Below are 72,089 nucleotides of genomic sequence, written 5' to 3' on the forward strand. Positions count from 1 at the left end.
AATATATTAAAAAATCCTATAATTTATATCTCACTCATTTAATGTGTTATTGTTTACTAGTCCTATATGCTATAGACATCTGTTGGATGTTAAAAAATGACATTACAATTTTAAAATGTTCTGCAGCTCTGCTCTCTGTTGACTATTTCTGGCATGAACGACTGGTGTCTCCCAAGACTTGGGGGGGCCCAGTATTTGTAGGCATTGGTGGTAAGCAGCAAGCGGAGACTGCCTGTAGATGCTGGCAGCGGCAGCAGGAGAGAGAGGGGTGGCGAGCAAGGACCGCCTGTAATCACTGCCAGCGGCAGCGAGGTGGGAGGTGGTGATCACCTGCAGATTCTAGCAGCAGTGGCGGGGGGAATGGGGCCCGGGCAGCGAGCACCTGCAGAAGCCGGTGGCGGCATAAGCCAATCTCAGTGGGGGGCACGTGTCGTCTATGGCTCCTGGTAAGGACGTTCCTATTTCACAGCCTGGCAGCTTATTGTTTTCCAAGGAACTTCTGTTTTTTGGCATCAGTCTTAAAGAGAAGCACACCACGCTGGGCCCCTGGCATATTGGCAAAGCTGCTAGTTTGTCTTTTCCTGGAGATGCCACAGTCAGATGGATTGCAAATTGGCTGAGGGGTCGCACTCAGAGAGTGGTGGTGGACGGGTCATTTTCGACCTGGAGGGAAGTGGGCAGTGGGGTCTCCCAGGGCTTGGTTCTCGGGCCTGCACCGTTCAATTTCTTTATTAGTGACTTGGACGACAGGGTGAAGAGCAGCCTGTTTAAATTTGCAGATGACACCAAGATTTGGGGTGAGGTGGGCATGCTAGAAGGGAAGAACAGATTACAGCAGGACCTGGACAGGTTACATGGGTGGGCAAATGAAAATAGGATGGGATTCAATACTGACAAGTGCAGGGTGCTGCACTTGGGCAGTGGGAACCAGCAGCATACCTACAGGCTGGGGAACTCCCTTCTCGGAAGCATGGAGGTAGAAAGAGATCTTGGAGTCATTGCTGACTCCAAGCTAAACATGGGCCGACAACGTGAGGTCACAGTCAGTAGGGCTAACAATACCTTGCTCTGCATCCACAGATGCATCACAAGCAGGTCCAAGGAGGTGATCCTCCCCCTTCATGTGAAACTAGTCAGGCCACAGTTGGAGTACTGCGTCCAGTTCTGGGTGCTGCACTTCAGGAGGGATGTGGACAACATCGAGAGGGTCCAAAGGAGGGCCACTAGCATGATCCAGGGACAGCAGGGCAGATCCTATGAGAGGCTATGGGGCCTTAATCTGCTCAGCCTTTGCAAGAGAAGGCTGAGGGGGGACCTGGTGGCCATCTATAAACTTACTAGGGGGGGCCAGCGGGGTTTGGGAGAGACCTTGTTCCCCAGAACACCTCCCAGAGGAATAAGGAATAACGGCCGTAAGTTGACGGAGAGTAGATTCAGGCTAGATATCAGGAGGCACTACTTCAGTCAGGGCGGCTAGGATCTGGAACCAACTTCCAAGGGAAGTGGTGATGTCTCCTACCCTGAGAGTCTTTAAGAAGAGGCTCAACATTCACCTGGCTGGTGTCATTTGAGCCCTGTTTTCTCTCCTGCCCAAGGCAGGGTGTCGGACTAGAAGATCCACAAGGTCCCTTCTGACCCTACATCTATGAATCTATAAGGTTGCAGATTTGATCATGGGACACAAGACCTCCCCTGCCTTGGGCAGGAGGTTGGACTAGATCAGCGAGTCTCAACCCACAGGTCGCAAAAATATATGGAAGTGATGTGAACAAACTTTAAAAATGGATCAAGGGGGAAAAAACATGAGAAGCTGTGGCTTTTCCCTTGCAGGCTGGCAGTTGCAGCCTGCGAGGGGCTACTTGGGGCCCCCCATCCCACCCCACACACTGGGAGGCTAAGGGTGGGGGGCACTGGGTCAGGACTAGCCATCAATGCTTACATATGGGTTCTGGTACAAAAAAAGGTTGAGAAGTGCCCGACTCGATGGGCTCTTGAAGTCCCTTCCAAGCCTACTCCTTTGCTTTCTAAACTCATGGGTTGCTTTCCAGGCCATGATGCACGCTGCCTTCTGCACCCCCCTTCCGTGCAATCCCACCCCGCTGCCGCCCTGACCCGGGACAAAGCGTTCCTGAGGCTGTCAGAGCTGAGGGGAGCACTGACCACAGCCCCGTGCGTAGGGCACTTGGGAAGGAGGAGCCCTGCTACAAGGCGGGTCTGACCGTGGGTCTGGGGCAGAAGCCAGACCCCGCCCACCAGGCACTTGCTCCAAGCTGCGGCTACCAGACCACGGAAGCCGCCCTGCCCCCAGCGGAGCTGCTTTGAGCCTGTGACGCATACGCACTGCGACCACCTCGGCACCTCAGTTGCGCATGCGCAGACCTCCTCCCCTGCAGGGGCCGGGAGTTCAGTGCCTCGGTCACGTGATGGCAACAGCCGGGCCGGCGGGAGCGTCCGTGGCAGCGCCAGCAGCGCAGACTTCCGGTTCCGGCGCCGCAGCAGGGCCCGGCCGCGCTTAGGTCGCGGAGAGGCGGCGGCCGGGCCGGCGCCATGGGGCCGGCGCTGCGCTGGCTGCTGGCCGGGGTGGTCCTGGGCGCGCTGGGCGCGGAGCCCCGGGCCGAGCAGCAGCCCCGCTCGCCGTCCCTCACCGCCGCCCCTGGCGGGGCCACGCCGAGCGGCGGCGGCAGTAGCAGTAGCAGCAGCGGTAGCGGCCTGCCCGCCGTGTCGGCGCCGGCCCCGCAGACCCCGCCCATGACCCAGCGCGCCCTGTCCGTGCTCGTGCTGGCCAGCGCCGCCCTCATTGTCTACTTCGTCATCCGGACCGTGCGGTGAGCGCCGTGCCGGGCACCCCCTCTCCTCACCCCCTTTTCCCGTGGGGATGCTGCTCGCGCCCTCCCCCCCAGCCCGCGGTCCACAGCCCAGCACCTGCCCTCGTGGACGGTGCTCGCTGGGCTTCCAGCCCCACCAAGTTGCGACGATGGGGACCTGGGCAGAAAGGCTGGCAAGGTGTCCTGTCTAAGCTGCTATCGGACACATGGCCTGTGCAAAATGGGAGCCAGGGTATGGCTTCTGAGTTAGAGCTTCCTGCACCTTAAGGGCACCTCTACACAAGCAGAACTGAGGCTGTAGCGACAGCACGTCAGAGCAGGCTCGATTAATGGCCTCAGTCACACCATGGCCAGTTCAGGGAGTCTGCTGGAGCATGGTAATTACCGCGATGCAGCAAGCTCCCGCATTATGTGTATTAGCATCCCTGCGCTGAAAACCGTTGGCAGGGGTGCTTCAACTAAAGCTGCCGTTTTTTATCGCAGGAATACTGGTGTGCGTGACGTTCTGGGCACTTTAATTAGAGCGCTGTAATTAAAGTCCCCTCCTCCCCCCCCCCCCCCCCCACACTCCCAGAGCACATGTATAAATGCGTAAGTACTGGAGGCTGTAAGTGAAAGAAGTACAGTGGAGGGAAAAAACCCTGGTCGTAGCCAGTTCATTCTTCCTGTCTGCTGCTGTGTGACACAGGCCTGTTTGACACATAGGGTTAACACAGGCCTGATGCCTATGGTGTAACAGTTATCCTCCATCATGGGCGATTGGTGCCTCCTGAGTCGGGGGGACACTTGCTCCTCAGTGGCCAGTCAGCAACCAGAAGTGCCAGCTGCGCTTCTGGCACCCCTATTCCCCAGCTGGCGCTCTCAGGGAGGCCACAAGTGCTCCTGCCTGCCCCCCCCTCCCCCTGTCTGTCACCTAAAAAGGGAATGCTGGCTGTCAGGGGCCCCCTCGCTGGATGTCAAGGGGTGCACCAGTGCTCTCAGGAGGTGCACATGCACCCCTTTGCACCCCCTACACATCGTCATTGGCTTCTGCCCTGTTATAGTTTCATAGTTGGTAGGGTCAGAAGGGACATAAGTAGATCAGCAAGTCCGACCCCCTGTCATGGGCAGGAAAGAATGCTGGGGTCAAACGACCCAGCTAGGTGATTATCCTAGGTGAAGACCCCCAGGGTAGGATATTGGGGCAGGGAGAACTACTGATTATACATCAGTTAATTTGGGAGGAGATCTAAAGAGAAAACAGGAGCAGGAGCGAGGTCATAGGCTGAAAACAAGTGCCCCAAGGGGGGACACTGAGCAGAGTATGCTGGGCTGTGTGGCACAAGCCTGTTTGACACACAGGGCCTTTAGCCCACAGAGAAAGTTAGTGAAGTTTATAGGATAAAAACCAGTCTGTCAAGGGGGGATGCCAAGCAGAGCGTACTAGACTGTGAGAGACAGGCCTGTTTGCCACTTTGAGGGGTTGTGGACCAGTGCCCATGTAAAACTAAAAGCCATCCTCAGAAAGGGAGGCTACCAGGCAAGTGGCAACTGATTTACGGGGACAAATGATAAGTAGTGTACTGAAGAGGGGCACTGAGTAGAGCACACTGGGCTGTCACAGAGGCAACTGGGCAAGACAGGTCTATGGTTTGACCCAGTAAATGAACAGTTGGGTTCAGCCCAGAGGTCCTTGTTTGGCAGTTGCAATGTTAGTATAACAAACATTTCTGCTGATCCCAAAGGTTAAGACTAGATTTCGAGTATGTTTGCAGTGCTGCCGAAAGAATTCCCTTGCTAGCTTGTTTTTAGTATAGCACCATGATTTTGCTGACTCTTAACCAGGACTGCTTTTTCCCCCACTATATCAAACATTTGCGTTTTAAGTTTTAATACTTTTCATTGTTATTTCTAAAGCTTTTCATGGTTTAATCCTCCCCTTCTTTATGCCAGTGATTCTACTCATTGTTGCACTGCTGTCAATTTTTCTTTTTTCTTATTTTCCTTCGTGCTTTCTCCCACATTACTGCAAAAGCTCCTCCCTTTAAAGTCACCACTACATTATCCTCCTTTTGATTTCTGTACAAAAGTCAGTCATCGTTTGCCTGCAAAATGCTGAATGGTAGATAAGTGGCTGTAGTAGAGAGATGGCTACTGGGTACACTAGCCATAACTATCTCTGAATTTCTTTTACTTTTCCTCTTCTTTCTATTGCCCTGTTTCCTCTGTTCTGTAACCTGTTCAGGTTAGACCCCTTTTTTTGTGTGTATGCTTGAAGTATCTGGTAAACTGAGGTTTACCTAGAAACTATTCTACAAATAATGATTTGTAGGAGGAAAAAAAACAGCATCTCCCAAACTTCAGGCAGACACGAGACATGCATCACAACTTTTCTTGGTCAACTAGCTATTATCTGAGCTCCTATCTCAGGTATTTGATAAAGTGAAGATGTTCAGTGTAGGTAGTTATTTTTTACTTAACTTTGATGCTGCAGCCTGAATAGTATCCCTTTGTCCTTACTGCTTGCTGTTGTGGTTTATTGATACAGTGGTATTCTGTGATATTATGCACAGAATACTGAGCCAATGAGAAATTTCTTCCTACTACTCTTTGGAGAGAGAGGACTGTATCAAGTTAACGTGCATCTTTTGAATCATGCTGGTATGAATCTTTTCTGTGCCAGGGATCAAAAGAATGGACGTTAGTGAGCATGTTTCTTTTCTTTATTTTCTTTCTAAGATCAGAAAACCAGTAAACTGATAGGTTACTACTTATAGCAACACTTACTTTTTCTATATTTAACATTCAGCATGTCAGTGACGCTAAAATGAGCTCACCAGTTTTCATGCGAGTTGGCATACTCCATGTGTGTTTTTGTATATAGATGCATTTCAGTGCAATTCTTTTTAATGTTTCCAAAAGATGGATTTTAGGTAGGTGATCAAATGTAGTTTGTACTTTAGGATTGCTACGAAAAAATCAATCTTCTTTTCACCAGCCAGTGTAAAATATTCAGCACGTACCCAATGGCTCTAAACATTTGTTTGTTTGTTTGTTTGTTTGTTTTTTGGTTCAGATATACAAGCTTTAAAAATAACTTGTCATTCCTCTAATGGCACATTAGCAACTATATTGCATTATATAACAGCTCTACTTAGTAGGAATATTATTATCTTTCCAATATAAATTCTAGAACATTGAAGTACATGAGGTCAGGTGCAGATAAAAGCAATTAATCTGGCACAGTTAGTTGTCTGTGCATGTACAGACCTTTTGGAGTTACTGAGGGAGGATGCATGCTTTCATGTGTAAATTATGGCCAAGTTTTTAAATTATAATTTTAGCAGACCCTATCAAATATTAATTTGACACTTCATTGCCCCCCTCATTCTTCCCCCCCCCAACCAGTGAAACTTGTGTTTAAGATCATAACAAATTCAACATATAGGGCTCATGCTCCACATCTAGCTTGCAAAGGTGGGGAGTCCAGCTGCAGGCCTTTTGGCTTGGCTGCCAGAGCTCTTGCAGTGTAGCATTAATTCCTGCTGGCTCCACAACTCAGGGAGTTAACATCACTGTCCTGCCTCATTCCTCCTTATCTGCCACTGAAATCAGGGTTTCTATTTGCCCTGGTGACAAAAAACAGTGGCAAGGGAAAAGAAGAGCAAGCAGCAGCAGGTTAAGTCTCTGGGTTTGGGAATGTGACAGGATAGGAACTTTTAAACCATTCTTATATATTTAAATAATACATCTGCCTTTTGAAACACTTTAAGTGATGGAGGTAGATAACCCTGACATGTTAATGTGTCCAACTGAAAAATATATTAATTACACTTACAATATATATTATTGTTATTATTATATATATTATGTATTATATAATATATTTAATTACAATTACAGTAAAATATATTAATTACAATCTTTTGCAGGTGGGAACTAGGTTAAAAACTATAAAACCTGGTCACTCCTCTAGGAGAACACCAGAGGGAAAATGTTATCTCCATGTCCTAACATAAGGCTAAAACAGACATGGTATTTGTACCACCATAAAAATGTTTATGGTGGCACAAAGCCCATGCAAACAGATGTCTTTGGCCATTGTCATGTCACAAATGCCCCAAATTGTGGCCATGACAATAGGTGGTATAAATTTGTGCTGCATTTTTGCAGTGGATGTCTGTTTGCTTTATGGCTGAGATTACTGGGGAACGCATTTCATATTTCTGCACCCCAGGTTAGGAAGCAGTCTGCAAGGACAGTACTCTGCTGTGTGCTTGCAGATGTATAAATTCCAAGGACAGACTCTCACACGGTGGTGCCTCAGGTCAGGGCTTGACACTCAGGACCGTTTTCCTGCAGGATCGGGCTCTTGAAGCTCTGGGATTAGCTGAGGCCCAGTGGCATAGGAAAGTGGCAGTGTCCTTTTTGCTGATTAATCAGATCAGCTGCATCAGGACACATCTTAGCACAGCTGATGCTACAACAAAAATTATATCTGTTTTTAGCCGTAATGCCCTATTTTCTAAGATTAGGGTAGGCAAAACAGTGATAGCCTTAGCCTGTTGTCTCATTTTCTTCTAACTGCTTAATTTTAAGAAACATTCGTTTTATTGCTCCTTGTATATTGTTTCTTATATGTAAACTTACAAACCAGTATGTTGCATCCTTTTTTGATGGAGTAAGATAATGTTCTTAGAGCAGAGTGATAATGATTTTCCAAGTCAAAACAACAAGAGTAGCCTATAAACTAATTATCAAAGTTGTAAGGGGAATCTGGCTCTTTTGATGACAGATAATAAGTGCACTGTATTGTTTCAGTTTCAAATTTGACCTGATTTATTAGTGATTGTTAGTTTTTGCAAATGAAATAATTTGGTAGTCTGCCCAGTTGTCTGTTTTTGTTTTCTCTAGTGAAAAAGACTGAAAGGCTATGGCGCTAACTACTCTTTCATCCTTAGAGAATCCTCCATTGTGAGGCTTTCACATTATGGGGGTGTACAGACTATTGCTTATAATTAGGGAACTTTTCTATTCATTATAATTTGTTTTGTACCCTCATGATCGAGGACATTTAATTTAAAATGCTGACACTTTTTTTAGTATGTTTGATTTTTATGAATTCAAACAAGGAATTGTCAAGTAGCAGATAATTGCCAAAGAACAGATTTGTTTCCAAGTAAATCCTTCCTGCAAAATATAACACCAAGAGAAAACTGCCCTGATTTTATTTTATTTTTTTACAAATCTATTGTAAGCACATGATATTTTAAATTTCTCCACTGTTTTTGAACAGAACTAGTAGCACTGTTCTAAAAACTTGAAAGTTAGAAACTGAAATCTGAGATGTTTCATTTTTCTGGAAAAAATACAATGCTGCATGGTGTGAATAGTAAAAATAGATATAAAACTTCAGTGTTTTGTTACCTAATATATTTAGTTTGAAAACTTTTTTTAAAGAACTCTGAATTTTAAACAGTATAATTTTAAATATCTGTGAACAGATATCTGCAAAGTTATTAAACTGTGAAAATGGCTAATACTTCACTCAAAGTAAGTAAGTGTTATTTGAAAGAATTTAAGAGCCCAGAGCTGTAGATCCTCATTTATATGAGTAATCCTGTTCAACTGAAAAAGATTTCTGGGTTTTTTTTATCAGTATAGCTCACCACATTAAGGCTATATAGGTTTAGTCCAGGGGTGGGAAATTATTTGGGCTGGAGGGCCACTTAGTCAGTTTTGTTGAGCTGCTGGGGGGATGTGGGGGAGGGTGACAATCGATCCTGTCCAACCCTGGCCCATCCACCCTGCATCTGCTGTTGGGAGTGCCAGATGGTGTGTTTGGGGGCCGGATGGGCCACATCTCCGTAAAGACTAGTCTGGGACACCTGCAGGCAGAGCGTGCTCAACTTGGCAGGTAGGATGGAGCTGCAGGCATGCGGGGAGCTGTATCTGGGAGTGGGATGGGTGGTGGGGCTGAGACTGGGATCATGGGGTGGTTACAGTGTAGGTTAAGGGCCCATGGTAGAGCCCAGAAGCTGCTCCCCTCACACCTCTGCAGCAGGGACTGGTTCTGCAGGTAGAGGTATATGGGGAACAGATCACAAGTCTGCCCTGGCCCCACACTGTCACAACCTTGTTATACTGACCCCAACCCTGCTTGCCCATCTTGCTTCCAGATACCGCTCCTTGCCTACCTATAGCCCCATCTCCTCTGCCTGGCTGAGCCTTCCCTGCCTATGGGGGTCCCAGAACAGTCTCCACAGGGACCCTGCCTGTCCTCTTGGTCCAGTGACACTGGCATCAGCAGCCAAAAGGAGTCACCTCTGTGGCAGCTTTCAGGAAGTGAAGCCTGGCTGCTGCACTGCCCCCAACCAGCCATGCACCCAGGACCAGCAAGACCAGCCACACATGACATGGCCCAGGCTACTCCCCAATGCCCAGGCCTGGTGGACCAAGGGACCTGACATGGGTTGGATAGAATCCCATAGTGGGCTGAATCCAGTCCACAGGCCCTATTTTGTTTACCTCTAGCTTATGCCCTAAAGCAGGGGTGTCCAACCTTTTTGAATATGGGGCTGGATCATGAACTTTTTATCACCTAGTGAGCTGGCAGGAGCATGTGCTTGCGCATCCTGTCCAGTCCGCCCGCAGCCTGTGGGCACAGGGGTCAAGGGGTGCTGCCTGACCCCGCTGTGTCCTCCTTGCCACCTGGGCGGCCTTGACGATGCTCCCACACCTGCACACCTGGGCTCAGCAGCCAGGGGGACATATGGGGACTCTATAGGGGGGTGTGGGATGTACCAGGACACCCCTCTGCTCCCTCTCCCCCAAGACAGCCCGAGCCCAAGCGGCAGGGGTCCCTCCCAACCCGGGACCTGTGACTCACCACCCCCAGTGTGGTCTGTGGGCGCGGGGGGATGCGGGGAGGTGGGAGCGACACCGGCTTTCCACCCCGACAGCCACAGCAGCAGCACAGCAGCATCTCCCGCAGGCCTGGCCGCAGCACCGTGACCTGCTCCAGCCCACGCAGCCGGCTAGGAACGGAAACCCTGTAATGAGGGAGGGGGAGGAGCTGGTATGCAAATGAGGGAGGGAGGGGTGGGGCAAGGAAGGGACACAGTGAAATAAAGGGGGAGGGGAGGAGCCGCACTGTGTCGCAACATCAAGCTGGCACGGTGCGTGTGGGAACCTTGTCCCTTCCCCAGCCCTTCAGCAGCCATTAGGAAGCTGCTGAGGGGCTGGGGGGGGACAAGGGGTTCCTGTCACAGCACCATGCATCACAGAAAATGACTTGGCAGTCCACATGTCGGCCAAGCCTGCCCTAAAGCTCCCCAACTCTGTAAGTGCACATGTGTTTAAGTGTGTGTCTAGTTTTTTAAATTGTGTGTATAAATGTGTCTGGGACTGGGGTCATAGGAATTACTTGCCTGAGTTGTCCTTTATAGCCATAAAAGTCAGTGAAATTGAAGGTGATTACCACTTTGGGCTAAAAAGAGACATTGCATTCCTCCTGGAGAAAGCCTTTTGTCCAGGGATCCTAAAGACAAGCTGATTGTCCCATTTTAAGACCTGGCACAAATGTTCATTTCTAGTGGTGAAAAATTTCCACTGCTGGAAATTATTCTGGAATAGGGAGCAGTACAGACATTCATTCTGCAATTGCTCCTCTCCCCTGTTCATTGCGTATTCCTGAGGCTGGGTGATCCCAGTCTGGGGAAATGAATGGGCTGCTCCAGACCTCCCATTCTTGTGGGGAGATAAGCAGGAGGGCAAAGGCACCTGCCCCCTTCTCACTCCAAGAGCTCACAGTGCTGCTTCATCCCGCATGAAGGAATAATTATGTGTTGTAGGCTGAGAAATAAGAATATCAACATCTGCATCGCAAACCTGTTGCAGTGTTAGTGGAATTTGATTCAAAAAGTTTCGGGGTTTCAGGTATGTCCCTTCTCGTAGTCCTTGGGTTTTTTTAATACTGTAGTTAAAATGGATGAGTGAATTATTTTGGCTGTCCTTTTTATGCATAAGATGCTAGACATCACTACCAACCACAAGCAACCTTCTAAAGACAGTAAAGTATAAATGTAGGTGGCTCATGCCTGAAAAGTCTAGGCCATGCTCCTAAAATATAGTGCATAATACCTCTCTGCTGTGACAGTATGGTTATATGCTCAGCTTACTTTTGCCAACGTCTTGATAAATTGCAGTTAAAAAAAATGTAGTTTACACTGGACTGTCCTTTATAGTAGTGGATAGGTATAACTATTTCCCTCACAAGTGTGTGTGTGGGGGGGGGGGGGGGGCGGGGACAGAGGCTCAAGTCCTATAGCACAGCATTTCTCAACCCATATGTCACAAGAACACATGAAAGGGTTGCAGGCAAACTTTAAATAACGATCAACAAACTTAAAAAAAACAAAAACTAAAAGTATGTTGGAGTTGAGTCATGAGAACTTCCACTTCAGTAGTAGTGTCCAGCCACTGTAAATAGGAACAGATATACTCTATGCTTTCTCCAAATGGGTAAACATGAAGAAATGTTGAAATTATACCAACTAATAAAGCTTCTTGTTCAGGTTTCTCCTTTAAAGGAGAAAAACATGGGAAACCATGGCTTTTCCCTTGCAGACTGGCAGAATTCTGGTCTACAAGGGGCTTCTTGGGGCCCCTCTGCCCCTCCCTCCCCCGTCCCACATGCTGTGGGTAGCAGCGGGTCGGGAGTGAGGGGCACTGGGTCGGGACTGTCAATCGATGTTTACAAATGGGTCCTGGTACAGAAGTGGTTCAGAACCACTGCTATAGTATGTCACCTAGCAGAGCTTCTTGTAATAATAAACCCATCTTCTTGTCTTGACTCCAGTCCAGTCCTGTAAATCTGGTCAAACTGGTTTCCTGGTCTTCCTTATTTTTTTTATATCTAGCAGGTTGTTGGCCCTGGGTGACAATATTTAGGAGTACCGGTTTTGTAATTGATATCTCTGATTCACTCCCATAACAGAAATCTTTGCTTCAACCCTTCCTTACCTATAAGCTTGTCCTAGGAAATGGCTTCTTGGGCCTTAACAAGCTTGTCTACTTCTTCCAGTATGTTCCTGTGAAAAACTATGGCAGGGTGTAGTGGATCCTTTTCTTAGGGATGAGCAAAGGCAGGTATCAGTGTAATTTTACTTTGGGATTTGACTATATGTGTTATGGCAAAATAAATGCTTAGATTAAGGAAGAGCCTGATGTTAGCTCCTTAGTAGATCTATAAATCTGGTAAAAAAATGAGGACAGAAGTACTAGCTCCTGCTAGTAACACTGAAACCCCATTAGTTAAGGTTACTAATCAGAAAATGAAACTACTTTCAACTGTATAATAAAAATGAAGGTCAGGTTGTACCATGTTTGCTAAAAAAAAAAAAAAAGATTAAAATTGGACCTGTTTGTTTTTAATTTATGATCACTGGGCCCCTACTAATGTAAAATAAATTTCTTAGCTCCTCCTTTCTCTGACTTTGAACAGCAGCCAAAGAAATTGTTCAAAATATGCACACAGACTTCCATTGGAAAACCAGTAATGGATAAGCTTTCAATGTTAGACGACTGGTTAAAAAACAAACAAACAAAAAAACCTGCATTTTCTTGTGGACTCCTTATCCTCATTTTAAAGGTAGTAGAAACACTGCGTTTAAAATAGCCTTTCTTGAATTAAAAACAGAAAAGAAAAGGAAATGAAAGTATAGAAAATTATGTGAAAATGTTCGATACATATTTATTTAGCATGCCAAATTAAGAAGCTGAAAACAGCTTTCAGGAAAAAAAATGTGTTTTTAAACATATGAAAGAGTACATCTAATCTGAGAATTATTTGTCGTGTGCCATAACCAATTGGCATTCTGAGTAAAACATGCAAAGTATATTTCAGTATATTTAATTGTACAACATGGCTATAATTTTTGTATGAAATCTCAAGGTATTTGGAGTCCATTTTAAAGGTTTTTTAACAATTCACTTTTGGATTTAAAATGTGGAATTTGAGACCCATTCATAGAACAGATGTGGTTTACTTTCAAGAAATAGCTTTATTTTATGAGAATACTGCTTTTAATTAAGACAAGAACTTTTTTTACTTGTATTGTTTTATGCATAAGGACCTATTTAATTTAGTTTAAAATATACATTAGTGAAAAAATTGAATTAGGGGCCCTTGATGCTGTTACAGTATGGTACAAGTTTTGTCACTCTGAGTTACCTTACAGGTCAGTTTAAGCTGTTGTTCTCCCTGGACTGTTACCAAGCTTTTAAATCATTCACTTGCTTGACCTGCAAACATTTCCCAAAAGACACCTTACTGTTTGTCACTAGCCTTTCTGGAGAGCTATTGATCAAACTCTGTTAAGAATTAAACTTGTCAGGAAGCATGTGGTGATCTATCAGCGACTCTAATCTATAGTGATCTAATCACTTTACACCGAGTCCTCTTAATACACCGTTTTTAGAATTGTCCGAAAACAATAGTTTTAAATTGACATCTAATGATGTAGGGAGGATTAGAATTTTTTAGTTGGATTTATAATGATGAAAAACATCATTTCCAAAAGAATCGTATTGTAACAGTACTGTTTATCAACTAGAGCTTGCTTTCATACAAGCCAGTTACCAACTTACCCTGAAGTTCGGGGCTGGGGAGGAGGGCTTAGAGAAGAAATCTCTGTTCTTGAAGTTTTGTATTAATTTGTAAAGAAATTAAGCCAACACTATTGAATTTGAAATTTTTATTGCCTGTTTTTTTTGCCCATGTGCAAATAATATAGTGACAGGCAAGACAGCATAAAATGTAGTCATATTAGAATAGTGATGTAGGTAAATCTGCTTTCCTCTTGCTCTTTACAGATGTGAATAACTGCGCAATGTACAGGGCAGAATATTAGAATACTTATAATGCTTCTTTTAGGCTGAAAAAGATTAAATGAAATAACATTTACTTGCATTGAACTTAAAAATTTTAAATGATTAACTATGATTGCATGAAGATTCATGGCATGTGTGCAAAACTTCAGGCTGTTTACACAGTTTAAATAAACCTACGTGGAAAAATTATAACTTAGATTATAGCAGTACTGCAATTTATTTCCCTTTAAAATGAGAGGATTACCCACAATGTTGTAGAGCAGGTCTTCATTAACAAGACTAGTCAAGCATGTCTAGCCCCAACCTAACAGCACATTTCTCAAAAAAAAAGTATGTATGCAGGGGAGAAGGAAAAATCACCTTATTTTGAGACTTTTTCTTTTTCCAGATATCTTTCTTAGAGTTTCCATCTATGCTTGATGAAATAAGTATATTTGATTTTAACCTAAGCTATTTATCTAAATTGATTGTCAGGAGCTGTCCAGTCCTGGGGGATTTACTGGATAAAATTAATTGTCAAACCATATTGTGAATGAGAAAACTGAACATTTAATCAGTAATTTGAGTGAATCATATTTCACGCAACTGACTTCACGTAAAAATGTTTGAGAGTAAAATGAAAGCAGTATGGGAGATAGATAGATATGGATCTTAAGAGAAGCTGCATGGAACTGGCAGTCTAAAAACACGCAGGACTAGTGAAACTTGAGCAACATTGAGAGACTCTGAAAAATTACCAGACTTCAGTGGTGCTAAAGTTAACAGCATGTTTCTCCAAAAATATATATTCATGAAGGAGAGAAGGAGAAAATGCCCTTATTTTGAGACTTTTTAAAATCATGGAAGAAGAAATACAATTCTTAAATGGTAATTATCCTCTGAAACCAGATAAGTTAACTGTCAAACTAGGGAAGGCTAGCTCACAAAGCTGGCAAGTGTTGGCAAGCTTTGAACTTGCAATTGTGTACACATGAATAGTGTCCCTTAGATTGGTGTTCAGAGTTAAAGAATTCTTCCTTTGGATCATAAGGTCATTTTTGTGACCTGATAAAAGCTTCTGAAAGGGCTGAAAGTTTTATCTGAGGACTTCTTGGATCCATTTTCCTCAGAATCCCTGATAACTTTCTTCCCCCATCCCTTCCCTCAACATGCTAAAACCCATGTAAGAGTCCTTAGAAAGCTATCACTTGTCAGTTGTTTCCTGCTATGCCATGTATGTATTGTGGATTTAAAAATAAATAAATAAATCTCTGTTTCAGTGAATGTTCCCTTTTTAAATTAAACAACAAGGAAACTAGGATCTCACATGATCTATGTTCCTTTTTTATATACTTAATATTATATCCCCACTTACTGAGCTCCTTTCTGAATTTAATAGTCTCAACATTTTTGTTACGTATCAGTCTTTACATGTGTCTCTTCATTTTTTGTCACCAGTAGTTGGACCCATTCTACTTCTATTATCCCCTTTTAAGGTTGGATGAACCAGAGTACACCACTGACTTGTATAGTTTTAGTATCCTTTATTATCCCATTCTTAGTTCTGTCAACTTGTTCATTTCGTCATTAACTAGCCACAGTCGTATCTGTGGGTGACATCTGATCCCGTGAAGTCAATGGGAATCTTGCCTTTTGATCTGCACTTGTAATGAAATTTTACTTTGATATATTTTCTCCAAGTCTTCAGTCACAGCTAACTTGAAACCCAATGAGATGTACTATTTTTTTTCTTTTTAATATGTGTTACTAACATGCGTTAAACTAGTACTGACCATTCACTGCCATTTAGCTAGGTCCTTCTGTTTTATGTCTTCACTAGTCACAAATTTGTCCACCATTTCCTGTTCACTCCCTTCTACCTCAATAACTCACATCTTGTTGTTACTTTATTGAAAGTGGATTGCTTATCCCTACTTTGTTTTGTTTTATTCCATTGTTAATATATGTCAGTTCGTACCCAATGAGTACTCTATAATAGACTTTTTTGTGAAACTGTCAGATATCATTTGTATGTTCAGAGTGCCTTGCTGCTGCCTTCTTTTATCTACTACACTTTATTGATTGCTTAAAGAATTCTAGTAGACCAGGTTTTAAGATTTTGAAAAGGAAGCAGTCTGTGTACTTGGCCCTAATACTGATTGGGACTGTAAGTGCTATTGCAGTAACAATACTGATAGTTTTGAGGAAGTTTTCGTTCACTACTTGATCACATGTTCATCTTGGCATTCTAAAACTCTTTACTTGACACTTTACCATGTATAGGTCCTTTCATAACTGGCATTTAGTCCTCGTTATGGAAGAATGCAACCGCAAAGTTAAATGCACAATATATTCAAACAGTAATATTGTAAAAATGTCTATTATGAATCCAGTGTATGATAGGAGCACCATGCTTTAAAGGTCTTAATCTTCCAAGGTTGAGTATTGGGTATATGAGTGACTATAGATGATTGGTTCCACAAAGTTGAATGGAACCTACTTCAAGTGAGTGAGGAAAGGGTGCTAACAACTTGTAGGGTGACGGGCATACCTCTTGATTCTTCGAAAGGAAACCACTGAATTATTTTTCCCATGTATTCCATTTCCCCATTAATCCTTCTCTTCATGCTGTGCAACTACCTGCTCTTCTTCCTATGTACAAGATGCTCACTCTACACCAGGGGTGTCCAACCTTTTTGAATGTGGGGTCAGATATGAACTTTTTATCACCCAGTGGGCCAGCGAGCCATATTCAGAGACCTCACAGGAAGTAGTATCACATCAAGAAGTGATGTCACGTGACCTTTGACACCAATGAAGTTACAGGAAGTGACAATGAAATAAGTCTGGAAATATGGTTTAAAATCCAAAATAAAAACAATATAAAAGAAGAATAAAACAATACCAAACACTTGACTAAAATAAACACTTTCACTTCTACTTGCTTCTCAATGAAAGAAACATAATGCAAGTCGACAGATCAAATGTGGAAAACATATCAGCCAGAGTGGAAACTAATCAAAGCAACAAAATATGGGCATTTTTGAGAATAATCTTCAAGAAGATTTACTTTTATTGAATTAATAACTTGTTAGTAACATATCTTTAACAAGTAGTAACAAGTTGAACCCCAATCTTGCACAAAGAGAAACAGAAGCAAACCCAATCCAAATACTGGACAGTATTTTTACAGTCTGGTGCCATACCCGGGTTGACATGGTGCTGCAGAAGCAGCTTGGCTACAACTGGATTGACTTGGTGCTGGAGAAGCCACGGGGCCAGGCCGGGGTTGACCTGGGGCCTGCCTGGCCTGCCGGTGCCATGCCCGGGTTGCCATGGTGTTGCAGGACCCGCCTGAGCAGAACCGGGTCGGCACTGGCTAGGAAAAGCAGCATGCAGTTGAAGCCGGCTTCCCATGTGCTTCTGGGGATGGGAGGAGGCTGGCCAGGTCTGTACTGGCCAGCAAAAGTGGCGGTGGAGCCGTGTGCCGCTCGGTGCAGGCTCATCCCATCCTGAGCACCACACGGCTCCCCCACCGCTTCTGCTGGCTGGTGCAGACCCTGCCGGCCTCCTCCCATCCCCAGCAGCACGTGAGAAGCGGCCACCTTGGGGCCTCACGCGCAGGCGGTGGGGCCCGGAGAGCTGCAGTGCCCAGGGGGAGACTGGCCAGGGGAGCAGTCACCACCTTGCTGTGGGGCAGGGCAGGGCAGCGGGGCTGGCTTGAAGCGGGCAGGTGAGGAGGCAGGCATGGGCCAGCAGTGCCAGCGGCCTCTGCTTGACCTCCCACGCAGGGCCACTCTGGCAGCGCAGGGCACGGGCACGGGCTCGTGTCGGGGTGGGGAGGTGGGGGCAGGAGCACAGGTACTCCGGGACGTGCATCCTCCTTGACAGCAACTGGCGTGTCCCGGGCCCGTGAGCAGAGCTGCTCCTCCGCCACCCGGCGGCAAAGTTCTCCCATGAAGGCTCCATCCTGTGCCTGCCCCGAGCCCGTGGCATTGGCTGAGGCCACCTGGGTGGGCACTGGCTTCTCGGGACGGACAGGCGGGGCTGCTCAGCAGCCGCAGCCAGTGCCGCCCCTGGCCGGGGAGGGGTCCGGCCCTGCAAGGGACCCGGCCAGGCCATGCCGTGCTGACACGATGCGTGCGGGAACCTTGTCCCTTCCCCGCCCTTCAGCAGTCATTAGGAAGCTGCTGAGGGGTGGGAACGAAAGTAAACCGTGTTTACCTTCGTTTCCCATCGCAGCACCATGGGCCACAGAAAATGCCTCAGTGGGCCCCATTGCAGTCCGCGCGCCGTATGTTGGATGCCTTGAGTGAAGGGGCTGAATATGATTGACAGAGAGACAAAAATAGCAAGCCAACAGGTATATTGGTATCAGTCCAGAAAAGTAGAAAGTTAACTCCTACTAATTTATGGGATGTGATATTTGAGCAGGGGCCCTCATAGCTAGTCTCATCTCTGCTGCCTTACTCTTGCAAACTTTGATAGCACAACTAATTTAGTTATGCATAATATTTTGGTTTGTTATGATAACCATTAATTTAATAAATTCCTAAAAAAGGGGAACCTGCAATGACAGTAGTGGCATCACTTGAATTCCTGGGTACATAATAGCCATGAGAAGGGAGAGGAATGTTTGTCAGGATCCCTTACTTCCTTATAGTCTGTCTCTGGGGGGAAAAAAAAAAAGAGGGAGAGAATGCTAAATTCTCTCTACTGGCATTTAGCATAATGCGTTTCATGGGTTTTTTTGGTTGTTTTTCACCAAAAAATAAATGCCATTGTTGTTATGCAGGGAATAAAGCTGTACAACAGACATGGTTCTCCTTGTTTTGCATTGCATGCAGTTTATTAGGCCCTTTTGTATCGGATAATCCTGTATTTAGATCTGCTTATCAGTATAGAAGTGTACAGCTTGTGATTTTTGTATGTTCATAGCTAGATTTTCCATGTTGTCGCTATAGATCCAAGATTTTTCAAAGCTTACTTAACATCGTGCCTATATTTGCACGTGTGAAATATATGATGACCATAATTCAGTGGAGATGGGTATTTGTACATAGTTAGAGAGAGAAATAGCATTTCATGCTTTTACCATTACTAAAATACCTAAGCACAGAACCATGGGTGACAGAGAGCAACCTATAGCCCTCTGCTTCTAAAAACTTGATGTTCAGAGGAATGTCTTTGATATTTTAATGTTACTTCATTGGGATGAAAGTCCCACATCACCTCAAACAGATGGAGAAGTGTAGGTTATTGAAAACTACTATAGGGTGGATAGACAACTGGTTCAATAGCTGCAAGCAAAGGGTAATTATAAATGGATCCATGTCAGAGTGGGAGGAGGTTCCAGGTGGTGTCCCCACAAGAGTCTGTCCTAGGCCTAGTGCTTTTCAATGGGTTTTTTTAACAATTTGGAGGCTGGAATAGACAGATTTTTAGTATAACTGTAGATGACACAAAAATGGGAAGAATTTCCAACACAATGAAGGATAGGTGTGCAATCCAGAAACATCTTGATGGAATGAAAAACTGGGCTGGAATTAACAGGATGAAGTTCAGTGCTGACAAATGAACAGTGTTACATCTCAGGAAGAATAGGCAAAACCACAAATACATAATGGCTGGATGTCACCACTAGGAAAAAGGAGTCTTGGTGGATCACAGACTTGATATGAGTGCAAAATGACACAGATGTACAAAGGCAAATATGATTTTTGCACTGCATCAATAGAAGCAATAGGTACAAGACGGGGGAGGTGATAGTCCCTTTTTATTTGGCACTGGTTAGGCTATATCTAAAGTATTGTGTACAGTTTTGGGCTCTGTATTTTAAAATGGACACGGAGAACCTAGAGAGGGTTCAAGCCATAAAAGCAGAAGTTGAAGGCCATGTTCAGTTTGTGGCAAAGGGGATTAAGGAGGGATGTGATAGCAATCTTCAAATACCCGAAGGGTTGCCATAAAGAAAAGGGAAAAACTTTTATCTGTTGCTGCAGAGAGCAGAACATGGACCTATAGTTTGAATTTGAAGTAAAATGGACTTAGATCAGGAAACATTTCTTCATTGTTAGAAAAATGAGGCAGTGGAATAGGCTGCCTAGCGAAGTTGTAGACTCCATAATTGGAGGTGTTCAAGAGGTTGGATAAGGATTGGTCAGAGATGATGGTCTAGGAATAGCTATGATAGGTATATCCCGTGCTTCTGGGCTTTGTTGGTTGCTACATGGGGCCAGCAAGAATTTTTTTTTTTGCCATCCTCATAAGCATTGTGTGTTGGCTGCAGCTATGGCTGGGCTCTAACTGGGGTGTGCCAGTGCTCCTGCTGGAACTAAAGCCTAGAGATTCATAGCTAGAGGGTCTAACACCTCCACTCAGGGTCAGACAGGTTTTTTCATATAGAGTCAGGAAGGAATTTTATCTCATGGTCAGTTTGGTATAAACTGGGAGGTTTTGCCTTCCTCTATAGTGGGGAACGTGTCTCTCTTCCTTGGGTTTTTGGTCATATTTTCAATAATCCTTGCAGTAGCAGGACTCTGCCATTGTCTTCGTGTTTTGCCTGTGTCAGGTTAGGGTGCTATGGCTTGGAGCTGTGTGACAGGTTGATTTGTGTAGTTTTAGAAATAGGTTAGAGGTTTTGTATGGGATGGTTTACATAGGGATGACCCTGTCTTTGGCAGGAGGTTGGATTAGTTCAGCTTTTAACAACCCAAAAGTGGGTGACAAGAATATGTGAAAGGATCATGAACAAGCTTTAAAAATGGATCAACAAACTTTGAAAATGAATTCTCTTTTAAAGGATAAAAATGTGGGAATCCTTGGGTTTTCTCTTGCAGACTGGCAGAGTTCCAGCCGCTAAGGGGCTCCTTGGAAACCGCTTGCCCCACACGGTGGGGGACTGGGACCTGTGGGCAAGGGGTGGTGGGTTGGGAGTAGGTGGCCAGGGGGCTGTTTTCTACTTAAACTATTTACGTGGTTGGGACTGGCCATGGTTCCTGGTACAAAAAGGGTTGAGAACCACTGGATTATATAACCTCCAGTGATTCCTCGCAGGCTTACTTTTCTACGATTCCCTATACACTCAATATTTTAAATAGTTCTGTGTATAGAGAATTTCAGTTTGTTTATATTTTAAGAAACCAAAGCTGTTCCCTTTTAATACAGTATTCCCACAGTTTTCTATATCAGTAATTTAAAGACATTTTATTTTAAAATATTTCAGGCTTAGAAGAAGAAACAGAAAGACTCGAAGATACGGAGTTCTGGACACTAACATAGAAAACATGGAATTGACACCCTTAGAACAAGATGACGACGATGATGATACAACACTGTTTGATGCCAATCATCCTCGAAGGTTTGTATTAAAATTTTAACATGCTTTAGTTGCAACAGAAGCAAATAGAATGCTGATGGTCAAGCATCAAGCAACTTAATTACAAATTCAGACACATTATGTCGTGCACATATTAATATTCAACTGAAGCTATTAGAATAGGTCAGTAAAATACACTTGAAGGTCACATTTTAAGAAGTATAGTAAGGATTATGTGGTAAATATTACCCTCCTTTCAGTGCTGAAGTTTTTGGGGTGTCCATTGTTCTCATCTTTGCATTTCCTTTCCACCTGCAGTTCCCAATAGCTTTCACTCCCTTCCCTATTTTGTCTGCTAAAATGATTGGCATTTAGTAATTAATAGCAACCCTTTCTTCCATTTTGGAGAAGGCAGTTTGGGGTATATGGAAATTTTGTTTTTGAGTTGTTGTTTGAAGTAATCTGTAGACTTGGGAAAAACATTGTCATATAAAGTGACATCTTCAATTCACATAGAAGCTTTCTGCAGTCATGAGAGCTAAAAAGATAATTTTTCATAAGATTTTTTTGGACATTTTGAACATCTGTTTGGACTTCACAAAATTGGAACAATGTCTCAGTTGAAACTGGCACACAAAAAGGGCGCCTAGTTTCTGGCAACTTCTCTATTGAAGGAGGAGATGCTACATGGCTGTGAAAATCTCATGACTTGTATTTGGTTGTCTTAAGCTTTGGTGCCTTTACTTATCTATATTTTATTTAGCTTTTCAGATTGAGATCTTTCCCACTAAAGAACCATGTAATTCTGAATTTGCATAAGGTGCTTCTGAAACCTTGGTGAGATAACAAAGATCAGAATTATGGTTGCCCAGTCAAATTTAGTTTGTCAAAAATTGTAGAACAGTTTAATCCTATCACAGCACACATTTAGGACACACAGAGATTTAGCATCACTGTTACAAAGCTTAAATGTAAAACCTGCTCTCCAAAGTAATAAGCAGGGATCCTGGTTTTCTCCAATTGGAAAAAAAAAATCCCCAATTTTTGGATTAAAAGGAGTAACCCAAAATCCACTTTTTTCTGCGATTGAAATGAAACAACACTAATATAGATGTATATAGTTTTGTTTCATTTTAATCATGGAAAAAATGGATTTTGGGTTACTTTTTTTAATTCCAAAAATTGGGGATTTTTTTATCAGGGAAAAACCAGGATCCTTGGTGATAAGGTAAATTTAAGCCCCATGTTTGAGCTAATTGCCAGTAGTGACAGACTTTAAAGAGAGTATAAAACATTTTTTTCTGAAGCTCTCCCAAAAGAGAGCATATATTCAAATCAGTGTATACCGAGAAAATTAAAAGTGTTTGGTGTGAAAATAACCATTTGGGGTTTGCATTCTGGGACTTGCTGTCTAGCTATTATTAAGCAAGCACCCTTTTTCCATTGTATTTCAAGCTCCAGATCAGAATACCATCTTCACCTTCTTCCTCTCCCTCCTTCTTGGTGGAGGGGGGGAGAGGGGAGGCAGAAAAGCAGGATGGGGTTTTATGCCTGTATTAACCTACCTCAATTTAAACTCTTCAGCATAAAGCTTTCTCTTTTGAATACCATCCAACACAAAGGTCTTTCCTTTATACTTCTTCATTGCTCTATTTAATGTTTAAAAAAGCCATTTTAGTAAATTATTCCCCTAAATGAACCATGATAGCAAAGATGATTATCATTGTGATAGTTACATTTGTGTAACAATTTCGATTCTAATATCTTATTATCTGCCTCCTTTTGACTTAGTTTTATCTTAGAAGTATTTTAAGCTTGCTTGTCCATAAGAACCATTACTGACTGATATCTTAAAGCATTTTAAGAGATGTCCTGAGACCTAACACAAACACACAACATCTTAAAAGTTATTTTGGAAAACCAAGGCTTCTGCATCCTTAATTCTGTCTGTATGCTTTATTAGTTACCAGATTAAATACTGTTTTTCAGGTGTGACTTCTTATAGCATTCATTTCATGTGGAGTGTCCTGTGCTATTTATAGAGAAAATGATCTGAATAGTTGGGTAGCTGCAGGTGCCTTAGCTGTTGAATTTCCTTATCAATTTGTATTTAGTTTGTCATATCCAATGGAAAATACTGAATTTTAATATAAAAATTTACATGCAAACAGTGCTGAACATGCTTATAATCATTAAAATAAGGTGAAGTAATAATATTCTCAAAGCAGGCCTTACTTGTCACATTCCTATATTTCCATTATTGCTGTTCTTACTGTTTGCAGCCTCTGTAGTCAAGACATGAAAGTAGCTAAGTCTTTCCCCTCCCTGTGTACCCATCTTGCCCCCCCTGCTTTAAAGACGCAACTGTTTTGACAGTATAGGATCCATTTCTACACTGTTTTTTGGTTTGTTTGTTTTAGCTTTTAGTTTAGTAGGTGAATACTGTGTTAAAAACTCTACTTATGTTTAGAAAACTCGTTAGAGCAGCATTGTTCTTACCAGGCAAGGATGCAAACACTGCCAAGTAAAGAAGTTGTTACAGTATATTTTGTACTCTTCCCTCTGCCCTCTCCCAGGGTTCATTCCTGTTTCTGTATTAGACATACAGAAGGAAAGGTACAAGGGTTATAATTTAATTAGGCCACAACCTTATTCATTTAACTTGTCTTGGAACTACCAACAGTAACTCATTCCACGCAGGTCAAAATTCTTCTTGAATTGTTTTGCTCCCATCTGGGAAGAGCTGGGGTCTGATGGTCAATTTCCATCTTCCTGGGACCACATTGTCCTCGATCATACTTTCTTAAGAGGCATATTTCTTCAGTGCAGAAGCTCCAGTTCCATTTCCCATCTACTTTAGGAGATGCCTTCTCCAAGTCCTCTTTTAATTAGGATTTATTAAGGACCCCAGCCTCTTCCTTGCATGTAACAAGTACCTGGACTCCATATCTGTTACCAGCTATATTGATACAGCTTGATTAAAGTTCCTTACTAACAAGATTATTGACTTGTGGGTCAAGTTACCTGACCTTCATGGGTTTTACTTGTTCTCTCTCAGTTATGGAAAGCCCTCTGCTAAGAGAAAACAGCTATGGCCATGGTTTGTTTTGAGTCTTCCTACCACCTCTAACTTTAACTTTGCAGCCTTTGCTGGCCACCCAGTCTCACAAGGAGAGGTCCTGTAGCTGCTTGTGATTATGGTGGTCTCCTTTGATGCTGCATCCTACTAGCTCATGGTGGAGAGATGAAACGCATCTATGTTTCCCCATACATACAGCTCGGCAATGATATCCCCATTAATTCAGGCGGTGCTTTTCAAAATCCCAAGTCCTAGATGGGACCTTTTTTTTCCCCCCCCAGTCCAGAGAATTTCCTGCTTGAGGTTGTAATGGTCCAAGAATATATTCATTATAGTGATAAAATTATTGGCTTTTAGACTGTCATCTGAAAAGTGATAGTTCCAGCATATTTATATTAACTCTCTCTACCTGTCCCTCTTTTTCCTAGTTGAGGTATTTTTTACTTCAGGATTTTTTTTTTTGTTTCTTGTTTTTTGCTTTAACAGTATTTCCCTGACTTCTATTACATGGAAGTAGTCTGCATTTGGTGTTTGTACATATAAAGATAACAACTAAACAGTTTATGGCAGATGGTAATTAATAGTGATAGGTTCTGAGAAGTAATCAAGCATATGAGAACAGATGAGCAAGCTGCAGCGTATTCCAGTACTTTTAGTGGCTGGCCTGATACTAGTATATTTTACCATAGAAGGAGCAGTGGAAAAGGTAAAATAGATCAACTGATACGTTAAAATATAATGTTCATTGTAAGAGATACAGGCCAGAAAAGATGGGATGCCCTTTTTCTGTTTTCATTGTATTCCTTAAATACTGTATTTAAAAATATCAATATTCAGTGGTGTACTATAGTATGGATCTACTTCCAGTTTATTTTTCAGCTCTTCCATAGCATGGGTAAATTATATTTAAGCTATCTAAAGTGTTTTTAAAAATGATGGAAAGCAGGGTATATTTGCATAATTTATAGACTAATTAAATCAGGAATGTATAGCATGAGCTTTTATAAGGAGAGGGCTGGATTCATCAGATGATGTGAAGGGACTATATGAAGCAGAGCTGCTAAATAGAAAGCAGTGATTAAAATACAAAGGGTAGGAAGTGGGGAGGAAAAAAGGAGGAGATGCTGCTGAGAGAGGCAGAGTGGATAGGAGAGAGAAGAAGAAAGCAGTTAGCCCACTGGGGGACATTGGACTTAAAAAGTTAATCCAGGTAATGGGATGAGAATCATACTCTTAGTTGCCATTTAAAAAACAGTTTGGTTATCCTTGCTGAGAGAACCAAATTCACTGCTGTCCTATCCTGTACTTAAAACCAGTGGTTATTAGCTCAGCAAGATTGTATTTTTATTTTGTATCTGGGAAAAGTACTACTTAGCTATATGTCCACCAAGTTTGCATTTGGAAGAAAAAAGAACAAGTATTCTGAGCTGTACCTTTATCACTTACTGGATTCACAGTATCCAGCATGCTACTTGGTATAATTGTATCCAAAAATATATGACATTTCTTGTTTAGATTCTGCTTCATAGGGAGGATACTGTCATACTTTGCAGAATTCAGTATCTGCATTAAACAGAATCCATACTATGTTAAGCATATCTTATGCTAGCCAGACATTTGCAATCTAACAGTGAGGAGATGGCTTAATGATTTTAGAACTCGGTGCCGTAAGTTTTTTCCACTGTCATGGCATGTATATTGCTTCTGTTTGAAAGAACAAAATGCAGACATGGCTGGTTTGGGGGAAGGGAATATGAATTTTGCTGTTTTAGCTGTGTACAATATTGTTTGGTCCAGCTTCTTTTCTCTTAGTTTATTAAACCTTCTAGAAATTAACACAGAACACTAAATGCATATGTTGTACCCCAATTTCTGCTTCAGTTAGTTACTCCTTCAACTTTGTATTCCGTAGCCAAATCCTACATTTAACACAGTCTCTGCCCAGTTCTGGAGAGTTATTAGGGTCGTTTCAAAGTCTCTATAATTGCTGTTTACACTGACTTTTTTTTTTTCTTTTTTTGCTTTTCTTTTTTTAACATTGCTGTTTCACATTGTAGAAGACCTAACATTATCATTGAAGTTTCTCCAAGTAGCCTGTGTTTAGAGATCAGCTTGTCCAGTGGTAACACTGAGTTTTTGTTTTCTAAACCAATTATTTTGTTTGAAGAAATTATTCCACTGCATTATACTTGGTTTGTATGTTCTCCAAATGTAATTAGCATAATATTGCTGTTTTGCCTTTCTAGACTGAGACATAACATTATTTGCTTCCTATCATTTGGTGATCTACAGCAAAGTATCTTTAACATAAATTGTTAATTTGCAACAAATCCTCTTCGTATCCAAGCCATGAAGCCTTCCATGAAATATATCAGTAGGTAAAGCAGATTGCAGTACAGGGTATAGCAAAGCAGCCCAGTTCCCATGGCAGTGGGATGCATAGGTTAAGTAAAAACAGTCAAAAGCCTGAGGCTGAATTGATTCAGTCTTTGCAGGTTAGTCTAAGCTGCAGAGATTAAACTGAGAAACAATTGGGCACACATTTACTTTTGATTCAGGAAATGCAGCCACATGCCTGCCGTGGCTCAGGCCAGAAGCTGGGGCACTCTAGAGCATGCCTCTCTGGGCTGTGTTTCGCTTCCTCTTCCTGCTGTCCCTGAGGTCCCTGGGATTTGCAGGCCAGAATCATGCCAGCAGGACTCTGCAGGGTTGCTCATCACTTTCTCTTTCTGCTTCCCTGGTGCCTCTCAGATTTGTAGTCCACAGGTGCAGCCAACAGTAAGTTTATCAGCAGGGCAGCTCTGTACTCATGGGCAGGTGGGTTTGACCCCCCCCCAGCCCCAGACCCCAGCCGGAGTTTACCGGGGGGGGGAGGGAGGGCATGTGCCTCTTCCCTCCCCCCTCCGCCCATCCCTTCCTGCCCTCCCCCCACACACAACCCTTCTCTGCTGGAGCAAACAGCCAGGACAGCCCAGGGCTGGAAAGCATGCTGGGGGATTGTGAGTTAACTTGGAACAGGAAGGGATCTGGGACAGAAGTTTCATAAACCAGTTTGGCCCAAATCAGTCTGATACTTCATTCAACCAGGATTATCTTAAACCAGTTTCAGCCATTTTGAAACTGGTTTATGTGCACTGAACTTCTGTTCTGTTACAGGCTTAAACCTGTTTCTGATCACTTAAACTGGTTTATGTGTAACTTCTGTCCCTAGCCATTGAGTGACGACTTCCAGCTGCTACTGTGCCACTAGTGTGATGTGTGGCTGCAGCAGCAGCTGATGTTTTTCTGCCCCTTCTTGCCACCATCTCCCACCTCAGGGTGGCTGCCCCAGTGGCAGTAGCCTCACAAGAACAGCATCTTTCTTTCTTGTTATTGACAGCAAATGAGGCAATGGAGGGGAGAACACAGCCTCTTGACAGAAGTCTAGTTTAAGCTCAGATCTGCCTTCACTTTTTATTTTTCCACTTTCAAGAAGACAAATGTTGTGCAAGTGGCTGTGTGGGCCTCCTAAAGAGCCTGACAGCTAAAAATCCTGTGTAGTGCGAAACCAAAAGGGACAAACTTGACAACTTGTTAAATCTGAATAGGATTGTACCAAAGACCTAGTCAGTTTCCATTAGCTTTCAATACTGAGGGACATGTTTGTTCTCTTTTCAAAATGTACCTTTGGAACTTAATCAGTGCCATGGCTAGAGCCTGGAGATTCCTTGAGCAGCAAAAAAAAAATCCTCTTGGGTATTGCCCTCCATATGGACTGTGACAGTTGTTTCATAATTTTTATCTTTGCATTCTAGTTTGTGCTTCATTACTTACTGTTTTATGTGGTGCTGTTGCTGAAATCCATGCACTTGTGCTTAATTAAGAAACGTGCAGCATGCTCTCATTGTATTTAAATCAACAAAGATCTGTATGTGGAACTGACTTGCCCCCAGCTCCCAGCATCCTAGCAAAGAGGCCTTTAGCAAATCTACGTTATTATACAGTCGACTCATAGGAAGAAAAACTGCTTGAATTTCCAAATAAGCAGCCTTTGTTTTGGATTTACCTACTTTAGGGAATAATCACTTAGCTTAACCATTCCAGAAAGAAAAGCCTGAATTAAATTATTAATATTGGCCATTTCAAAAATGAGTTTTGTAGTCTTTAGAATGACAGATGTTACAAGCAATGTGGGCAAAGTTACCAGTGTTGTATTTACATATTTATGCAGCTGTACACTCTGGTATCCATTAATGTTAGTAAGTGGGCAATTGCATCTTGCTGCAGGAAGATGCTTCTGCTGCAGAAGATTCTGAGATTGGTTTTTTTAAGCTGAGATGGAACGTGGTGTTTATGTGCACCAGGCTTGTTCTGGACCTGAAAGAGAATGCCCTGCTTTGATAATATTAGTTGTGAAAAATGGCCTTCTCAAAGCAGTAGTAATGCTTATAGGGTTTTTTTTTTTTTAAATAAAATATGACTTCTCCATGGCACAGCAGTCATTGTAATGCAATATACCAAACTAGTGACAGTATAGAAAATGACAATATCAATTGCTAAATGTGTGTAATTCAGAAGTCAGCTGAGTGGGGTGCTTATAGATGCATTGGTGATAGCACAATATCCAAAGCTGGATTTTAAAAAAAAAGCCTCCCCAAACTCTCATAATTTTCTTGTTTCTAGCACTGCCTCACAATATCCCAAATGAAATCTACTTTCTGTCCATTTTCTCTGTCTTCAGCTTTATTTTATATGCTTATTCTTGTGCAGTTGAAGGAGCCTGACAAATCCCAGTACTTGCTGTCTAATGTTCCCCTGATGCTGTTATTGAGTTCATACACCATGTTTTGAAAAATTCATTTCAGTAATAAGAGAAAGCAGCTTAAGCTAGGTCTATATGGCTGTTACTGCTGTAAGTAGTGTGTGGGATAGATTTGCCTGAATTAACCTTGTTACCAATGCTAGCGATAGGCTTAATATAACCTTGATAAGTAGAGACCTCAATGTGGCCTGCAAAACTGCCCTGAGAAGCAGGATTAATGCTCAGATGACTAACTTGTGCTGAGCTTCACACTGCTGTTACAGTACCTGAGCTCCCCCGTTTGTAGCTACTTTGATATGACTACATTACAGCACAGTCATTTAAGATATTATGTTGCCTGCCTCAGACATCATTACTTGCTCCAGCTACCCAATCTGCTGTGGGCAGCTGAGTCCCGCTTAAGAAAGCTGTGCATATATGCCCTTAATATCTGTCCTGCAGGGCTGCTAACTTAGTTAAACCTCACATGTTGAGCAATGACAGTCTACAATATTTTTTTAGCTATTGAATCCATTAAGGTCTCCAAAGAATAAATTTGGGACAGTAACTATGACTTCACTTTGCATATTCTAGAACAGTAGTTTTCAACCCTTTTTCATTTGCAGGGCTCTAAAAAAATTTGAATGGCAGTGTGAACCCCAAGACATAGTCTGCAAATCCCCAGGGGTCCATGGACCATGTGTTGAAAACCACCGTTCTAGAGCATTGATTTTTAACTAGGGTACAATGACATCCTTAGGTGCTGCAAGATCTTAAGGGTGGTATGTGATATGAATACCATTAGGTGTGTAAGCACTTGCACATGATTTACAAGATAAATACAGAGATTTCAAATAAGAATCCATAATACGATAAATGTAAGGTACGCCACCGGGGAGGGGGAACATGCAGCATACTTTTAGGCTCTGCAGTCCTACTCTTGCTAGCACCACTGCTGAAACAGACTTGAAGGTCAGGGTTGACCACAAAATAAACATAAGCCACCAATGCGATGTCGCAGCCGGTAGAGCAAACAAAACTCTGGCTTGCATCTATAGATGCTTCTCAAGTAAATCTCAGGATGTCATCCTCCTGCTGTACTCAGCCTTGTTGAGGCCACAGCTGGAGTACTGAATTGAATTCTGAGCTCCGCAATCAAGAAGGCTGTCGAGATGCTTGAGGGAGTCCAGAGGTGAGCCACATGCATGATCAGAGGGCAAGAGAATAGGCTCTATGAAGAGAGGCTGAGAGCCATGGGACTTTTCAGTCTGGAAAAGCGCAGGCTCGGGGGACCTGCTGGCTGCTTATAAGTACATAAGGGGTGTATATCAGGATCTGGGAGAATGTCTCTTCACCAGAGCGCCCCAAGGAAAAACAAGATCCAACAGTTATAAACTCCTACAAGACTGTTTTAGGCTGGACATAAGAAAAAATTTCTTTACTGGCTGAGCCCCCAAGACCTGGAATAGACTCTCTCCAGAAGTGGTGCAGACACCTACTCTGGTCTCATTCAAGAAATACTTGGATGCTTATCTTGCTGGGATCCTTTGACCCTAGCTGACCTTAGCTGGGGCAGGGGGCTGGACTTGATGATCTTCGAGGTCCCTTCCAGCCCTAACATCTATGAAATTTATGAAATGACAAAAACATGCTCACATGTTGCAGTCTTCCCAAATTCTTTGCAATAGAAGAATTGCTCTAGTATTTTTTCCATAGTCAAAAGATGAATAAAAGCTAAGAGATGGTGTTTTCTGAGGGATGTTTCAGGTCTAATAAGGTTGAGAACCACTGTTCTACATTGTCATTAACTAGCTGAGAAAAATCAGTTGTACTACATGGAAATGTGGAGGGATGTGGTCTAGAGGAGGGCTACTCACATGATCGGGGCGGCAGGGCAGGCCCTACAAGGAGAGGCTATGGGACCTGAACCTATTCAGCCTCCACAAGAGAAGGCTATGGGGGGGATCTAGTGGCCTGTTACAAACTAGTCAGAGGGGACCAGCAGGCATTGGGGGAGTCCCTGTTTCCCCGAGCACCACCAGGAGTGACTAGAAATAATGGTCAAAGCTGGCAGAGGGTAAATTCAGACTAGACATCAGGAGGCGCTGCTTCACTGTCAGGGTGGCTAGGATCTGGAACCAACTTCCTAGTGAAGTGGTGCTGGCTCCTACCCTGGGGGTCTTCAAGACAAGGCTGGACAGTCACCTTGCTGTGGTCATTTGACCCCAGTACTCTTTCCTGCCATGGCAGGGGGTCGGGCTTGATGGTCTTCTCAGGTCCCTTCTGACCCTACTAACCATGAAACAAGAAGTTTTATCTCCAAAAGAAACATGTGCAGTAGATAAAAATTTAAAGTGAAAGTATTTGCAGAAAATCAACCTTGTTTTTTGCATGATGATGTGTAGAAGGAAATTTTACAAAAACTAAGTTCATTAGTGTTGTAAGCTGTTGCCTTGGAATGTGAAAACAACCACAAACAGTTATTGCTTCCAATCAATAAGAAAAAAGAAATACACAAAGTCTTTGATTTTTATTCATTCAGTATATTCTCTCATACAACATAATTTAACCTAATACAGAAGTGCTCAAACTTTGTAATATATCCTGAAAGGCCCCTGCACTGTTTTTGACTGTTTTTCTTCTCTAGCAGTACCATAGATTTTTATTTGAGGTTTTTATACATGGTGCAGCCAAAATAATTGCTGTTTGGCAGCATTGTTTTTGAGGGTTAGTCTGTTTTTTGAAGCCTGTGTATATGGTACTATAACAATATGCTGTCATAATTAGTGTGTTGATTCTTTTTTTAATTGACTCTTTTATGGTGTGGGCTGTTTGTTTGCATGTTTTGCAGCTCAGCACTTAACCATGTGTTTTTAAATAAATAGGTAGTCAAATTTTGAATGTTTTTTTTAAAGGAAAACCATAAAGAATTCAAAAGCCTTGAAGGCTGCTTTGGGGAAAGAGAAGAAACTTGCAGCCCTTTTCTGTTCTACAAATTAATTCGTCATTACTAGAAGATTTACTGTATAGTATATGGTAAATTAGTTTTTGTGCAACAGTTTTAATCTCAGATTTAAGGCTGACTGTCTAGCTGCAAGGGATTTAAGTATACAAAATTATCTCAAGAGTCTCAAATGAATAGCATACAGGAAACTTCTTTTAATATCATCTATGCTAATTACCTACCAAATATTTTGGGATTAATTACCGTATTTATTCAAATATAAGGTGAGAGAGCAGTTAGCATGGTAGGGAAAAAGCCCCTTGTTTTACGTTCGCATATGAAGCAGAATGGGGAGCAGGCAGCTGCTACAGCTCTGACTGGCCTAGAACCCAGGTCAGGGCCCCAAAACAGATCCACAGCAAACTTTTGCCCTCCTCCCCCTTTGTTGTGCCTCCTTTTCCCCCCACCCCGCTACCCCACTTCCCTGAGATTGGGGAGTTGAGAGGAAGGGGCAGAGACTAGTGAAGCTGGGGGCAGGGAAGGAGGAAGAGATTGGAGGCTGGGGAAGAGGAAAGTGGGGGTGAAGGGTGTAGGTGGCAGAAGGGGGCAAGAAAGCCAAAGGGGGAAGTCGTGGGTGGGGCAGAGCACAAGAGGAGTACCTGACCTCACCCAGCCACTGCTTTCCCTTCTCTCACAGGGATTCAAGACAGCCCTCCAGTGCTTGGATTCTGTATCTGGAAAATTCTAACAATTACAACATTTCCATATGTATAGAATCTATTTATGGGTGGTGTCTTATATTCAAGTAAATGCAGTAACTGCCCATTTGAAAAATGGCAATTGGTAAGAAAAGTGAAAAGAACTTTTTAGGTGATCCTTGAAAAAGGACTGGTGGTGTTTAGACTGACTGTGTATACAGGCTCTTTCATTCCAGAGGCACTGTAGAAGTTTAAATTTTTAGCACCTATCCATCAGAAATTTACCATACTAAACAGTGGTACCCTCAAGCATGTGGAGCTGCTCTGTGGGATACCTCCTGAACTAGAAGCCACAGTTCTGCTGCACTGCATGGAGGCTTATTAACAGCAGTAGAACAATGTAGTGTATGCAGTTTTGTCTTCTCTCTTGATAGGCTGTGCATTTCCTTGGTTACTGTAGTCACCCTTCTTTCTCAACTCTTTCAGCTTGAGTTCCTCTCTTGACCGTGGATGACAAGAGCGGTACACAGTATATCAGATACAGTCCTACCAGTACTTTGTACAATGAGAGCAGTGCCTCACTATCTCTGCTCCACATACCTCAACCAGTCCATTCAAACTTTGCATTTGCCCTTTTTCAAGGTTGCATGCCGTTGGCAGCTCAGTCTTCTGTGATCCAGTGGTGGTATACTCAGAACTTGCTACGCTCATTCCCTAAGCAAAATGCATTGTGAAGTACCCCCTGTAATGTGACATTCCAACCACATGCAAAAATCACCATCCTTCAGAGCATTCTCCTCCATAAGAGTGAGCATCTGCTTTGTGCAGGTGCAAACATCCAGATGAGAGCCAGCCATTAAATACATAGTCAAAGTTATCAGTCAGGCAAAGAAAATCCTTTTGCTTAGACATTGGGCATTTTAATAATAAAAATGTGTGGAAAAGAATTGCAATTGGTGTATCTGTACCTTGTGGAAACTCAGCACAAGGGTATAAAACTACGGGGAGTTAAAAATCCATGCTTATATTTTCTTACTGAACTCTGGAATCCTTTAAGGTTTCTTTCAGGCTTTTTTTTTCTTGTAAGCATAAACCAAGCATAGAGAAATATAACTTCAAGTTGTGTTATTCTCTTAGTTATATAAGTAATTTGTCAAAGAATATTTTATGTACAAAGTAGAGGGTTTTCATCAGTGTTGCAAACTGGCTATTGTTTGGGCAAGTTCAGTTAGCGCTTAAACATAGTTCAGATTTTTTCAGTGTCTAAAATTGTGTGGAAGCTTCACATGAAACAAGGCACTGTAAAGATTATCACCTCTGTTTCTTTCATTGCAGATAAATGTGTGCCTTTCAGAGAGAGAATTTAATCTTAGCTACAGAAGAAGAATGTTACCTGGAAGGAATAAGAAGCCAATATATTTCCAGGGTTTGGGGAAGGGGTGGAGGGAGGAAGAGGTGGTGGTGATGGGTATTAAACTGTTTATTTTATGACATCCCTCGTTTGTTGCAATAAATACTGTAACAATTTGTTGTACCTTTTTGTATATATAGAATATTCTAAATTCAAAGCTTATGGCAAGTGTGTGCACTATTTGGAAACAGTTGCCTATTACCCTTTTAAAACAGGGTATTTTCTGCTTGTTTTATTCCTTATTTACCATACTGAAGGTATACCCTTTTCTACAGTAATCTGGAATATGTTCATTAATTTTTTGCCAATGTAAAATTAAGTAAATCAACATCAAATCAACACATCAGTTCTCTAGTAGTGCTAAAATTAGTGTTTTATTTGGGATGCTTTCCTCTTCAAAAGAATATGCCAAACTACTGCCATGTGTGATTCTTTTTTTTTTAAGAGTATTTTTAACTAAATGAATGTGAGTTGTTGTATGTAACCATTATTTAAAACTGTATGGAAGTGTACAAATAAAACGTTTTACAACATTCCTACACATTTTGTATGATACTTCTTTATTATGTAGGTGTTTGCAGTAACTTTCCTGTAGTAGATTATCCCAGAGGTGAGCTTAACTTTTATCATGAAGTATGGGTGTGCACACACAGAATAAAACCCCACCCTTGTTTACCTTGCTGTCCATGTAGTCTCCTTTTGCTGCTTTGGATAGGTGCCCTGTGTTCCTATGAGTAACTGTTTTCTTCTCATAGCTGGATAGTACTTGCTAATTGTAGTCTAAATAACGATTCCTAAGACTTTTTTCTCATGTTTATGGAGTTGTTGACAGTAAATGTATAGAAGTCTCCAGGTTTCAAACAGCATACATCTTCCTTCTGCAAAGCTGTTATAGCTGCTAATGATAGATGCTGGGAGGGGAGCTACAAAGTGGGGGGAGGGAGGCTAGTGCCACCCCAAAATTTGCCGTAGCCCCTGCCTCCCAGTACTGCTGCAACCCAGCTTGCCTGGCCTGGCCCAAGCACAGCCACGGGGAAGAGGCTGGCACAGACCCAACCCCGAGCACACAGCAGGCAGCCCACCCTCAGCCCATGTGCAGATCTAGGGGGCATATACCCCACCATGCCTCCCCCAGGAGCTTCGCCCCCAGCCCTGCACCCCCCCAGATGAGCCACTGACTCTATCCCAGACCCTGCTCCATCCCAGCTGGGCATTGCCAGCCCCAGCCCAGCCCCACTACCTCCCTTCCTCCCTCACCACAGGGGCATCGATCTGCCCTCCCCATGCCGTCCCCCCCCTCCCCCCGACTTACCGGCCAGATGCTACTCTCCAAGCTGCTGGGCTGCATTCCTGGTTATGGGCATGTTGTGGCTGTGTGCATGCATTGGTAGACTAATCCATAGGTGTTAACCTCACCATCACCTTTTCATTATTTGAAGGCTATTATCGCAGCACCATGGCCAGCTCCTTGTTATCCATGCCCTGATCCTGGCCCTCCCCATCAAGGAATGGCTAATCATTGACTGTTCTCTTGGAAAGACTGTATTCTAAAGAAGTCCAGAACATCCTCATCAAAAGCAGAAAAAAGTGTCAGGACACTGTCTGTCTTGTAAAATAGAAGAGCTTTTCAGTATAGGTTCTAACAATCTAGTTCCTCATTCAAGTGCACATCCAGGTTTTGCAGTATTTATTGTATTTAAAGGATTTTGGACTATCTAGTGTGTGCAGTTACAGTCTATTTAGCTGCGTCATTCAGGTGATTCACTGTACTCATCCTACAGTGGGAAGATTTCTTAAATTGTCAGTTTGTGATATCATGCTATCATGGGCTCTAACCATAGTTCTTTCTTGATGCAGATAACCACTGCTTGGACCTATGCTTTCTGTTCTCTTCTGCATAAGTGTTCACGCTTATGCAGAAGTGCATACTTATGCAACACATATTCTCTTCTGAATAAGTGTTTCAGGCATTTATGACTGCTCTGCCAAAGGAAATGTTTCCCAAGGAAATGTGGAACAGATCCTGTTCAACCAGTTAAGTGCCTAAATGCGATCCTATTCTACCTTGCTTGAGTCCCTAAAACATTGTTGACACCTTTGTAATGCATTGAATGCATCTACACATGTGCTTAACTGTGTAGTAGAATAATCTGCTGCAGTATAAATTGTCAGTCTACACATGTGATGCTATTCAACCCCAGCAAACTAATTTTTGAGACTGTAAGGTAGTACTGTTGGGAATCTTACTATCTTATGGCAGCAAAAATAGCCCCCTAAACATACATGTAAACACTGACTCAGGCATAAATTATGTCCAGGCAGCAGGGGCACAGGCCCCTGCTTGCTGCCTAGCCACACAGCTCCATTCTTTGGGTGCACTCCTGTCCCAGCCAGCCCCTCTGCTTCCCAACACCATGACCTCAAGCCCTGAGGCTGACCCCCAAGCCTGCTGCCAGCCCAGGACCTGCTGCAGTCCCAGGTATACATGTAGATACTGTACCTGGGAGCTATTAACTCTGGCGTGAACTGCATTGGAGTTTCACACTGCACTAATTGAACATGTAAATGCACCCACTGACACCTTAACCTTAAGACTAAGTTACAAAAAGCAGTGAGGAGTGCCCTCTTGCTGCTTGTATTCATGGGTTTTCAGGGACCCAAGCAACTTGGAACAGGATCGCACTTTAGGCATCTAAAGAGCAGATGGCTTCTGGCCAGGGTCTGTTTCAGGTTGCGTCCAAAATCATTTTAGATTTTCATTTGAATCAGAAAATTGCTATCAATCAACTGTAAAGATATGTGACAGTTTTATTCATTAGATTTTGCAGACCCATATCCCTTTCTGCTGATAGGCTGCCTCACCAAGGCTTTTCATTTTACATGTAGAAAAAATGAAATGATAAGCAGCAGTATCAGATCAGCAAATATCCAGCTAGTTTACATCTTGCATAAACAATTTCTACATTATAGCTAACAAACCCTTAGTAACACCTGCATATTGTACTAGAGCACAGGCTGTTTTGGCAGCTTGTATAAAAAAAAGTTCCTGTAATGGGCATGTGGGTCTTTGCTACTTAGTTTTAAAGAAATCTATATCTACAGTTGGGGCTTTTCAGTCTCATACACTTTGGCAAGACGGTCCTTCATTCACTGCTCCAATGGACTTCACTTGCATTAGAATATATGTGGCTGCATACATAGGGTATGTCTTTACTGCATCTATAGCACTTGTGGAAAGTTCACAAAGATACGTACCTAGAAATGGTATTCTGATGCATTCAGGATATTCCTCACTGGTGTTTGTAAGATCTCTATCCCTAGTGAATGAGATATGTGCCGCCGCTGCTTTAAGACAGGGTTTGGTTCATGCACAGCAGAAGTGAGTTGAACCATAAGTGATGTTTTTAAAAAGTGCTATAGCCCTCAAGTCCATAACTCCCCAGATCTCCACATCTTTGGAGAAGTTGTCATCAGTATTCTGCTTTGAAATAACTGCTTGTTGGAGGTGTCAAAAACCCTTTAATGCCCTTATCTGAGAGCATCAGGAGGTACTGAGGTCATGCATATCTAACACAGCTGATAGCACAAATCTGACTTGGGTGCACACAAACCTACTGAGGAATCTGTATGTGCATAATGCATTTCAAAAAACCTGTGATTACTATGCAGATCTGTAACTGTCATTTGCCCACCCAGCAGCAACATCCATCATTCAGCTGCATCTAACAGAGATGCACTTGGCTCATTGTGCTGAAATCCGCATCAATCAAATAGTTAAGAAGAATGACACTTGCCCTTAGGCAGAGTGCTCACCCTCTTGAGACACAGAGGGCAGTTCAGAACTCCTAGCTGTTGTATTATGCTGTCTGTTTGATGACTTAGAAAGATGGTGCTTCATCAATTTGCATTCAGTTCACTTTTTGAAGGGATACAGACTTTGTTGTTTTTTCCCCCTCAAATGAATGTTTAGGTGCCTAATTAGCATCTGTTTCTGAATAGCAATGCTTTCCTGAATTGGAGCCTTAAATCTGAGAATACTGTCCTATGGAATGGGGTAGATTCTACACCAAATTCTTGATATGCAGAAAATAAAAGCTGTTACCGAAGGTAAATGCAGATAAGAAATGTTCTTAGACTTGTAGATATAACCATCACACTGTTTACCTGCTTGAATAATTGATTTTAATTTGTTACCTTGACAACTAGTCCTCCTTTAGTTTAGGCGGAAGGAGGAAAAAATCCTTAAACTCATTTTAATGTAAGCTCCAAGGAAAAGATGGTTAAAATAGGCTGTCTGAAAAAAAATAACAACTTGTTAATGATAAAATGTGTTGCTCCTTATTTCACTATTTAAACAGAAATTGTTTTGCTTCCCATCTGTCATCAGTGGCTAGGAAATTCAAATGTTTTTGCTCACTCTCAAACACTGTAAATATTGTTCTGCCCATTTGTTTCAGTTGCTAACTTATTTAAACCTCCAGCATTGTTCTAAAACACTATCTTTTGTATTTATTTTTCAAAGTGCTCTTGTTTGGGTTAGTTCTATTCACTTTTCAAATCATGAATGACCAAAATTCTGATTTAAAGCTGGAAGATGCAAAATTAGAATATGTCTTTCCTGAGTCAAAGTCAAGCCACCTCCTTTTGCTGCACTGCAGTTGTCACTACTCTGTCACATCAGCTTCTGCTCTGAGTGCAAATGACGTTATCACTCTCTGTAGTGTAGCCACTACATTGAATACACTGTACAATGAAGCACAAGACTTCCCTTGAATGCAAAAAGCCAGAGTGCCATTCTGTTCAAACACTGAGGATTACCTTTTGTTTCTTTTTTTTGCAGTGAAAAAACAGCTGAGTTTTGAATAACACGCATGGCATTTTCGTTTAATGGAGAAGTTCAATAAAAGTGACCCTGTATGTACCATAAAAACTTCATTTCTCCAGCTTAAATATGCAGGCATTTTGTCTCTCTAAATCTGGCTAAATGAGAGGTAAAGCAGTCTGAGACTTCTATTTCATAAATTCTTTAAGTGGATTGTGTTAGTAGAACGCAACAAATTGACAACCTTGCAAACCTCTGCGTAGAAAGGACCAGCGGCAGCTTCCCACAACTATATCATAACTGAAGGAACCATTTCTAAGGGTGAGCAGGTGGTTTAAGCACCGTAAATATCAAAGAACCTTGTCTGCCAGTCTCTGGCTTTCATTTTGAGATCATCAACCAGTGTGCTATTGGATGTGTTTGGTGGTTTCCTCTTGACAAGAAAAAATTGTCTACACAGCAAACTAGTCCAGGGTAGCCAAACTCAGTTTGCCTATATGTAGCCACAAGCAGGCATCAGATAATAAAATTCCCATTGTCTGTCTAGTCTTGATTTGATCTGGTAAGTTACCCATGAAGGGCTTTATATGTCTTTACCAGTCTCTGATAAATTAAGTTCCTTCTTTTTTTCAAGTTTAGTTAGGATAGATTGTCCTATCTATACAAACATAGCATGCAGAGGGAATAAACTTTTTAGTTACACAAGTGATATGTTTCTGTTAACATCAAAATAACTGTGTCACCCACAGCATTGCAGTATTCTCAGTATTGTAACCTTGCCAGCTGATTATCATGTAAGCACTGATTCAGTAAAGCACTGAAGCAGGTATTTACTTCTCACTGAAGTCAATTGGATTTAAGCACATGCTTAACATCTCTGCTCAGTTTCACAGAATTGTAGGTCACACTAATGGAATGACCACTTGCAAAGAGAATTCATCTGGAATTACCCTATGTAATTCTAACAGTTCTTGTTTTGTTGGAAAACATCTGCATATGGAGATGTGGGGCAGTAGACACAATAGCATTGCACTTTTATTCATTAGATTTGATATTTAGGAAGCCAAGTTGAAACTGAATTTTAAAAAACTAAATAAAATTGGCATTTTAACCTATATTGGATCACTGTATTTAAATGAAAACATGAAATGTACAGATTTCAGAGGACCCCCCAAAGCTGCATTTAATATATCTGTATGTACAATGATGATCAGCAAGATGAAGGCTCTTATATGCTCCTGTAGGAGATAAATATTGTAGGAGCTAGTCACTCAACTTTAAAATAGGATAATTTTGTACGTAACTCCCATATGTTACACAGAAAATTCAAGCACATGAAGTTTTAAGCTTAGGGCTAAAATATTTACCTTAGTACTTTTTAGATCTTTGATTTCTTCAAGAATGTTTAATGTCCTGAAGTTCGTAAAGATCATCTCTTAATATATGTACCAAAATAGTAGGGGCACTGACACAAGTGATGGTTCATCATGTGATTGGGCCCCTGAAGTGCTGTACAGCCATGCACTGATGGAAGTGCATGCTGCAGTGCCTAAAAAATGCCCAATTGTGCGACAATCTGAACCCTCATTACATGAGGGTTCAAATGAAGGTACTCCAAAGCGGAGCCCTTCATTAACATCTGTCAGTGCACACCAGGAGCAGGGCTGGGCTGAAGCAGCTCAGTCCCACCCCCAGTGCTGTCTTCAGAATGGGATGAGAGGAAGGGAGTGGAGGGAGTTTGATCTGGGGTTTGCCCAGGAGGGTGGGACAAGTGGATTGGAACCCCTCCCCCCCAGGCAGTGAGGCTCCAATCCACCCACCCCACCCTCTAGTGAAGGCTGGGCAAACCCCAGACCGAGCTCCCTCTTCTCCTTTTGTCCCTTCTCATTCTGAAAACAGCACTGGAGCTGGGAAGGGAGTTGGGCCTAGGGGAGAGCAGCTGCAGATACTCAGCTGCTCCAAACTGGAGCTCGATCTCCCATCACCCGGACCCACCCAACATCTGTTGGATCAAGGCAAACACTAACTCATGGCATTTCCTGCAACGTGCTATGAGTTACAGCAGGGAGCTGCACATCTGGCAGCACCCTAGGTGGAAGTACTGATGCAAAAATATATATTAAAGGCTCATGGGTCAGAAGGGAACCTATCACCTATTTTCGAAAGGGGAAAAGTAGATGCTTTATTTCTCTTGTAATGTCTGGGGTGCCCCAAAAAGAGGCTGTGTATGTTTTTAGTTCCCACTTTTTCTTTTTGCTTCATGTCTGAAACCTTTTGCAGTGTGTCATTTCTAATTCCATCTTTGCTGATAAAATACAGTCTCTGACAAACAGCTAGAGCTTGAAATAAGTGCCCCAACAGCAAACAATCATATTAACTTCCCTGAAAGTGGCTGGAATTAAATATTGAAGAGGAAGACCTCATTAAAGCCATCAGGGAGAAAATTGAATAGGACACTGGTATGCTGCATCTAATATATTGGGAAACCGAGAATTCTGAATTTGTTCTAGGGAACAAACTATTCAGCACCAGGAACCAATATTTAAAGTATATTTCAGGTGGAAAGGAGGAGGAGAAAATTATTTTGACCAGACGCAGATATAATCCATTTGACATGCTCTGTGGAAACTATTTCCATTTAGTTGTTCTGGGATGAAGGTAAAATTGTAATAAGATTCTTCAATAGACACAGGTATTTTAACAAAAGCAATGTAATAACAGGATCTAAGTATGTTTAAGTATTTATAATCGTTTCAAAATTCAAGATTTGAAAGCATTTAGATACAGTGGGTCCATAACAATGAAGAACATTTACATGCACTGGAAAATACAGTAGCATGTTTCAAATAAGTTATATACCTAGATTTCCAGAGCACCTTAGAGACATTCTCTTGTACACCATGGTATGCCTTTCTGAAGCTGAACAAACTATTTCATACTTGGAATAAACATTGCTTGGTTATTTGATTTAATATACCACCCTTACCTATATCTACATATAAAAAAAGACTTAGGGGCCAGATTTGGTAATGTGAAAGTGATGCTGTAGCAATGATGGTCCAGGAAATATGCAAAAGCAAGAATTTTAGTGGGTGATATCTTTTATTGGACCAGCTGCCTGGTTGGGGTACTCAGACAAGCTTTTGGGTGCCACATTACACTTCTGAAAGCTTGTCTAAATATATTACCCACTAAAATCCTTGCCTGAAGGGCCAGGTTTTATTTCTCCTGTAAGACGGCTAAATCATTTTCATTGCTAGCCCAACAAGTCTGAGCCCATCAAGATGCCTAGCTCTCCTATTATCTCAATGAAGAGTCATAGCTTTCTCATTCTGGCAATGGGCAGCAAGCAGTCGTATGTGACTCTAGGGGACAATCCTTTTCCGCCCAAGTAGATTCCACGTTTTCCATTCCCTCCGAGGGCAGCCTTATGCATGGCTATCATTGTACATCTGACAGACAGCAATATTGGAGTCAAGAGCATGGACTCACCTGGTTCTGGGGGTGCACATCTTCTGCTCAGTAGCCTAGGGGTTAGGTCACTTTGCCAGGAAGTGGGACCTAGATCCTAGGTCCACTTCTGACTACGGTACTCGTATCCACTGTTTCCCAATTCTCAGGAAAGAGCCCTACCCATCAGCCAATAGACAGCATACTGCATGGATTCCTTGCAGTGGCACCAATGCCCCCACCTCCTGCTCGGGTGTGTTGATCCAGGGGCTCTCTGGGCCTCACTAGCCATGCCACACTGCCCTGCCCCCAGAGACAGGGGCAGGAGTCTAAAGCCAGAGAAAGGAAGCAGTGCATGGAGACCCAAGCATGAGCCCATGGGTCAGAAGTTAACCTCTCGTGGGCAGCATGCATCTCACAAGCTGTAAACTGGACAGCCCTTGCTTTGTATTATAATGAATTGTCAGCTCACTGATGATATTAATTCCATGATAAATGTTGTAATTATTTAGTTTTCCAATTGTAGTTTTATATTTCCTATTATAGTCCTCTTAGTCAACTGCCATCGGGATGTGAAAGCAGGCAATGAAATTTAATGAGCGTAGTATGCATTGACATAGCCAACATTGTTTTCTTTGAGTGTCATTTGATTCTTTTGCCTATAATGAAAACCTTTATTTTTACTAATGTATAACTATAAAAAAATTAAGTGGAAAAACGTGAACTCATAATGGTACTGTACTGTTTTTATAAGAAAGTCAAGTGGCTTAAATGCACTGTAAATGTTCACTTTTGTTCTGTTTTATGTAGAGTGCCTGCACTGTGTGATTTATATACAGCCTATAAAGAAACAAGACTAATGTACCTAAGTAAAAGCACAAAAAAGCTACAACTCAACCTTACTGATTTTAAAATTTAAAGAACCATATTCTGTCTATTACTGCACCTCAGAAACACAGAGAACCCTTCATTAAAGTAGGGTCAATCAAACTATACAGCTATGAATTATAAAGAAACAATTCTCTTAGGAAATCATGCCTTTTTCAGAGAAGATCAATGGATTTTCTTAGGTAAAATTGTAAATGGCAGATTTGCAACTTACAAAGCAACCACGCTGTCAAATAAATTATTTAAACACTATCATCTTGACTTTTACAGCCAAATAAACTGTGTTAGTACTCACATTCCCTGAACATAGGAGCCACAGATTTATCTTTTCTCCATCTATGAATAAGAAGTCAGCTTTTTAATTTGGCAAATGAATCGCATGGGTTGGTTTATATTATTTATTCCAAGCAAACATCATATTCTTTAGGAAAGCACAAAACTCTTGCATGATGGAGGCTCTGTTGAACAGTTAACAAAGTTTGGAGTGTACAAAATGCAAAGATGTTTGTCTATTGGAAGCCTAATTATATATGTGTACAATCAGGTTAATTCAATCTGTATGATATTTTAAATATATATAACGCAGATATGTTGACAGTGCATTTTCTCTCTCTCACAATAGGTTCTAAAGCAAACACTTAAGCTAAAATTGTTACAATGTGGTTTACGTGAATAAGTTTAATAGTGCAAAGCAGCAAAAAGGAAAAAAGCTCTGCTGACTTACATTACAGGAGGGTTTAGCCTGTGATTTTGACTTGCCACTGGTGTAGGATCAAATATAAGGTCTCTCTCGCTGATGGAGATTTACAGCTTGTAAATTCTTTTTCTAGCTGATGGGGGGCTAGTGATATGCCTTGCCAAAATAACACAATGGGAAAGTCATAAAAGTTTCAAGATGCTGAGAAACATCCTCAAATAGTTTCCAAGTGCTCTCACAGGTTGAGTTAAACCTTTCATAAAATTGCAGTAGGTGGAGGTGTTCAATCTACTTTACTTTGTGGCTTGTCTGTATATGCCCAGGTTGTATCTCAGGGCAGTGATACTCAGTAATGTGTTTTGGGGAGTCAATGAAATTTTTAATATACACAGATGGAATTCAGCAAAGTAGGTCAATCATAAATGGCATGATGGAGATACAGATCTTTCCTTTCTCTGTACCGCTGCACTATGCTTTGGTACTTTATAAACCATTTCTAACATCCTGTGTTGTAAGTCAAATTCATTTTGTTAGCAAAATGGGATAGCATTTTTTCTTTTTATATACTGCTGTTTAATAATCTAAATATTATCACTAGTTTGAACCCCTTGAATAAATCATATTGATTCCTTAACTTTCCAATGTGTTGGGAAACTAAGTGAACAGTAGGCATTCTTCCTCTTCACTCTGGAGTATAAATGTGTTGCAGGTGAGTTGCTGAAGTATGAAAGTGTAAAAATAGTGCTTTGAGCTTGATGTAATTATTATTACTGAGGCATCTACTTTTCAAAAACTTGCTAGACTACTCTGTCCTCCAGTTCTGTGGTTTAATTATAAGACCATCCTTTTTCACCTACAAGTTAGGTTTGAAGAACTAATACTGGAGAAATCGGTTGTGCTCTAACTGAGCTTTTAGTTATGAATGTTCAGAATGTAATTATTTTAGGGCCACAATAAGAGTGGATCTGTGGTAAAAAAAGAAAAAAAAGAAAACTAAATAATTTTATAGAATTCATTTTTATTGAAACTTGATTTTTTTCTTGCAAATCTGATATTACTTTGATTTATTTCAGTAGTGGCCAAATCTAACTAGTGTGGCGCTATACTAATATATTGTCGAATAGATACAAAAGGATGTGTAAAGATATATATGTCATTTATTTTGGAAAAACTGACTGTTGTTTTCTATTTTCTTTCAAACTGGTTTGAGTTATATGTTTTTCTTGCTGAAATATGCTAGATTTTAAGGTTTATTCTGATTGTGTACGTCTTTGTGAGCCATCCATCTCTTCACACAGAGACTGCCATGTTTTCAGTGGTGGCGGGAATCACAAATGACCAATCTGCTGTGGGAATTCTTCCCAAATGACCAATTCTGCTTTGGGAGTCTCTTTGGGAAGAACATTTGTCATAATCCTACCCACTTCTTTCCACAATTATGAGTAATTAGACTGCATGTTTAATTTTCAAAATGGATCCTGTTTCCTCTCCTTTTCTCAACCCCTGAAGAGACCTATCAAGCAGAGAAAGCATGAGGCTTCTGCATCTTTAAAGTTGTACCCTGGCTAACTTAGAATCACAGAAACATAAGCTTAGATGGGGCCTTAGGAGTCATCTAGTCCAAGCCCATGCATGAATCCAGGATGCTTTGTTCCTAAACTATCCTGGTGAAATGCTGATGCACCCTCTTCTTGAAAATCTGCAATGAAGGAGATTCTATAGCTTTCCTGGGAAACTTGTACCATTGTCCTCCTGCTCTGACAACAGGGATGATTTTTTCCCCGGACTTGTTGCATTTTAGCCCCATTGCTTTGTGTCCTGCCCTCTAAAGTGAGGTACAGCAGTTGTTCTTCCTCTTTTTTATGGCTTTGATCTCATACAAGTCAGCTGATGATGAATTCTTTGGACTGAGTATTCAAGAGTTGAAGTACCCAAAGCCAAGGACCCGGTTACAAACCATTGCTATAGCCTTACATAACTATTAGAAAGGAAGAACTTCTGTCTCAAAATTAGGAGGGCACTCAGTAGCTCCGCAACATATGAATGTCAGAGACTCATTTTTCCTGGGTATACCCTTGGTGATTTCATTATTAAATAAACATATAATCTCATTCTTAATTTGAATATAACAGATTGCAACAGTCTCATTTAATGCACTATAGGAAACATATGCTATCAGTACCATGTAGGCAGTGAGCAATTAGTTCTACATGCTTGGTTTTATTTCAGACAAAGATGTAATTTCTATACATGTAATTATGATTCACATGGGGATGATTTTTTTCTCGTGCCATACACTGTCATCTCAGAGTGAAAATATCTATATTTTGTTCCTGCCTAAAAAAAAACAGCAAAGGAAAAAGGCAAAAGAAACCCATTTAGAATATTAAAATAACAATTGACAAATGACAACAGTAAAACTGAGGCAACAACAATAAAATGAATGAGCATTGCAAAAACAATGACTGTACCTTACATTTTCAAAGCAGCAAACAAGTGTTAGCCATTTTTCCTATAAATTAACAGATCACTCAAATTTAGTCTTAATACTTTTTACAGGAGATCTCATCATTACTCCTTCTCCCCATGTCTTATACCTCCTTGTTTCTCTTCTCCTGTACCCTACCTTCTCATTTCTCACCAATTAGCCAAACTTCAACTCTTCCTTTCCCCTAACCATTCACATCTCATCAGTGCCTTGCACTCTCCATCCTTTTCCTCTTAGGGCTTGTCTATCCCATGGCAGTGGCACATACTGGCATCAGAAAGGCCAGAGTATTTCCTCCTTAACTGTTTCCTCCCTCTAGCTACTGCAGTCCATGCAATTTATTAACTGGCCCCAATTCACTGAAGTGACATATATGCTAAAGCCCAAGGAAACTAGCAACCCCTCAAGGCATTAAACTGCCACATAATACCCCATCTTATCTATGTGAACATCAGCGTGTCATATTGTTGAAAGCTTTGAGTCTTTTATCCCTTTTGAGTATATAAATGACAGTGTAAATCTGCACTGTACTATTAACTTTCAAATAAAGAATCCTTCTCCTCTAAACCTACCCAGATTGAGCTAATTAGAGTCCTTCATGAAATGTATTTCTTCTAGAACTTTTTTATTTGAATCTGGGTCTTACACTGTATATGATAAGTTTTGGTTTGTGAAAGAAACAACTGATATCACAGCTGGGTAGATACAATAGTGCAATACAGTGGTGAAATACCATTTGGATTCCAAAGAGTTGTTCAGGTTGATTATGTTCACACCTTTTTATTCAGTAATAAACAGATATGCAAGAGAATACAGTTCTCTTTCCCTAAATATTTATGTCCTGGCTGTTTTCCACACACATTTATTTTAATATGAATGAGTGAAGTTTTAGCGGCTTAGGTCATTAAAGCCACCAAAAAGCAATGGCAGACAAGGAGGTGCTGCTCCAAACATGACACTTGTTTCTTTAGTTATCTCTGCCCCAAGTATCTGCCAAACCTCATTTAGCTGCACAAAGCTAAGGTAATTTGAATGACTGAAACAGCTCTTTGATACCGTTGATCTATCTAATTCGTGTTTGTAATTCTGGAATAATTCTAAGCGTTTTCATGTATTATGAAAATGGTTCAGTCTTGTACAAATTCAGACTTGAAGGTTCTACCTCCTTGTGTATAACAGGCCAGATAACTTCTGTGAAGAAATTCTTTTCTGACATAGAACATATCTTTTAGGAAAAAAAACAACAACCCATAATTGCCAAAAACTTCAAGTTATGAGTATTTCCACCGTAAGTTTTGGGATGTCATTTACCAGGGGTTAAATATCCATATTATGAAAAATGACTCTTTATTTTTCAGCTTCTAATTATGTACATTGTTGTATCTCTCCTGGAGGGACTGACATTTCTGTTCCCAATGTACGTACTCAGAGCCTATAATCAAGTTACTCTTTAATCTTCTTTTCAATAAACCAAGGAGACTGAGCGCCTTGGACCTTTCACTGAAAGGCATGTTTTCTAGTCCTTTAAACATTCTTGTGGCTCTTCTCCATGACCCTTCTCTGCATCTTACCAACTTCTTTTTGAAGTGTAGACAGCAGAATGGGCCACAGTATTCTGGTATAGGTTGCAGCAGGGCAAGACAGAGATGTAATATGCCCTCTCTTTTCCTACTCTGTCTTTCCCCATCTTAGACATCCGTTACTTCCAGTCACTCCATTCTTATTAGTAGGCCCTACATTCTTTATTCCCAGATGTCTCATTTTATCTTTGGATGTTTTAAGCATACTGGTTGCTTGTACTGTATCTGCTTTGCCAAGGCATTAAGGTTGTTGTCCGTCAATGATCAGTCCTTTTCATTAGCTACCATTCTCTTACTATTTTTCTCAACTACAAACTGTCGCGGTATTTTATTTTACATTTACTTTTTTGGTAAAGTTGTTAAATTGTGTAAATCCAAGAACCAGTCTATGAATGACCCCATTAAAAAACAAACCCACTTAACCAACTTTTAATACCGTTTTAAAAAAGCAGTTATTTAGTTTTTAATCCTTTTAATGTATGCTGGGTTTAATTTCTTATTCAACTTCTTGTAGGGTAGTACATCGAGTGGCATGCAGACGTTATGCATATTATAACAACGTTTGGATATCTCTCCTCCCTTCAACTCTCTTTTTTCTATCATTTGAGGATGTCTTGTACTTAGGATCAAATCTTACAGACACTTACTACCAGTTGTTGTACTTTAATATTATAAGTAGCATCAAGAGACATGATAAGGTTTCATAGGTGTCAGTCAGGGTGTAATTTAATGAGGAAGAAATGAGATCACACAGGTGTATCAGAAAGTTAATTTGATTTTATGAACATTTATTGCTGCTTTTGATGCATGAATAGAAAAGTATCCAAGCTTGGCATGTACCATTCAGCCTGAGGGTACAAGTTTACCAGTTAGGAAGATATAAATGTGCAGCTCATATTCCAGTTAGACTAGTGCAGATTTTTGCACACATATAACTTGTGCATGCAAACACCAGATGTTCCTGTATCTGATTTTATGCTTGTGCATGTCTTTACTTCATTTTGTCTGATGAAGTGAGATGAACTCAAATATTTGCATATGCATACTGTGAAAAGCTGGTCCTACATATAAAAATTGGGTTAAATATGCAGCAACCTTAGTATTGTAAATGTTAGAATACCTTCTATGGCTATTAGAAAAAAATAACTCTGCTTTATAAAACAGTATATATTTTTGTCTTTCCCAACAGTGGTCTGAGGGATCAATGGTATATCTCTATATTTACATGTATTCAAACTATGACTTGTTCATGGCATGGCATGTTCATGGTTTCCTATATGTTTGTACACTACCTAATATGTTGGCGTTCATGTCTAGGTTGTTCACTTATTATATAATGAAATAATAATTGTATTTAATAATGTATTTGCATATTTATTTAAGTAGACAAATTATCTCTGTATATGTGTGACAGAGATTTGTTTTGTTAAAATTATTATATGAAATCTCCTAAGATTTCCCTTGGACAGATCAATTTTCAGATAGGTCTTTCATGTTATAATATGGAAGCATATTTTTCTAAAGTATGATTATTGTTTAAATAATTGGAAATGCCACACTGTGTGCAATCATTTTGTTATCTAGCTTTCCAGAAAGTAGTTTTGGCATTGTAGTACTTTATGTGAATCCACTGTGATCAGTAATGCATTGTGCTTGTCTGCTCTTTAGCAGCTTGTCTAACTCCTGTGATCTCCCTAAGGTGAACACCGGTTCCATTCTCTGAGTAGGCATGGGGCATGGTAAAAATCAATATGTTTAGAAAGGCTGATTCTCCCAAGAGAGTGAAAGTAGCACCTTTGTGACACATGGAGTCTTTTGAAAAGCGGAAGGCTATTCTCAAACAGAAGCTCTTGAGTCTCAGGCAGTTGGTAGCATGCCAGCACTTAAAACCAAAAGAACATTGTGTTTCAGGAGAAAAAAAAATCACATCAACCTTGAATCAGGCCTTCTATGCCCTCTACATGGTAAACATGGGTAGATCTAGGATTTTGAAAAGTGAGGTGCAGATGGTGTGGTGCATCATCATATATAACACAGTATCTATTTTTTCCTTCTTTTTAGTATTCTAGGGGCCTGGGGTTAGGTTAAAAATCAAAGCAAAATCAAATATAACTTTATTGGAATTTTCAGTCATTTGCTATATAATAAATTATGTATAGAAAAACCCACAACAAACTATGGAAAATCAAAATATGTTGTTTCATTAGTCCTGCAGTCATTAGAATTAAATGGACATCTCTTTATCAGAGTCGTATAACAAAATCTTGCCTTGAGCATCTTGGCAGTGCATCCAGTTCTTCCCTGAAAGTTATTTCCATACCTGAGTTAATGTTCATTTGAGTTAGTGTTTCCACATCTGAGTTAATGGGGAAAACAGACATCATCTTTCTCCTGTGACAAGGCTTTTTACCCTGGGATCCTAAAGACTTACAAATCTAGGGCACCTATATATGCACAGCAAGGCTGCTGCAATGTACTATAATTATAGCGTGTTGGAGCAGATTTGATTAGTCAAGTCGGCTGGAGTGTGGTAATTACCACGCTCCCACAGACTTCAGTGTGACATGTATCAGCATGTCTGCACTGAAAAATGGTAGCAGGGTGCTTTAACTGGCTTTTGGAGCTGGTTTAATTAATGCACCCCCACACATACTACTGGCACAGGTGTATGAACACCCCCATTGTCCCACTTAAAGTACCTGTAGGTAAAAACAGGGACTGTTTTTAAGTTATTGAGTCTGATTATCTTGGGCTTTCATGCAGATCAAAACAGGGACAGGGACAATCATTACATATATATGCTTGAATGTTAACTTGAATTAGCCTCAGTTGTCCTGGGAAATAGTGTTGCAGATACTTTACAGGTCCTTCAAATGGTACAACGGGCTTGTACTTCCTTCAGATCCCAGGTTGAAAAGCTTTGTCCAGAGAGAAACCTCACATCTGTTTTTACCAGAAGATATTTTTCCCCTGGGACAAAGGCAAATTTGCTAATTCAAGTTAATTACTTTTCATTCCAGGGACTCCTGTGAAGGGCTCTTTAAGTAGTGCTTGAATAGAAATGCTGCTGCTACTGCCACTGCTACTACCAGATAGTTGGTTTAGAACTTTGGGTGGACAGGAATTAAAAGGGGGACTTACCAGCACACAAAAGTGCTTTTAGTTAGGTCCTGAAGCCGCTGTGGTATTTAACATGTTAATAAATGATCTGGAAAGAAACATATTCATTGCTGATAAAAAAAAATGTAGGTGTTACAAAAACAGGGCTAGTAAATAATAAAAAAGGATAGGTCATTGACACAGAAGAGTCTGAGTACACCACATACACAAAATATGTGTCAATATGGCCAAGTTACGTCAGACATCTAGGAACAAAGAACAATTGCCCTACTTACAGAAAGGTTAGAAAAAGGCCTCAAAAATGATGAAAGGACTAGAAAACATACCTTATAGTAAAAGACTCAAAGAAAATCTAGTTAATCAAAGAGAAGGTTAGAAGCTGATTTGATCACAGTCTATCAGTATGGGGAACAAAAATGTGATTAATAGACAGCTCTTATTGCAGACAAAGCTGTACAAGATCTAACAACTGAATTTGACAGTAGACAAATTTAGACTAGAAATAATTTGGAGATTTTGAAAGGACAAGGTAATTAAGCACTAGAACGGTCTGGCAAAGGCACTGCTATATGCCATTCTATCCCCAGTGATGGAAACTTTTAAATCAGAAGTGGATTTTTTTTTCCTAGTACTGTATTCTGGTTCATATAAGGATTAATTCAGGGGGGTTGTATCATGCAGGAGTGCTGACTTGATGATCAAAAGAGCCCCTTTTGGCTTTCTAATTGTCCACAAATGCTGTCAAAGGCTGTGTTCAAAGGAGCATGGACATTTGGTTCCCTGGGGACAAGTAGCAGTGGCACACCTTGTGCTGCTGCTATTTGTCCCTGGGGAACATCTGTGCCACGCACACTATGGCACATGGCAGGTTACCCCAGTGGGGTAGGGGAGGCTGCAGTCAGCAACTGTGCTGATCCCAGTAGCTTTACCTGGCGTGCCGGAGGCCAGGGAAACTGCAGCTGCACCACTCCTACAGCTGGGAGCCTATCTCTAGCTGGCCAGACTCCAATTTTGGGTGGCATGGACTACTGCCATGTGCACTAGCACTACATGCATTACCGCTCTTTTTTCTGTGCAGGTTTTTTTTACTCCTGCAAGATAGCAGCACGGGGAACATCTGACTGTATGGTGTGTGGCGCCCCAGATAGATCTGCGGCATCACATACAGCATGGCTGTGCTCCTCTGGACATGGCCAAAGTGTTACAGACATTCTTGCAAGTCTTCCAAATGTTCCTGCAAAGTAGGTAAGCATTTTCATCTTCATTTACTCTATTAAAAATCTGAAACAAAGGGAAGGATTGAAGGTTCTTCCACATGTAAATCCAGTGGTATAATTGGGCAAGTCTGCACCTTGGGTGGCAGCAGTGCATGTAACAGTAGCAGCTGGACAGCAGGGTGGTGACTGCTATTTTTGTGCCCTTGTTCCCCCTCTCCCCAAATCAGTGACTGCCCGGTTGCCCAAGTCACCTTATTTAGTTACTCTTTATTAAAGTCAACTGGCAGGACTGACCATGGATTAATGTTGGTCAAAATATTTCAAACAGAAAAGTTGCCCAGCAGAAAATATAGTTTTGTTGAAAAAAAATTTTCTGTGGGAAAGGGTTGATTTTATCAGTTTGGTTTGTTTTTTCTCAGTGGGCACATCTACATGTGCATTAATGCACCATTGTTACTTACTGTGCATCGACTTTAATACAGATACAGGGTACAAATGCAATGTGCAGTAACGGGTGCTGTTGCACAAGAGCACCTACGCATGGTCTTTTAGTGATGCTAATAAACAGTAAAATTAAATCTTTTGCTATGATGCACTAATGAGCACTAGAATTAATCTACTGAGCAGTCAGCATCTCATGTAGACATGCCCACCAAGTCTGAGATACAAATTTCCTTTCAATTCAGCCCTTGGAAACTTATGTTTTTGCTTTGTTTTCTTTTGTAATGCCAATTAAAAATAATTCTATATAATTAAATACAGAATCTTTTGCCCCAAATAGTTATTTCCATTTGACATGTTATTTTACTTATAATTTTGATTCAGACTGAACATTTCCATTCTGATTTGATACTTTTGCCAAAACAACTAATCATATTGAACTTCTTTTTTGCCACAAAATATTCATTTTGAAATACCACTTCCAAGACATTTTTTCCCGTGATGCTTTTTAATATTTCATTTATTCCTACAATTTAGGAGAAAATAAATCTCAAAAGAGTGGAATTTTCCAGGAAAAAAAAATTACCCTGGCCACTGCACCACCATTCCTTTTCTTATTTTTTCAAACTGCATTCCTGCCTAAATACTGCAGATACAGAACTTTGAATATTTTTTCTAGTAGTACCACGGACTTACATTACTTTAAATACATTTTATATTTTGCTAGCCTAAGTACCAAAAAGCTTGACCCTATAGCCCTTATAAGCAGATTTTCAAAGGAGCCCAAGACTATAGTTTCAAGGGCTCAGCACAGCTCAGAGGCAGTTTTCTAAAAACAGCTCCCTTCCACTTAGGCACTAAGTTTTCAAAGATGTTCAGCTCCCATTGTGATCCTGCTAGTCGGACTTTTGACAGATTTATAAAGCAGTCCCTCCTCTTCTAAAAGAACAGCCTGGTGTACCACATAACAGCTTTTGCATCCAAAAATACAGACTCTTTGTAATTTAAGGTGTACCAGTAGGTATCCTTAAAAATGTGTTAGATAGGACTCCTAACCACTAACAAAAATGAAGCTAAACAATTAAGCAAAGCCTGCACAGATCAAAAATAGGATTTTTAAAAAGTTGTTGCCCTTCCCCAACTTCCATCTCTCTGTTACACTGCTTTATGATGGATGATGTGACAAAGGCTCTTCACTAATTTCTAAATCCTGAATACTCAATATGAGTACACCTAATAGCTATACAATACTATTGCAGTGTTGGTCCTTTAAGTGACTAACCACAGTCTGGAAAAGAAGAGTGACTGCTGGTATTTTTTTTCTACATGTATTTACATATTTATACACATAAAGAAATGCAGAGTCTTTCATGAACAGATTTTTTCCTTTAATTGATTTTTGCTTCTTTGTTTAATCATCCATTTTGGTGATCTCATCATTTCCATGTTTGCTCAAACTTCTTTTCTGACTTTGCCCAGCTTTTTTTTTTTTTTACCAACCCTATCCTTTTCCTCTTTCAAAAGAGGAAATATATATTGTTTAATCACTGAAGTTCTGCTTTTGTAAGAGCTAGCATTTGGCTGCATTATTATAATTTGTAATGCAACTATTATTCATTTAAGGATACAGTCGAGGCTCTAAAAACCACAAACATAATCTTACTATGTCCAGTATCAAAGAAAGAATAAAACCAATTTAGTACTTGGATGAGTGATTTCTAAAGCAGCCACTGAGAAGATAGCTGAGGGAGTGACTGCTGATGAACACCTAAGCCCAAGTTCATAGGATCCTAGGAAAGGAATGCTGGAAGGGACTTCAGGAGGTCATTCAGTCTAGTCCACTGCTCATCTAAACCATCCCAATCAAGTATCTTGTCTAATCTGCTCTTAGAAACAGTCAAAGAGATAGAAGGATGGAGATTTGATAACCAATGGTAGTTTATTCCAAAGTTTAACCATCTTTGAAGTAGAAAATGTCTCCTAATCTCCAATATAAATTTCCTCTGCTGGTGTTTGAACCCATTGTTCCTAGCCCAGTCCCCTAGTAATAAGAGTCTTTTCCCATCCTTTTTATAAGGTCTCTTCAGATGGTCAAAGTCTGCTATCAAATTCCCCCTCAGCCTTCTCTTCACCAGATTAAGAGTATGCGCAGATATTCACAGGACCCAGTCTACAAACATATGATTTACTTTAAGCTGTGTGATCATAGATTGGGTACCTCTTGTGCACATGTTCACTGATTCCTGAAACTCTGATGAGAATGCAATCTAAACAAGTCAGAGTGTTGGGGGAGGAGTGGGCAGGAGTAGGAAGCTATCATTTTTTTCATTAAAAAACTGGAGGACTGTGGCGTTGACACTTACACAGTCAAATGGGTAACTAATTGGCTAGAGGGCCACACCCAGAGAGTGGTAGTGGATGGGTCCTATTTGACCTGGAGGGATGTGGGCAGTGGGGTTTCACAGGGGTTGGTCCTTGGGCCCGCACTGTTCAACAACTTCATCAGCGACTTGGACAAGGGGATAAAAAGCACCCTGTTCAAATTCACAGACAACACTAAGATGTGGGGGGAAGTGGGCATGCTAGAAGGGAGGAATAAGCTGCAGTCGGACCTAGACAGGTTACAGCAGCGGGCGGATGAGAACAGGATGGGTTTTAACTCTGACAAGTGCAAGGTGATGCACCTGGGGGAAAAAAACAAGCAGCACATCTACAGCCTGGGGAATTCCCTTCTCATTAGTGCAGAGGCAGAAAAGGATCTTGGAGTCATCATCGATGCCAAAATGAATATGGGGTGACAGTGTGAGGAAGCAGTCAGGAAGGCCAACCATACCTTGTCATGCATCCACAGATGCATCTCAAGCAGGTCCAAGGAGGTGATCCTCCCCCTCTGTGCGACATTGGTCAGGCCGCAGCTGGAGTACTGCATCCAGTTCTGGGTGCCGCATTTCAGGAGGGACATGGACAACGTGAAGAGGGTCCAGAGGAGGGCCACCCACATGATCAGGGGTCAGCAGGGCAGGCCCTACGAGGAGAGGATAAGGGACCTGAATCCGGTCAACCTCCACAAGAGAAGGCTGAGGGGGGGTCTAGTGGCTGTTTACAAGCTAGTGTAGTAGTAAATTTAGTCGGGCTTCTGGCCTACTTGACTAGGAAAACAGACAAAGACCAGAAGAGCTGATACTGCTTATTTCAGTTACATATTCTGAGATAAGGAATCCTGCATGCCTTATTACCCCGTACACAGATGTCCAATTAAGTAAACTTGTTTTGGTTTCTCCAAGGTCGTATTTTTTTTTCTCTTTATCTGTCTTAAGTATAAATATGCTTGAAAACTTAGAAAGGAGGATTCCTTTGAAACAGACAAGTTGGTGATTCCCCTTGCTGTCTGGAATTTTCCCTATGATCACAGTATAGCCCTAAAAAAAGCAAAGCTGGCTCTGTCAGTTCTGATTCAGCCACAACACGAAGTTTGATTTCTTCCACAATTTGGTGCCGTGACTCGGATAGAGATACCCGGAGTGATCAGTTGGGACACAGACATCTCTTCAATGAAGCCGTGGTGCCAAACCAAGGTAAGAGACCTTTTGAAATCTCTGTTGGGGCTTTTCAGTGAGAGGCTGTCTCTGTGTCTTCCTGATTCACTGTTTGAGGCTCACCCTATCCAAACTTTTTTCTGCCAGAATTGTCAGACCCACTGTGTAAATAGTAACTGTGAGTAGAAAAAGTTAAGGTTAAAGACTCTGTGTTGCTGTTGTCAATGAAAGTATTTCCCCATGTGAATTGAGTTAAGTTCTGTAAAGAACTATGAGGTCTCTCAGAGGCCAGGAGTGGAAATCTTTTGCAGCTGCCCTGATGACAACAGATTTATTCTGTGTACTCTTCGAAAGCAAGAGTGCAAGGTGGAAACTCTTAGAGTGTGAGTGTTTTCCACTATAATCCCTGACCAAGGCCGAGACTAAAGAAATGCTCTTGAACCTCGTGCCTCAATGCAGAAATTCCCTTGTGTGAATTGAGACTATGAACTGAGAAATATGAGCCACTGACCAGGTCTGAGACTAAGGTTGGGTTCAGCCACCCCAAGACTGTCTGGAAGGGCAGTTTTGAATGCAAGGGGGCCCAACTGGAACCTCGTGACCCAGTGGACAGGTTTACTCTTTCCCCGCCGTCAGAAATGAGCCATGTCTAACCATGAGTAACTGCATTGTGTGCTGTTATTGCAGTGGAGTCTTGTCTTTCGACATTAGCCACAGCGTCTCTGTGCCACTAGCAAATCTCACAACCTGACCAGACACCCTGAATAAGCCATTCCTGCATGAAAGACCTGTGTGAATTGAGTTTAAAGATATGGGGAGCGGAAAGTCTAAAGACATACCTGCTCCACCAAAAGGGACTTCAGCATTGTACATGTACGCACACTATGGCGATAAAAGTTGTAAGTTTCTAGACAAATGGAATTGGTATACCAGAGATGATTTTAGCCAGCAGTTTCCCCTGGAGGGAACATTTGATTTAAGTAAAATTGTTCATCTCCACAGAGATCTTGAGTTAAGAGGTAGTGATATACCACAGATTCAGTGGGACACATTTTTTTGATTGGTATGAAGAAGCTTTCAAAAGACGTCAAGAATATCAAGTTCAGAGTCTTAAGGACTCCCAAGAGAAACTGAAATCTCAGATAAAGGAATTAGAAAAGTGCACTAAAAGGGGCCCCCCCATCAATAGTACCATCAACATCAAAACAACTTTATCCACAAATAACTGAGAATGAACCTGCAGAAGATATAATTGATTTTCTTAATGTGCCACCCCCATATCAGTCCCAGGCACAATCTGAACCTGAAGAAGTCCAAAGTAACCAAATAGACTTCCATCAGGATTAGCCCACCTCACCAGGAAACTATCACTCAACAACTGTCACTTGCCCCCAGGGCATGCCCATGTCCACCTGAGGCATGGCATCTGTCTCCTGAAATCTCAACCCCCTCCTTTTGTTTAAGGTCTGTGTACCCGCCGGGCTTTGCTCCCTCCTGAGGGCAAAATGGATGTTCTTTCACCTCGTCACCGCCCCGCTCTTGCCTGCCAAGTGTTGATGGATCGTCAATGGGGGGAAGTCGTCTGACGGGTTCTCTTTGCCCAGGTCCACCCGATGGTTGTACACGGGGCTCCACCCACCCCTGCACCCCAGCCTTATGCCACCTTCTGGAGCTGGCCCTGTGGAAGTGGCACGTGGCTCCTCTTGCCCCGCTGCTGCCTTCCTTTGCCCCTTTTCTCTATCCTCAGAGGTTCAAGCCTCTATAGTTATGGATCTGGCTCCAGACCCTCAGTCCCTAGGATCTATGTTTCTCAATGGGCTTGGGCATCCGCAGTCCCCGCGACGGCCCTGCCCCGATCTGGCTTCTCCTTATGGGCTCTTGCTGCCCTACCATGCCCCGAGTGCACCTGGCTCTGGCGGGTCCTCTGCGGTGACTTTCTTTCACCGCGCTGCAGTCCCACCGCCTCCTGTCTGCCGCTGACCTCCTGGCGCTGCTGGCAGCTCCTTCCCTCTGGCTCCTCCAGCTCTGGCTCCTCGTTCCTCCTCAGACGCCACAGAGTCTCCCCTTCCTCTTCCTCCGTTGGCAGACTTCCCTCTTCAAGGCCATCCGTCCCGATCTTTGCAGCTGCCGCCACTTTTATCTTCACCGGCTGGCGTTCTCCACTGACGTCACCGGCCGGCCACAGCTGTATAAAAAGCCGACTCACAAACCATGCGGCTTTCCCCAGCACGTCGATTCCTGCTGCTGGTAGTTTTTTGGGGTCACCCCGGCCCCTGGGACAGTCTGGTACCCAGTATGGTCCGGCCCCTTCTTTAAAATCTAAAAAGACTCAGCTTATGCCTTTACGCCAACTTCCAGGGCAAGGTCCAAATGGGGAAACAATCACAGTCCCTGTCTCCTGGACCCCAGGAGATCTCCTAAACCTTGTTAAACATTTTCCCAACATCAGGGAGGAACCCCAGAAATTTAGAGATGAATTGGAAACTGTAATCCATTGTTATAATCCAAAATGGGCAGATTTGCACAAATTAATGAGAAGTGTTCTGCCCTCTGAGGTCCACAACCACCTCATTGCACAGGCTACTTGGCCTACTCAAGACCCCGGAATAGGAGATCACTTAGCAGATGCCTGAAGATGCCTCCTTGAGGCTGTACTTAAAATTTGCCCCAGGAAAACTGACTGGGCCAAAATACATAACTGTAAACAAAATAAAGGAGAATCCCCAGCAGAATACATGGACTGCTTGAAACTAGTATTGGAAAGACATTCTGGTATTGAAAATGCAGCTGAAACTATCCCAGAAGCAGTTGCTTCCACTTTTGTCCATGGCCTTCTTTCTAAAGTCCAGGAACAGTTGTGCACAATTGCTGTAGGCTGGCAGACTAAGCCACTTGCAGAACTAGTCACCATTGGAAATCATTGTACAACCTGCCAGGAAAAGAAAAAGGAATCCATGGAAACTAAACTAATGTCATTACAATTACAGACTTTAGGCAGGGGCAGAAGCCGAGGTTTCCATCAAGGACAGTTCAGAGGCAGGGGATGTGCTCATGAGATGGGTTGAGGAGGATTTCAGTCCCAAAATAATGACAGTTGTCATTATTGTGGCCAACCAGGACACTGGAAGGCTCAATGTCCTCACTGGCCTGGCCAGCTGGGGATGACGTTTAACCTGCCACCACCTCCTTTCACTCAATTCTCTGTCCCAAATCAGGGAGCCTCCTGTTAGGCCAGCCAGAGGAATAGTAACATCATCACAGCCCCATTTCTCCCACTTAACCAAGATGATCCCTTCGTTTCCTGCGTGATAAATGGCGTCTCTACAAAATGTTTAGTAGACACCGGTGCAAGCCGCTCTACTCTTCAAGCCGAAGAATTTTCCACAACTTCCCTTTCCTCTGTTGTTATAAACGCTGTAGGAATTTCAAATCAAATAGTTCCTCATCCTGTTTCCCAACCATTACATGTTTCTCTTGGTCCTGTTTCTGATCAACATGCCTTTCTCCTTAGTCCTTGTTCTCCTGTTAATTTGTTAGGCAGAGATTTGCTTTGTAAACTCGACTGTACTATCTATTGCTCTCCTAATGGTGTTTATTTAGATGTCCCCTGCAATCACGAAATAGCTGTACTTGCTGCTTTAGCTAGCTCACCTCCTGAGCCTGAGTTCCCTGATCTTTCTGTGTTGCAAGAAGAAATCATAAAAGCTGTTTCTCCTTTTCTCTGGTCCCAGCATGCTAATAAAATAGGACAAATACATACTGCCCGGCCTGTAACAATTAGATTAAACCCAGCTAAGCCTTTGCCCAAAGTTTCTCAATACCCTTTATGTCCAGAAACCAAAGAAGGGATACACCCTATTATAACTGCCCTTTTACAGCAAGGTATCATTGTCCCGACTAAAAGCCCTTGTAATAACACCTACTCTTCCTGTAAAAAAACCTTGAAAGAATACTTATCACTTTGTACAAGACCTCCGTTCAGTAAATTCTGCAGTTTTAACTTCTTTTCCTGTTGTACCAAAGCCAGCTACTATCTTGTCCTGTATTCCTGCTAATGCTTGTTATTTTACTGTTGTTGACTTGTGGTCTGCATTTTTCTCTGTTCCTATACACCCTGATAGCCAGTTTCTCTTTGCATTTACCTGTCAAGGACTTCAGTATACCTGGACGTGATTGCCCCAGGGCTATACTGAATCCCCTTCTCTTTTTTCTCTAATTCTGAAGAAAGATCTAGATGACATAATATTTAAAGAAAGTTCTGTGCTTGTGCAATATGTTGATGATTGCTCTTGGCATCTACCTCCCTTGAAGCCTGTAAAACTGATTCTTTAACTCTCCTCACCTCTCTTGCCCTAAAAGGCATAAGGCCATAAGGCATCTAAAGAAAAGCTACAACTTTGTCTTCCTCGTGTCCACTATTTAGGTCATGATATTTCTGCTGGAGAACAACTGCTTTCCTCTTGCAGAATAGAAGCTATTCTTAAAATCCCTAGACCAACTATTGTGTCCCAAATGCATACCTTCCTAGGCATGGCTGGCTACTGCCATCAGTAGATACTCAGCTATGCCTCTATAGTCAAGCCGTTGCAAAATCTGACTCTTGTTAATACCCCTGAGCCTTTACCCTGGACTTCAGAGATCGAAGCCACTTTTGCCTCTATTAAACAAGCTCTGTCACAAGCTCCTGCCTTAGGCCTTCCTGATTATATTAAACCTTTTATTCTTTTTTGTCATGAAAAGGATGGATTTGCACTTGCAGTACTTACTCAGACACATGGAGACAAGCACCATCCCGTTGCTTATTATAGCTCTGCTCCTGGTGCAACTGGATTTCCTCCATGTCTCCATGCTGTAGCTGCAGCCGCTGTCACTGTTGAACTTTCTTCTACCCTTATGTTAGGTTCTCCCCTTACTGTTGCTGTCCCACATGCTGTAGCAGACTTTTTACTAAAAACAAAAACCCAACACCTTTCAAATGCTAGATTAACTAAGTATGAAATCTTGCTTCTCTCTGCTAGAAATGTCACCCTAACTCCCTGTTTTAAACCCTGCTTCTCTGTTACCTCCCCCTTCAGATGGTGAACCCCATGATTGTATTTTTGTTACTGCTCACCTGACAATGCCCTGCACTGATCTAAAAGACAACTCCTTGCAAAACCCAGATCTATTATTCTATGTTGATGGATCATGTCAAAGAAACTCAAAAGATTCCCTTGTTGCAGGATATGCAGTAAGTTCCCAATATGATGTTACAGAAAGCCATCACTTACCTAATGTGTATTCAGCTCAAGTTGCCAAGCTTCTGGCCCTCACCAGGGCTTGTACCCTAGCCTCTGGTGCCTCTGTTAATAGTTATACTGATTTTTTGCTATGCTTTTGGTATTGGACACAATTATGGTCAACTTTGGAAACAAAGAGGCTTCCTCACTTAAGGAGGTGCCAAGATTAGTAATGGTCCATATGTGAATGCTTTGTTGAATGCTTTACAATTACCTTCTGCTGTTGCTATTATTCAATGCCAAGCTCACCAGAAACCTTATGATGATGTTATACGTAGGAATGCTCTGGCAGATTCCGCTGCCAAAGCTGCGGCTATTTCCACTCCTCAAGCTACGCCTGTGTTTTTGTCTATTCCAACTGACCAGTCTCCACTGGCAAGTCTTCACGACATTGCCCTCCTCCAAGATCAGGATCCTGAACCAGAGAAACATACATGGAGACTGGTTGGGTGTTTGTTACACCCTGACCATTTGTAGCAGTCCCCGGACAGCTGTCTGGTTGCCCCAATGATCCTTCTTCCTCATCTTGCTCGCATACACCATGGCATGGCACATGTAAGCAAAGGGGGAAGACAGAAGCTGTTAAGCTTGATTGGTTTGCTCCAACTTTTAATCAGATTTTATTCAAATGCAGAAATGTTGTTCTTATGAATATGTTATTGTTATTGCATGTATGTTTTCTGGATGGGTAGAAGCCTACCTATGTGCAAAAGCTGACACCATCACTGTAAGCAAAAAGTTGCTCAGAGACTTTATTCCAAGGTTTGGTATTCCTTTATTCCTAAACTCTGATAGAGGACCTCATTTAACTGGACAGATAATGAAAGAAGTCTGCAAAGTCCTGCAGATCCAACAAAACTTTCATTGCCCATACCATCCACAGGCCTCAGGCCAAGTGGAATGCCAAAATGGCATTCTGAAAAATAAACTGGCCAAAATCACCTAAAATGGCCAGATGCACTTCCCATAGCCCTTATGAGTATGAGATCTACTGCCAACCGAAAGACTGGGCTTAGCCCACATGAAATTCTAATGGGAAGACCCATGAGGCTCCCTGCCTTGCCACCTGCCTCCCACTTTTGTGATATACATTCATTTGACGATACCATTCTAGACTGTTGTAAGGCATTAATGAAGTGTGTTAAGGCTTTTCATTCACAGGTACAGGCAGCTCTCCCCAAAGAACCAGATGAGCCATGCCATTCTATCCTGCCTGGTGACTGGGTCCATATAAAAGTCCGTCAATGAAAGTCATCACTGGAACCTTGCTGGAAAGGCCAATTCCAGGTACTCCTGACCACCAACACTGCAATTAAGTTTCAAGGACTCCAGACATGGATCCAAGCTTCACACAGTAAGAAAACATCAGCCCTGTTAGACCCACAGTTTCCTCCATATCAATCTTGTAATCAGCCTCCACAGACTGGTAGTGAGCCTAGCACCTGCCAGCAGGAGAGCTCAAGACCAGTAGTAAGCCAAGCGCCTACTGGCAAAAAGGATTTGCCACTACAGAGCGAAGAGGATGTGCCCCAACAATACCACTATGCCCTTTGGGACAGGAAAAAGGCCTCTACCTAGTTCCTGGTTCCCGAGGTGGAGTTGGTTAGTTATGTTTTGGGTAGTTCTCAGTATTTCTTTTTGGGCCATCTTATATGAACTTGACTCATCAGTTATAAGAAACTCTGTAAACCAAACTACACTTCCGCACCGACAAAAAAGAACATTTCATGAAAGTATATTCTTGTCTTTAGTTAATCAAATTGGGATAGATTTAAATGTCTCTCATTGTTGGATATGTAGCCATGCCCCTATCTATTCAACCGGAGGAAAACCCATTGATACCGGTACCCTTGAATGCAACTCAGATGTTAGCCCGTTACTATTCAGATTTTCATGGAAACAAAACTTGGCAGAATGTAAGTTGCAACTGGTCTGACTATGTACGATTAGCATATGCCACCCCTGGAAAGTTCTGTTGGACCTGTAATGGATCTCGTGTTGCAGTAGGAGTCAGTAAGTGTGAGGTAGAATTTAAGATAAATGGTGCTTGGTTTTCTAATGGTTCCTGGATATCTAACTATTCCCCTGCAGGTCAATTTTCAGGCTATTATTCAAAATGAATTGACCTGCAGGGGAATAGTTAGATATCCAGGAACCATTAGAAAACCAAGCACCATTTATCTTAAATTCTACCTCACACTTACTGACTCCTACTGCAACAAGAGATGATGTCCCCATGCTGTAATACCACTGGATTTACTGCATTAGCTGGTCACTACTTTGTGTGTGGAGATAAGGCCTATAAAAATCTTCCCTCTGGTTGGAGAGGAATGTGCTATGTCTCTGCAGCGTATCCTGCCTTTACTATTTGATCTCACTTACCTAAAGGAAGAATTCACAATGTTTGTGAAATTACAGAAAATCAAAGGTTTAGGGGTATAATGTTCCCCAGCTATGGTGCAGGCTTACCTATGTCCGAGATAAAGAAAGTTGCAGCATCTCTGGAAAAGATTGCTAATGCTACTGCTGATAGTTTTGATAAAATAAATACAGCAATGAAGGAAATAAAGCAAATGACATTGCAAAACCGACTTGCGTTAGATTATATACTAGCCAGCAAAGGAGGAGTCTGTACTTTAATAGGTAAAGAATGTTGTACTTATATTCCTGATAATTCAGAAGAAAGCCAGGATTTAAGTAAACATATTCGAAAAGAAACAGGTAAATTGCATGAGTCAGATAGTTGGAATTTGAGTTCTTGGTTTAGCTCTATTTTTAGTTCCTTAGGCTCTACCGTCATTCATAGTTTGTCGATATTGTTTCTTGTTTTATTGGAGTATGCCTAGTGTGGCAAAATGCCGGGCTAGCGGCTCCGGCACCGCTTAGGGGAGCCACGGGCTTTGCGGAGTTGTGCGAGCGCACGGCTTGTGGGGCGGAATTGAGGTAGCTTTTAGCCGCCCTCGGGGTTTGCCGAGTTGGCACAAGTAGACGACTTAGAGTAAGTAGTTAGTGTCTCTTAATCTATAGGGTGTCCGTTGGTTCACGAGGTCCCAGAGCCAGCCCTTGCGTTCCAACAGTGGAACTAGTCCAAAGCTAGGTGCGGCTGCCGACTCCTTAAGTCCCAGAACTGGTCAACAGCTCATTGATATGGAATGTTAGTAATAAAAGTTATTACGGAGTAGATATAGAGTAAAATAAAAGATTTTATTCACTCACCTGGCCTCACCCTCTTACAAGTAAGAGGGGAGGCCGGTTGGAACGAAGTTGCAGTAAATACAAGTATAGCGAGCGTAGGTATGCTGTCTAAGCTACGATGAGAGGCAGTCGAGAAGTGGAGTCTCCGATGTTTCTTCAGTTACAGTATGCTGGATACTAAAGGGGTCTGTTGGTTCATGGGGTTCCAGAGCCAGCAGCTGCCGACTCTGTAGTCCCAGAACTGGTCAACAGCTCATGAATGGGATATTCTATAGGTTGTCCGTTGGTTCACGAGGTTCCAGAGCCAGCCCTTGCGTTCCAACAGTGGAACTAGTCCAAAGCTAGGTGCGGCTGCCGACTCCTTAAGTCCCAGAACTGGTCAACGGCTCATGAATGGGAAATACAAAGCAATACTGTAACACGGTGAATCGTTGTCAGTTGTCGGATTTCTAAGGCCTTTGTTTTCGCTGGGATACGCCCAGGCAGGGAGGCTGAGAACCGGTCTGCGGGGTGATCAGGCCCACAGAGTTTTCCAGTTGTCGTCTCTGCTGCTTCCTGCTTTTTTGCCTCTTTTATAGATGTTCGTTGGACTGCCTCTATGACACTAACTATAATATATGCTAAATATACAGAGATAGGATAATTTTCTTTTACATAATAGTTACTAGGCAGATTTTTTACACAAGTTTTGTTTCTGTAATACTGACACTTTTTTAGATAAGAGGTAAAATTTATAGAGTACAGGTGTGGGGCCTACTGCCAGCAGACTATAGTACCAGGCACTTGTTTAGACTAACAGTAAAACTGCAAGGCAATAAAAAGCGGTACCAGGCACTTGCTTTGGATAACAGCACAGGCCTCAAGGTTACATAAATGTGAAAGTGCCACATGGCAGTTATACAAAAAGGAGAAAATAATATAAAATATATGCTTTATATAAAGATAATATAAAACAGTTATATGCTAAATAATATAAAATAGTTACACCTAGTACAATGTTGAGTATGATAGTACAATGTTGCTTAAGTTATGCTGCCAAGCAAATGCGGAATAGCCCATCAACCAGAAATGAAGTATATAATTTGTATGTTGAAATAGCAGAAACTAAAGAGAAAGAAAAACTAGAAGTTGAAAGGTTAATGGCTATAAATATCTAACTCATTGGAAAAAAAACAAAAAGCAAAAAACAAAACAAAAAAAAATGAGTAGTAAATTTAGTCGGGCTTCTGGCCTACTTGACTAGGAAAACAGACAAAGACCAGAAGAGCTGATACTGCTTATTTCAGTTACATGTTCTTGTCATGGAAATTTTTTGAGTATGTGCTGCCAGTACAGAAGAGGTTAAACTGACATGCACGGTTTGAAGCTGTGAGTGGAAATTTCCAAGGCTCACCCAGTCCTTGCCCCCTGGGTGACCTGCGGAGCTGTCAATCATTGTTGACCTACTTTCCCCACAGACGCATGCTCAGATTGTGTCAGCTCCTGACTGAGAGCATGCTCAGTCAGAACCTGACATGAGGTAATCGGACTAGAAATTTCTCTGCGGAGAGCACGTTGATTGGCTACTAAATTGATATAAAAGTTCTGTGAGCCCCTCCCTCGGGGTGGTGCTGTGGTGTGTGTGGTGGTGTGTGGGGGGAGATCGCGCGGACCAGAGACAGAGGCTGCTGCTGCAGGGACTGTTCTCTGAGTCAGGCTTCAGGGCCTATTGATCTCCTCCTTCGGTGGCTTAGTACTCGTTGTATTGCGGTTTTGACTACGTTCATCTGGCTTCCTGACTTACCTTTCGAACTGATTAACGGCTTACGATTTCGGATCACCCTATGGACTTTGTTTAACTCGGTTCCGGATCACCGACCTCGGCTTTTCTTCACCACCTACGACTCTGCTCATCCCTCCAACTGACGTCTCCGCTGCTGCATCTTCTGGCTACTGACCTCGGCTTTTCTCATTCGACCACCCGATTTGTCCATTGCTGTGGACTGGCGTCACGCGGTTCATCATCACCGTGTTACAGTTCGTTTTATTGTTTGTTTCGTTGTTTGTAATCCCCATTTATGAGCTGTTGACCAGCCCTGGGACTAGGTCTTCGGACTGAACCTCGTGGGCCAACAGACCCCTTTGTTGTTAATTGTTTGTTTGTGTTCCAACTGTAACTGAAGACCTTTCTGCCTACGCCTGAAGCGTAAGTCAAATAAATTCACCTGTTTTTTCCTCAACCCGCTCCGAGTCCCTATCTCCAGACTCTACGCCGCTAATCCCACCTGTCCGTATCTGATTGCCACCCCGGCCCACCGTGACCTTGGGGCCCGATCCTTCGGTTTTCCCCGACAGTTCTGAGATAAGGAATCTTGCATGCCTTATTAACCTGTGCACAGAAGTCTAATTAAGTAAACTTGTTTTGGTTTCTCCAAGGTCGTATTTTTTTTTCTCTTTATCTGTCTTAAGTATAAATATGCTTGAAAACTTAGAAAGGAGGATTCCTTTGAAACAGACAAGTTGGTGATTCCCCTTGCTGTCTGGAATTTTCCCTATGATCACAGTAGAGCCCTAAAAAAAGCAAAGCTGGTTCTGTCAGTTCTGATTCAGCCACAATGCGAAGTTTGATTTGTTCAGGGGGGACAAGCAGGCATTGGTGGAGTCCCTGTTCCCCCGAGCGCAACCAGGAGTGACTAGAAATAACGGTTACAAGCTAGCTGAGGGTAGATTCAGACTGGACATCAGGAGGCCAGGGCAGCTAGGATCTGGAACCTACTTACAAACGAAGTGGTGCTGGCTCCTACCCTGGGGGTCTTTAAGAGGAGGCTAGATGAACACCTTGCCAGGGTTTTTGACTCCAGTAATCTTTCCTGCCATAGCAGGGGGTCAGACTTGACAATCTGCTCAAGTCCCTCCCGACCCTACCAACTATGAAACTATAGGTCCATGGTTGGGGGAGGTTGGCAGATCCAGGGAATGGTTTGCTGGGATTGGAGGCTGGGGAGCTAGCAGGGGCACTGGAGGGCTAAAAAATAGCCTAGTCAAGGTGGAACAAGGTAGGAAAGTGCAGCCTCAGGGCTAAGGCAAATAGCTGGGCTTTTCCAGCCCCAAGACTTTATTCTGAATGTGTTTACAAATTTGGTAGATTGGGCTAACCTACGCCCAATCTAATTTAGTCATCAGTAGGGATCCTGGTTTTCTACGATTTAAAAAAAAGCCCCAATTTTTGGTTAAAAAAAAAAGTAACCCCAAATTCACATTTTGCTGTGAATTAAATGAAACACCACTAATACATATCTATATTTTATATACTGTGCCTGGCTCTGCTCAATGACTCAATCCTGGGTTGCCTTTGCCTGGGCCACTGAGCTAACTAGCCTGGGACTCTCATGCAGACCCTGGAGATTTCCTCGATGACTCTCAGGGTGCCCCCAAACTCATCTGCCATGACAGTGGTTGGAACTTCAGTGGAGGGGGTCCCCTTAGAGCATGCCTCCAGAGTTGTCACAGGTCTCAGTGGATGCCTATGGGGCTCCAACCTCCCATACACCCCAGACATGCGCCACCCAACGAGATGGGCCTCAGGATCTTTTCGACTGGCCCTTCTGGATGTCTTCCCAGTTCCCTCGTCCCACTCTACAGGCCAGCCCCTGGACTCTAGTCAATGATGGAGGGCCTGGTGATGCTTGGGCCTTGGCACTATCACTCTCGACGTCCCATGCACTCACCGGCAGATTTGTTGACTGTTGCTGCATTCTCATGTGGGATCCCGTCTCTGAGGGATGCCCCTAATTCCCTGAGCCTGGAAAAGGGGCCAAGCTACCCTGCTTTAGACCTGGGCCATAATTAAATCTGACTAAGAAAGAAAAACATGAGCTGACTGCTCACCCAGAGAAGCCCTACACTGCAGGAAACTTTGGTGTAACAAAAACCCAAAAGAACTCTGGAAAAAAAAAGAATACCACAGGTGAGAGGCAAAGGAGAAAGCAAAGCAAAGAGGGGCATCCATGGGGTGGGAAGCTTCGTGTTTCCTTTCACCCCAGGCCGGCTTGTCCCCTGGCCTGGGGTCCACTTGATCCCCTCTGGGATCTGCCTCTCCCTATACTGTGGCACCTACCACTTCCCTGCCGGTTCACCTGTTCCCCGCCAAACTCTCCCGGCTCGGGGATTTTCCCCTTCCCCACGCCTATGGCCACTGCCGCCACTGGCTTTGCTACCAGCTCCTATGATCTTCTCTGGTCTTCCCCAGCAAGAAGATCTGCTGCGGCTCTCTCTGCCACCGCTGCTGCCAGCCTCCCTGCCAGCTCATTTGATCTTCTCCAGTGTTCCCCGGTACGAAGATCCTCTATGGCTCTTCCTGCCGCTACTGCTGCTGGCCTCCCTGCTGGCTCCTTTGATCCTTGCTGGTCTTCCCTGGAATGAAGATCCTCCGTGGCTCTTCCTGCCAACACTGCAGCTGTTACCCACGGCAGCTGATTGAGTCCCACCTCGCAGTTCCCCACCACTCCTTCCACGCTCCTCATGCCCACACTTGCTCTTGTGGGGCCAGTCTTTATCTTCACTAGGTGATGTCTCTTCCTGATGTCACCCGGCTCCAGGTGCAGGTAAGCACGACTGATAAACTGCATGGGTGGTTTTCCCTGGCACGCTCTTTGCTACCTGGAACAGGTGGACTCCTGCAATAAATAGGTTTCTTTTTACTTCCCCCTGGGGTCTGCCTCTGGCTGAGGCTTCCCCTTTGATCAGCCCTGCATCCCTGGGACATATACTTATCTATACTTTTTTTAACCAAAAATTGGGGATTTTTTTTTTTTAAATCAAAGAAAACCAGGATCTCTGGTTATCAGGTGAGCTAAATTAGATTGGGCCAGCCATTTTTTTTCTAATTTAAACTCCTCAAGTGTATATACAGTTCAGCACTTACATCGATCTAACCCTAGTTAGTTTTATCTAAGTATAACATTTTCATGTACTCTAAATGGTGCTTGTTCTTTTAGCCTTTCTTTATGAGTCATGTCTTCCAGGCCTCTAATTATTTTTGGTCACAGCTGGTGTTTGCAACTCCACTCAGCTCAGTATCATCTTCATATTTATTAAGTGTGCACTTAATCCCATCCTCCAAATTATTAAGGAAGTTATTAAAAAATACCAGACCCAAGACAGGCTACTGTGGAACCTCACTTGATACCTCCTCCCAACTAGACATTGAGCCCTTTATAACTACTTGTTGATCCAACCAGTTACTTATCTACCTTATAATACTTTAATCTGGTCTGTATTTTCTTAGCTTATTAATGAGAATGTTGTGGGAGATGCATCAAAAACCTTGCTAAAGTCAGTGGATATCACATGTACTTCTCTCCCTGTATCCACAGAGTTTATTATTTTGTCATAGATGGAAATCAAGTTAGGTGTAATTTGCTTTTGATGAATCTGGGCTGGGCAGTGGCATACCAGCTGGGGAGTGGCCCATGCCCCTGTGCACCGGCCTGACAGGGGTGCTGGCTGGGCCCTCCAGGGATACTCAGTCCTCCGGCGGCACTTCCAGTTTTGCCACAAGCATTTCCGGGCTTGGCGGTTGACCCCGCCCCACTCAGTAATCAGACATGGATTCAGGGGGAAGAGGGGGATGCAAATGTAAACATTGGTCCCTGGGCACCAGAGACCCATGGCACACCACTAGGGCTGGGTGTTCCTGATTATCTTGAATTCCTCCAGGTGCTCTGAAATTGATTTCTTGATGACATGAAATTCATTATGGTGTTTGAAGCTAAGAACAAATCTAATACCCAGGTGGTGGTGGGAAAGAAGATGGCAGGAAACAAGCTCCCTTTGAATAGGACCTCTAAAATGCCAGGCATCTGCAGTTCACCATTTGCCTCTAAGCTTTATGTGATGAAATTGCAGAAAGTATCCCAGAATGTCCTCTAAGGCTTTTCCATTCTGTAAGATTAGTCCATGTGCTCACATCAACCAACAAGTTTAAACTAAGAAGCATCTCTTGATTTTGTCAGTAAATAAGAGTGGAGACAATAAGAAAAGAATAATAAAAATCTACAAATAAAATACTAATTCTATGGTGTAAAGGATCATTAGAGATTTACTCCAAAAGAATATGCATGTGGCATTTTGAAAGGGTAACTTCTGGTAAGAAAGCTAAATGCAAGTATTTTAAATAGACGTTAGATGTTAAAAATTCCAGATTGTGAACTTTGTACTCTGAAAAAAAAAAACCTTCTCCAAAACATACCTAATATGGATTTTATCATTCAACTATAAGAACCAAGAATGAGATTTGAACTCATTTTTTAATGCTGGAGAATCCTGAATATTCAGAAAATGCTCAACAGCCCTCCCTTATAAGTTTGTTTTAAGAACAAGAAAGGCATGGGTCCATATTACTATTGCATTTGCCTTGTGGGTCCAGTCTTGCAAATGCTGTCCAGGCAAACTCCTGCATTTTTGTAAACCCCACTTTAAAAATTTCCTCTGGTGCTGCAGAACTTGTGACTTTAGGGCCATGAATTATAAAAATCTGCTAAGAACTTTGGCATGTATGTGACATATATGTGAAATATTCATATTGGTCATTAATTCAGTTCCGCTTTTAGTTCACAAACCTTTCTATCTTTGTCCAGACATCCTTACGTATCTGAAGCATATGATTAAAGCAAGAAGGGGGAAAGTAATATTTGCACTCTTGACTCTTTTTTGGAACATTCTTCCTTTTGATTTATGTGTTCAGACACCTGTGCAATCTCACCTTCCAAGGTCTTGTCGTTTTGTAAAATGAACGTTGCTGACTATGCAGGTGAGATGCAGATTATGAACCCTTCATGCAGCAAGTTGTATTTACACTTTGATCATCAGGTCTCTCACCTTCACAGGCAGCTTTATGTTTTGCTGTGTCAAAGGCAGTGATGAAAATTTGCTGAAAATACCTCTTGAAACAGATAACTTTGTAGTCTAAATAGACTTGGCCTTTTTGTTAATGGGTACAACAAATTAAACAGTGCATTTTTCCCCCCTCGCATCTCTATATGCTGCTTTACTGGTCAAGTTTTATTCAGTATCTTTGCTTTTCAGTGGGCATGTCTACACATGCAAATAATATGCACAAATAAACTCCAGAGCTTATTGCTCCAGGGTTTATTCATGGACAGCACATGGAGCCTGATTAGAGAAACCCAGGATGGCAGCAGACCCAAGGGGTCAACCTGCGAGCCCACAGCTGCTCTGACAGGGCTAAATGTGCTGCGGAGGGTCTGGCTGGGGCATGAGGATGCTTCAGTGTGGGGTTAGCCAGCAGGCAGCTCCTGCACTGAAGTACTCGTGTCCCCTCCAGCTGCCTCACAGCACATGGAGACTCAGTGGAGTAGCCCTGGGTTGGCAGGCTGACCCCCTGGGTCCCTTACAGGGCTTCATGCGCAGCAGGACAGGAGAGAGGGTTGACTGAGGCACAATGGTGTTTCAGATGCAGGGGCTGCTTAT

At 42.2% G+C, this 72,089-nt stretch overlaps 1 protein-coding gene across 1 annotated transcript; it reads left to right on the plus strand.

The window, feature by feature from the left end:
* Window positions 1-2,424: 2,424 nt before the first annotated feature.
* On the plus strand, window positions 2,425-34,445 carry FAM174A (family with sequence similarity 174 member A). Its single transcript, XM_090037202.1, has 3 exons — window positions 2,425-2,825; window positions 20,902-21,036; window positions 33,831-34,445. Exons 1-3 carry the CDS (start codon window positions 2,548-2,550, stop codon window positions 33,832-33,834), a joined length of 417 nt encoding a protein of 138 aa, XP_089893328.1. The 5' UTR covers window positions 2,425-2,547; the 3' UTR covers window positions 33,835-34,445.
* Window positions 34,446-72,089: the final 37,644 nt, after the last annotated feature.

The sequence above is a fragment of the Crocodylus siamensis genome, chromosome 3, assembly GCF_052110815.1.
Source record: "Crocodylus siamensis isolate JL-2025a chromosome 3, ASM5211081v1, whole genome shotgun sequence".
NCBI lineage: Eukaryota > Metazoa > Chordata > Crocodylia > Crocodylidae > Crocodylus > Crocodylus siamensis.

Bases quoted from the DNA above. Each gene is read 5' to 3' on its own strand.
- FAM174A (XM_090037202.1), top strand. From the start codon at position 2,548: ATGGGGCCGGCGCTGCGCTGGCTGCTGGCCGGGGTGGTCCTGGGCGCG. The intron at 2,826-20,901 runs GTGAGCGCCGTG...AAAATATTTCAG, and splicing joins TTCGTCATCCGGACCGTGCG to GCTTAGAAGAAGAAACAGAA.